The following is a 55570-nucleotide window of genomic DNA, read 5'->3' on the forward strand; positions in this document are numbered from 1 at the left end:
GGGATTACTTTATCACAGCCTCTTCAAAACTGAATATTATCAAGGCCTCCCTGGTAGCTCAGTGGCAAAGAATCCGCCTGCAAATGTAGGAGACGTGGGTTTGGTCTCTGGGCCAGGAAGACCCCACATGCTCTGGCACAACTAAGCCTGGGCACCATACTACCGAGCCTGTACCCCAGAGCCAGTGAGTGGCAGCCGCCAGCCTGCGTGTCCGAGAGCCTGCGCTCTGCAACAGAGAAGCCGCCACAGGGAGAGGGCTGCCCCGGTGGCTCAGCTGGTAACGAATCCGCCTGCAATGCGGGAGACCTGGGCTCCATCCCTGGGTTGAGAAGATCCCCTGGAGAAGGGAAAGACTACCCACTCCAGTATTCTGGCCTGGAGAATTCCATGGACTGTATAGTCCATGGGGTCGCCAAGAGTGGGACCTGACTGGGCGACCTTCACTTTCACCACAATGAGAAGCACGCACACCACACATAGACAGTAGCCCCTGCTCCCCACAACTAGAGAAAAGCCCGCACAGTAACCAAGACCCAGCACAGCCAAAAATTAAACAAAAAACCCAAACTGAACAATATCACATTAAAATTTTTTTCGCAGCCTCATCAGTAAAAATGGTATTTCATTGTTTTGCTATATATTTGCTGACTTGTGAATTAGGTAGACCAACTTTTCATTAATGGTCACTCATACTCTGGGGCTTCCCTGGTGGCTCAGTTGTAAAGAATCCGTCTGCCAATGCAGGAGATGTGGGTTCGATCCCTGGGTTGGGAAGATCCCCTGGAGAAGGGAACGGCAAACCACCCTAGTATTCTTGCCTCAGAAATCCCATGGACAGAGGAGCCTGGGAGGCTACGGTCCACGGGGTGCAAAAGGTTGGACATGACTTAGTGACAACAACTTATACTTTACCTAGGTTAAAAAAAATCTCATTTATTAAAATAATAAAACTAATAAAAGCTAATGTTTACTGAACAACTTCAGAGGCAAGTCCTATAGATAATCCCTCCCCTCTTGCTAAAACATTTATCTCAGGGATGTGCTTGTAAGCCAGAACTATGCTAACCTGGATTCTCACATGACGCTATGACATGTTACCGTGAGAAAGAAGAGTAGGGTGTTTGTCTGCTGGTTTGGGTAGAGAGGCCTTCCTTCTCTCGGGACATTGATGAGGAACTTCTTAGCTCGAGATGCTCCTCTCATAAGGGAAGTTTGAGGACAATGAATTATACACAAAAGAGAAAAGAACTGAGAGAATCAAAGAGAATCAGAGCCATACTCTGCTGACTTCACTGATATTCTGAATCAAATTAACCTTGACATTTGTCCTCTGTCTGAAATTCTCCATTATGAAAACCAGTAACTTCTCTTGCTGTTTAAGTCAATTGGGTTTTCTGTTGCTTACAACCAAAAAGCATTCTAAAACATACACTCAATTTAGCTCCTATTCTTTTTTCTGGGCCATGTCATGCAGGATCTTAGTTCCCCAACCAGGAATCAAAGTCGTGCTCCCTGCAGTAGAAAAGCAGAGTCTTAACCACCGGACCGCCAGGGAAGTCTGTATTCTTAATTAAAGCATGCAGGATCTTCAGTCTTCACTGCAGCAGTCAGGATCTTTAGTTGTGGCATGTGGGATTTAATTCCCTGATTAGGGATCAAACCTGGGCCCTTTGCATTGGGAGCATGGAGTCTTAGACCACTAGGGAAGACCCTATTTTTAAACATTAGGAATGTAGTAGATTTTTCTTCTATGGATATCAATTATTGAACATAGAAAATAAATTTTAGACATGAAAGTGAGACCTCAGAGCTTTTTAAATATTTGATAAGATCCCAGAGGGAAAAAAATGTGTTGTAGTTACCACAAATCTGTTCTAAAAGTTCAGCCCACACAAATTTATGTCAAACTTGCAACTAATTAGAGAAAACGGGAAAGAGGTAATTAAGTCATTTCATTCTGTTATCTGTAACAAGTAGCTTTGTTATTTTTTCTTAGTTATGAACTAAAAGATGAGAGTCGATTTATGATTTATGGGAGTTAGTTTAATGACGTGATTAAGAACATGCATGTCAGAATCAAACTGGCTGGCTCAAATCCTAACACTTTGCAGTTGTGTGACCTTGAACAAGTTACTTAACTTCTCTGAGCCTCAGTTTCCACAAAGGCAAAGATGAATTAATAATAGTACTTATATTTAGGGTTGTCAATGGCATTTGAGTGAAAGTACATTCTAAGGGTTTAGCAGAATACTTGGCAGATCAGTTCAGTTCAGTCACTCAGTCATGTCAGAACTCTTTGCAACCCCATGAACGGCAGCATGCCAGGTTTCCCTGTCCATGACCAACTCCCAGAGCTTGCTCAAACTCATGTCCATTGAGTCTGTGATGCCATCCAATCATTTCATCCTCCATTGTCCCCTTCTCCTCCCACCTTCAATCTTTCCCAGCATGAGGGTCTTCTCAAATAAGTCAGTCCTTCACATCACGTGGCCAAAGTATTGGAGCTTCCGCTTTAGCATCAGTCCTTCCAGTGAATATTCAGGGTTGACTTCCTTTAGGATTGACTGGTTTGATCTTCTTTCAGTTCAAGGGACTCTCAAGAGTCTTCTCCAACACCACAGTTCAAAAGCATCAATTCTTTGGCACGTAGCTTTCTTCATAGTCCAACTCTCATATCCATACATGACTACTGGAAAAACCATAGCTTTGACTAGACAGACCTTTGTTGGCAAAGTAATGTCTATGCTTTTTTTTTTTCCTGCTTTTTAATATGCTGTCTAGGTTGGTCATAGCTTTTCTTCCAAGGAGCAAGCATCTTTTAATTTCATGGCTGTGGTCACCATCTGCAGTGATTGTGGAGGCCAAGAAAATAAAGTCTGCCACTGTTTTCATTGTTTCCCCATCTACTTGCCATGAAGTGATAGGACCAGATGCCATGATCTTAATTTTCTGAATGTTGAGTTTTAAGCCAGCTTTTTCACTCCCCTCTTTTACTTTTATCAAGAGGCTCTTTAGTTCTTCTTTGCTTTCTGCCATAAGGGTGATGTCATCTGCATATCTGAGGTTATTGATATTTGTGCTGACAATCTTGATTCCAACTTGTGCTTCATCCAGCCCAGCATTTTACATGATGTACTCTGCATATAAGTTAAATAAACAGGGTGACAGTATACAGCCTTGATGTACTCCTTTCCCAATTTGGAACCAGTCCATTGTTTCATGTTAGGTTATAACTGTTGCTTCTTGACCTGCATACAGATTTTCAAGGAGGCAGGTAAGGTGGTCTGGTACTCAGATCTCTTGAAGAATTTTACACAGTTTGTTTGTGATCCACACAGTCAAAGGCTTTGGTGCAGTCAATAAAGCAGAAGTAGATATTTTTCTGGAACTCTCTTGCTTTTTCTATGATCCAATGGATGTTGGTAATTTGATCTCTGGTTCTGCTGCCTTTTCTAAATCCAGCTTGAACATCTGGAAGGTCTCGGTTCACATACTGTTGAAGCCTGGAGAATTTTGAGCATTACTTTGCTAGCATGTGAGATGAGTGCAATTGTGGTAGTTTGAACATTCTCTGGCATTGACTTTCTTTGGACTGGAATGAAAACCGATCTTTTCTAATCCTATGGCCACCGCTGAGTTTTCCAAAGTTGATGGCATATTGAGTGCAGCACTTTAACGGCATCATCTCTTTGGATTTGAAATAGCTCAGCCAGAGGTCCACCACCTCCACTAGGTTTGTTCGAAGAGATGCTTCTTAAGGCCCACTTGACTTTGGACTCCAGGCTGTCTGGCTCTAGGCATCTGACTTGGCAGATAGTGAGCCATAATACTGTTATTATTATAGTTACTCATTTTTTCTTTTAATGGTTAAACAACTTCTTTGGTGGCAAAAGAGCTATTTTGAGAATTGCAGAATATGGAGAGACTGAAGAACAAACCTTATTTAGCCAGATGCTGTCTTCCTCAGTCACTGAGGTTTTACTGTCTTCTCTGGGATTGCAAAGAGTTAGAAACGACTAAGCGTGTGTGCATACACACACACAACTTTTGCAGTTTCCAAGGAAAAGAGATGCTACACTGCTTTTGAGCACTTTGAGGCCAGAACTGAGTCCTGGTGTGAGTTATCAAAAATAACCCTGGAAATCAGCCAATAAGTCTGTTCAAAGGCAACAGACTGTAATTTAGTGCTTTGGACTAGTGGCTAGTGGCAAGTAGTCATGTTGGGAGCTGGAGCTTTGGAACCAGACTAAAAGTGTGAAAAGTGTTAGTTGCTCAGTCGTGTCCAACTCTTTGTGGCCCCATGGACTACAGCCTACCAGGCTCCTCTGTCCATGGGATTCTTCAGGCAAGAATATTGGAGTGGGTTGCCATTCCTTTCTCCAGGGGGATCTTCCCAACCCAAGGACTGAACCTGTGTCTCCTGCATTGGCAGGCAGATTCTTTACCGTCTGAGGCACCAGGGAAGCCCCAACTATGCAATTTCAAATCTTACCTCTACCACTTTCTCCTCATGGAACCTTAGGCAAGCTACTTAACCTTCCCACACCTCAGTTTCCTTGTTGGTGGACAATAAATAGTGGCTTCCTCAGTTGGTTCTTGAGATGAATATATGGCACAGAGTGCTTAGAACAGTGTCTGGCATAATGTAAGCCCTTAAAAAGCATCAGCTCCATTTCTGTTTGGTTGAAAGGCAGTTATTCAAGAACCTGATGCTTCTTTTCTGTTGGAGCTGTGCAGTTTCCCTCCAGCTTGTTTCTGAAGCTCATTACAGAGACACGTAGGGTTATAAAAGGCAACAGAAACATGCCACTCATTAAAGGTGAACCAGCCTTGTTCACTGCTTCCACGAGGGGGCAGTCCAGACTCAAAGGAAGCCTCACAAGTCGCCCACACAAGTTGGGCTTCATTTGGGTCCATAACTTCATGAAGTAACTTCTGATGTACGTGGATTTTCATAACTTCTATTTTCTAATCCAGCATTAATAAGTGATCAAGGAATTAGGGAGAATGTTTGATGACAGGACTTTGAACCAATTCCTTGGTGAATCACATCTTCATTCTGAAATCAGGTTTAGGGGACTTCCTTCCTGGTTCAGTGGCTGAGACTCCATGGTCCCAATGCAGGGGGTCTGGGTTTGATCCCTGGTCAGGGAACTAGACCATATGCTACAACTAAGAGTTCGCATGCTGCAACTAAAAATCCTGTGTGCTGCAACTAAGACCCAATACAGCCAAATAAATAAATAAAATTAAAAAAACCCAACCCAAATCAAATTTAAATCTGATAATAAAGTAAAAGATGATGGGGTAAATTTTGGTTCTATTCTCTTTCCCCCTTTCTCCCTTATTCATTATTTATTTATTCATTCTTACAGACAACAAATAATTATGAAAAACCTTCCAAATGCCAGGCACCAAGAATGCAGAGGAGAAAAAGATTAACATGGTTCCTGCTCTCCTAGGGGCTGATAGTCTCTGAGAGAGACAATTTTTGAAAAAAATGACCATTACACAATTGACTACTTTTTTTTTTTTTTTTTTTTACAATTGACTATTGTATCTACCACCATGATAAGACCTCAAAGTAAAACTGCAGGCTGTGTGAGCAGGCAAAGGGAGACCCCAACGTTCTTGAAAAATTGGCATATTCCAGGCTTCCTTCAATATAAGAATCTACCCTGAGGCAAAGGAGTGAACATTAGCTAGAGGAAGGGGACTTGGGAAGAAGAATGGTTTACTCATTCAACAATATTTGTAGGTTATCTGTTGTGGGCTACATCCTTTTCTAGGTATGGAGGAAATTTAAAAGAGTGATATGCTAATGAGGGACCAGAAGTGGATGGCTGCCTTTGACAGGGGTTAGCTCATCTCTTTCTGAGAAACTGAGACCTGGGGGAAGAGGAAGAGCCAGTCTTGTGAAAATCTGGGAAACAGTGTTATGGGCAGAGGAAATAGCACATATAAAGGCCCCATAGCAGGAACGGTCTTGGCAAGTTCGGGGAACAGCCAGTGGGCCAGTGAGTGGCTATAGCAGAGGGAAGTATGGGCAGTGGCAGGCGATGACATGGATCATAGCCTTGTTCTAACTCAATGAAACTATGAGCTATGCTGTGTAGGGCCACTCAAGACGGATGGGTCATGGTTGAGAGTTCTGACAAAATGTGGTCCACTGGAGAAGGGAATGGTAAACCACTTCAGCATTCTTGTCTTGAGAACGCTGTAGAACTGTGGCATTGGAGAAGACTCTTGAGAGTCCTTTGGACTGCAAGGAGATCAAATTAGTCAATCCTAAAGGAAATCAACCTTGAATATTCATTGGAAGGACTGATGTTGAAGCTCCAATACTTGGGCCATCTGAAGCGAAGAGCTGACTCACTGGAAAAGACCCTGATACTGGGAAAAACTGAAGGCAGGAACAGAAGGGGGATGACAGAGGATGAGATGGTTGGATGGCATCACTGACTTGATGGACATGAGTTTGAGCAAACTCCAGGAGATGGTGAAGGACAGGGAAACCTGGTGTGCTGCAGTCTGTGGGGTTGCAAGGAGTTGTACATGACTGTGCAACTGAACGAACAGGAGATGACATCTAAGAGGCAGCAAAGGTCTGATTTTGGAGGCCATGGTAAAATTTGGGTTTTAATTGCATGGAAGGCCATTGGGTGGATGGGTTGGGTTTCAGCAGAGGAATGTGGTCCCATTTAGGTTTTGAGATCACTCTGATCTGAAGTGAGGTGCTGATGCTGGAGGAGGATGAATGTGAAAGCAGGGTATGGAAGGCAGAATAAAGACCCCCCAAAGACATCCCAGGAACCTGTGTTAGGTTCAGTCAGTGAAGTTGCTCAGTCATGTCCGACTCTTTGCGATCCCATGGACTGTAGCCTACCAGGCTCCTCCATCCATGGAATTTTCCAGGCAAGAGTACTGGAGTGGATTTCCATTTCCTTCTCCAGGGGATCTTCTCAACCCGGGGATTGAACCCAGGTCTCCCGAATTGCAGGCAGATGCTTTACCATCTGAGCTACCAGGGAAGCCCCTTGTGTTAGGTTACACAACAGAAAAGAAAGAAAGATAATGCTAAGTTGTGTCCAACTCTTGCAACCTATGGACTGTAGCCTGCCAGGCTCCTCTGTTCTGGGATTCTCCAAGCAAGAATATTGGAGTGGGTTTCCATTTCCTTCTCCAGGGGATCTTCCTAACCCAGGAATTGAACCCAGGTCTCCAGTATTGCAGGCAGGCTCTTCACAGACTGAGCTATGTGGGAACACAACAAAGGAATTTAAGTGGCAGATGGAATTAAGATTGCTAACCAGCTGCCTTTAAATTACAGAGATTATCCTGGATTATCTGGGTGGGTCCAATGTTATCATAAGGGTCCTTAGATGGGGAAGATTAGGGCAAAGGAGTCAGAACCAGAGAGATGACATGTGCAAACAGTCTAGTGGCCTTTGCTGATTTTGAAGATGGGAGGAGGCCAGGAAGCAAGAAATGAGGGTGGCCTCCAGAGGGTGGAAAAGTCAAGCAAAGGGATTTTCCCTGAGAGACTGTAGTGAGGAATGCAAGCCTGCCAGCAGCTTGATTTCTGCCCAGTGAGATCTGTTGCAGATGTTTAACCTCCAAAACAGTAAGATGATAAATATGGACTGTGGGACTTCCCTGGTGGTCCAGTTGTCAACACTCCATGCTCCCAATCCCAGGGGGCCTGGATTCCAGCCCTAGTCAGGGAACTAGATCTGACAAAAACTAGATCTGCAACTAAAAGCCCACAAGCTAGGACTTCCCTGGTGGTGGGATCCACCTGCCAATGCAGACAGATTAAGGTCTAATCCTTAATCTGGGAGGATCCCACCTGCCAAGGGGCAACTAAACTGGTGCACCACAAGCACTGAAGCCTGAGTGCCCTAGAGCCCAAGCTCTGCAACAAGAGAAGTCACTGCAATGAGAAGACCATGCACGGCAACGAAGAGCAGCCCCTGCTCACCGCAACTAGAGACAGCCAGGACACAGCAATGAAGACTCAATGCAGCCAAAAATAAATAACTAATTAAATTTAAAAAAGAGCCCGCAGGCTGCAACTACAGACTCCACACACCACAACTAAGACCCAGTGAACCAAATGTGTGTGTGCGCTTAGTTGCTCAGTTGTGTCTGACTCTCTGTGACCCTATGGAGCCCACCAGGCTCGTCTGTCCATGGAATTCTCCAGGCAAGACTACTGAAGTAGGTTGCCATTTCCTTCTCCAGGGGGATTTTCCCAACCCAGGGATCGAACCTGGGTCTCCTGCATTACAGGCAGATTCTTTAATGTCTGAGCCACCGGGGAAGCCAAATAAATAAAAATAAATAAATAAGAAAGAAATGTGGATTGTTTTCAAGTCACCAAGTTTGTAGTCTTTGTAACAGCATCGATCAGAAACACACAGGGAGACCTCTAAGAAGACTATTGTCCTTGTTTGGATGAGCTTCGGTAATGGCTTAGGAAATATTTACCTTACCTACTAAATGCTGGGATCAGTCTTAGGCCTTCTTTCATGCTGGCCGTCAAGTTGCCCCTTGCCCCTCTGTCACCTTTACAGAGGCAGGACTTGGCCTTTCCTGAGTTCCTGTCAATATCCTCGCTCCAGAGCACAAGCAGTCCCCATACATGGGATTCCATGTCACCCAGTGGAATCAACACTTGGTGGTGGTGCCAGGAGCAGACGGCTTGGGAAAACTAAAGGGCAGGGCACCTTGGTGAACTGGCGTATGGTTATGACGCTTTGATTGGACCGTCACAGATCTGACCTGACCACTCATCCAAGGTCTAGAACAGGTTTCACAAGATTAAACGCAGGTTTACCCGACACACACACAAGTCACTGAGTCAACTCTGTACTTCAACTCTGTACTTCCCTCTCCTAACCTTCGATAAATTAATCTGTTGAAACAATCAATCAATCAATCTGTTGGAAAGCGAATTCCTTCTTTAGGGAAGGATGGGTAATGCCTTGGTATCAAGCATCTTTGTATTTGTCAAACTGGAATTCAAAGTGTCTTGATCCAGAGACCTTTTTTTTTTGTTTTTTTTAGAGACCTATTTTTAATAGAGTATCTCTCCAGGCTCAAACATTCAACATCCATGAATAATTTTTTTAAGGATTGGCAGTAACCAATGAGGGCTTCCCTGGTGGCTCAGATGGTAAAGCGTCTGCCCGCAATGCAGGAGACCCGGATACGATCCCTGGGTCAGGAAGATCCCCTGGAGAAGGAAATGGCAACCCACTCCGTTACTCTTGCCTGGAAAATTCCATGGACGGAGGAGCCTGGTGGGTTACAGTCCATGGGGTCGCAAAGAGTCGGACATGACTGAGTGACTTCACTCACTCACTCACTCACTCACTCACTCACTCAGTAACCAATGAATGTGGACACTATCTTAGAATGCTTTTTTTTTTAAAAAAAAAAAATCAGCAACCCAAGACAGTCCCTTATATTTAGAAGCCTGAATCTAGGGTTACATATCAAGATACATGTACAACGCTATTTTGCTGAATGCAGCTGTCATAGTGTGGGCCAGAGATAATTTGAGATTCAGGAGCTGAGGCCAGCAATTTTATGTCTGCATCTGCTTCTGCCCGTAACTTGCGGGTAAAGACAGGGCCACTTCAAAGGCTATAGCCATATCACCCTTAGCAAAGCACAGATCATCGGGTCAGGGACATTCCCTCCCTGAGCTTCGCCCCCGGAGACAGTCAGCGCTCCCGTCTGCAAAGGGACCGCATGGCACTGTCCCTTGCCTCTGCCCTGGCACCCTCACATGCCCTTCGTTCCCCACTAGCCGGATAACTGTTCCCAGGGGTCTCTATCCTCTCGGAATCTCCAAAGTCTAGCACAGTTTCTATGGTTGAACGAGTGCTCTGTCAATAAAGATCTGGTGAGGAAATGGAGGGGAGGGACAGCACAATGGGGAAATTGTCTGGAAAGCTAGCAGATGACTTTTACCCTGCTTGTGACAGGCACAGTAAGAAGCAGCCTGCTTAAAGCAGACAGTGGGTTCATTTTTGTTTTTTCCCTGTTCAGCATCTGTCTCTCCTTTCTTCTGGTAAAAAGCACTTTGGTTTTCCTTTGGGAAACCACCCTTCTCACACTCTCAATCCATAAAGTTTGGGTGGAGTTGACTTCACCCTCTGTTTCACTGGCTGAATTGTGACACATTTTCCACCAGAGAGGGTGCCACACAGCCTTGGACACTGTGTCACTCTGTGTTGGAAAGGAGGGCCACACCTGTGTGTTAATGGCTGGTATCCTAATGGTTTGGTTCCTGCTCCAGACCAATCATGCATTACTTCAAATTGAAACTTTTTTTTCTCCTTGTAACTATTATGGCAGAGTTACTTTATTTCCATAGACATTGCTTAGCTGGTAGGAAGAAATCTGAAGATGCTGGCAGATGCTGGGCCTCTGTGAAACCAAAATGTGCTCAGGAAGTTAAGAAGTAGATAAGGGAGATATTCTTAACAATGCTGAACACCAAGACCCAGCCATACCTGAAGTTATCTCTGGAATTTTCATTTTCAACTATATGAACAAGTAAACTCTTTGCTGTAGACTTTTTTTTTTTGGTCACCGTCTGCTGAGACAGTCCCCTGGCTCTTGGCCAATCCATTTTCTAACTGTGCTTTCTAGAGTGAAGCAGGGGTGATCTGAGTCCTGCAGAAGACAACCATCACCTCACTCTATCACCACTGAAACTCTCTGCCAGGACTTGGGGGCATGGAAAAAAAAAATCAGACCCTCATCTTGAGCCCAGAGCTCTCTGCCTGTAGTGGGGCCAACACTTTCGATGCCACCTAGCAGGGCACTTCAGGCCATCAGCTAGGTATGAGCTGATACTTGCTAGCCCAACCCTGGACTTCCCTGGCGGCTCAGACGGTAAAGCAACTGCCTGCAGTGTGGGAGACCTGGGTTCAATCCCTGGGTCAGGAAGATCTGGAGAAGGAAATGGCAACCCACTCCAGTATTCTTGCCTGGAAAATCCCATGGACGGAGGATCCTGGTAGGCTACAGTCCATGGTCACAAAGAGTCGGACTCAACTGAGCGACTTCACTGTCACTTCTTTCTTTAGCCCAACCCTCAGCCTCTCTGTGGTCTTCCCTGAGGCTGGAATGAATGAGCCTGTTATGGTTATGGGAGGTCTCAAGAAGGTTGGGAACCGCAAGAAAACACAATGTATGCACCATGGTAGACCAGCTTTCTTAAAACCATTTTTATTCTGCCTCTCAGCAACACTTAATTTGATCTGGATAAAAGATCAGGAAGTCGAATACAAACAAACAGAAAACAAGGTGTGTGGAACAGGAATCAAGATCCATTTACTGGAATGATGCTAGGATCTCTGTGTGCTAAGAATTGGTATTCCTGGTTCATGTCCTCCTGGGACAAGTACTGGCTCATGACGGACGTCTGGGTGAAATGACAGGTGGAATCCGGTGTCCACCCATGTTTATTTTTTGTGAGGGGCCAGGGTTTTTACCAAAGGCCTGAGATCCACAATAATCTAAGAACAATGCTTTGTATTTGTGTAACAGTGAGAATTTTCCCTCCAAGGGCAGTCGCATCTATCACTGCGATTAATTCTCACACTGACCACTCTCAGCTAAGTAGGTGGGTGTTCTCATCTCCATTTTCCAGATGAAGAAATCTGAGGCACAGAAGGCTAAGAAACTCGCCTAAAATCAGCTTGCATAGGTAGATTGTGGCAAAGGAGGCATTGAAACCCAGGTGTTTTGATTTAACACTTGTTCATTCACTTAGAATAAGGTGACTTTTTTTTTTTTTTTTTTGGCTTAGGAAGGTTATTTTCATGATTTCTAGTACTAGTTTTTGAAGTTAGTTTTAACATATACCCCCTATCACTCTGTTGTGTTAACCACTTAATATTTTCTTGGAGTCCACTTCCTTTTTTAAGTAAATGCATTTGAACAGAAAATTATATCCCTAAGTGGAGATTCACAAACGGAAAGTAATAAAATACACAAACTGAAAATAAAACCCACTAAGTAATTAAATTTTGTCTAAACAGAAGACTTTGAACCTGGGGTCTGCTCTTTATTAAGAAGGGAAACAAGCCAAAGGATCAGAAAGATGTTGAGGACCCATGAGCACTAAACAGAGACTTTCTCTGAAATGTAATCAGGACTGAAAAAGAGAAGTGCAAATGTTCTTTGTGAGTCAGTGACATTCAATCTTGTGGCTGCAAATGACTTAAAAGTTACCTTTGTGTACCACCAGTGGTATGTCTTGCACGCAGGGTTAGCGTGTTCTGGCAGGCAGAATGATGGTGGCATTGTTAAACCAGTGGTCACACCTGCAGGGTTTATATTTGACAGGAAAATAAATACACTGGGTGGCATTTCCAGGTGGCATCCAGGAAAATCAAAGATCTTGCCTGAGACTTGCTAAAGAGAGAGAGAGAGATTGAAGTAAGTTCATTAAACACAGGCAGTATATTCTCAAAACTGGGATGGGAAGGATGCCCATGTACCTAAGGACTGACCACCAAGTAAATTCTCAGAGTCTGTCTGAGGTGACAAATGAGACTCTGGTCAAGCTGACCCATGGGGGATGCAAGCAAGGAGACGGAGTCAGGCGAGATTAAGGCAAAAGACCAGAGAGCCCCTTCATCCCCCTTTGATGACAGAATAGAGCTGATGGAGGAGGAGCTACTAAAGGCCAAAGTGAAGCTATAACATGTAAAAATGAAAGGAAACAAGGCACAAATTCAGCTCTATTCAATGACTTTAAATGTGCTACAAATGTGCTCCATGTTGCAAACCAGCATCCTTTACTCTTTCCAAAACTTCCCTCTCCTCCCAGATCTGGACTTTTTCCCCCTTTAAAAGCAACGAGATTTTCTGAGGCTCATCTCTGGAGAAGAGGAATGCACACATGGACACAACGGCTTTTGATATACTGAGACAGTGAGGCTTAATTTTCTTAAGAAAAAAAAAAAAAAAAAACAATGGCTTCAGCTGATCTGGCTTTACTGCCTGGGTTTCCTAAATTTCGGACTTTGTTGTTGCTGCTGCTGCTGTTCTTTCTGGTTTGAGTTCATTTGCCAGGGACCTGCCGCTGGAGAGTCCTGGAGGAAAAGATCTCACAGTCTGAAGTCAAGGATCCATTCCTCAAAAACTCCTCTGGGGTGTGTGTGAATGAGGTCCATCCTCCATGCTTGTGGCTGACTGCTGGCTGTTCAGGCTCTGTGTGTAAAGAGACAGAGTGAGTGAGAGAGAGAGACAGACCAACAGATGGTGGGGTGGGCAGGGGACGGGGATGGCGGGAGAGAGAGAGAGAGAAGAGAAAGAGAGGAGAGAGTAGAGCCTCTTCAGCAAAGGCTTCCTTCTTCAATGGCTAGTACTCTAATTCACCCAGTGCTGACATGGACTAGCAGCTCTGCATACTTTTGAATCTAAGCACTGGTTTCTTTTTGAAAAATGTATCTTACCTGGAAACATGTTTTACATGGTGCACATGCAAAAATCCAACTGATACAGATGTAGGCACAATCACGGCCCCTGAGGCTTTCTGAATCTTATTCTCCTCCTCAAGGGTTAGCAGCACTGTTAACATTTGGGCTGCACCCTCCAGGCATTTTCCTCTACATTTAAATCACAGCTGTAGTTAGCTGTAGTTAGCATCTCAAGGAGAGAGGGGAACAAGCCATGCAAATTCCAAAGGAGGAATACAATTCCAGGAAGAGGGACCAGCAAGTGCAAAGGCCCGGTGGCATGCTTGTGTTGCTCAAAGAAGAGGAATTCAGTGCAGTTGGAGGGAGGAAGGGCTGGGAGATGTGGATGGAGAAGCAGAAACCAGATCCTTTGGGGCCTTATAAAGCCATAGTAAGGGAGGTATTTTCACATTTAAATTGCAGTGTCGTATTCCATCCTATGAATGAACCAGTGTGTATTTAACTGTTCCCCCACTCTTGGACATTTAAGATGGTTCAAGGTTTCCTCTTTTTCAAGTGGAGCTGCCATGAGCATCATTGCACATCCTTGGTTCTCATCCCTGGGCTTCACATTTGAAACATCTGGAAGGCCTTAAAACCTATTGATACCCTGCCCTATCACTGGAGATTCTAATTTAACTGGTCCAGGGTGGGCCCTGGGCATTGGGGATTTTCACGTGTAGGGAGGAGAATTACTGTTTTAGGTGTCTTTTTGTGACACTGAGAAGTAGACTGCTGGGCAAGTAGGCACACAGATTTTAGAAAATGATCTTCTGAAAGATGGTCCCAATGTACTATTCCACCAACAGTGTGGTATCCAGGTCTTCACACTCTGGCCAACCTTGATATTATCACATGTGTGTGGATGTATGGACATCTAGTATTTCACTGTTAATTTGAGTTATCCAGCTACTGGAGAGATTGAGCATCTTTTTTTTGTTTGTTTGTTTACTTTTAAAAAAAACTTCTTCAGTCTTCCTTCAAATTTTTTCTTTTTTTTGAACATCTTTTTCATGTTTATTCTGACTTCTTCATCAATATCCCACCATCTTACATCCTTTTCAAAGCAAAAATCTTTCATTGTTGATGACTTAGGTCTGACTTATCTTTATCTCAACTTATCTGAACCAACAAAGAAAGGCCTTTCTGATCTTCAGGAAACAGGTAATGTCTCCCATTTTTCATCATGGAATCACAAAAATTCTCTGAAGACACACCGGTGCAAAACAAGTGCCAGGAAGGAAGCCTTACATCAGCCAATAATACAAAGAATAAGAGAGATTTGCTCTTATGCTTTTGTAAGAGCAGCTTCGTGCTTCTTATCCCTAATGATATTTCTTCTTACTTCCCTTCTAGTGCAAAGGGGGGATATGCTGAGGTCAGGAAGAACTCTTTTCAGTCTCCTTATAATGTAGAAGCTTTACCAGTAAAGAATGGGTTTGTATCTGCTAACTCTGAACCTGCTAATGGGAGACAGTTATGGGATCCTTAACCTTAGAAGTCAAGTTCTTCCTTAATGGAACTTTGGAACATGATGTCTCTTACTGCTAAGAATGACAAGCAAGCATTTTTAATACGTGGTGGGAGTGTGCTTGCTTGTTTAGGTACCTACAAGACCACCCAGGTATGTAAAGTCAGTGGAAGTGCAATGTATGTGTATTTAACTTACAGAAATAAACTTTCGTATTTTTCAAAGAGAAAAAAAGCAACTATTGAAATGGAGATATTGGCCACCAGGTTGCTGGATGCTTATGAGTATCAATGGGTATAGGACTCCTGTTGAGCTCAGAATGTGGTTCCAGTGTTTGAACATACGACATGAGCCCTAAACAGCCAACCACCTCAGCTGGTGTTAGCCCCAAGGAACACCATCCGTCCCCACACTGGAGGCAACACTGGCTATATTGGGCTGATCAGGAGACGCTGTGTGATTCTCAAATAGGGTACCCTCCTATATATATGTCCAAGATTAATTTTGATTATTCAAAGCTCACCTCATGCCCTGATGTTATAACTTCACCCAAGTAAGCAGCAGCTCCACTGGTTGTCATTTATTCTATTTGTGGCAGACAACACTGGTCTCCCTCACACCCAGGTTTGGTCAACTGATTTTGTGCTAAAGGAGTTCCACTGAATTCAACCAATCATCAGGCACGTGACCATGAGCATGATCACAAGGAGAGAAGAAAGAGGAGACTTGCGATACGTGTAAACTTTCTAGGAGGTAGGGCAGGGGAAGTAGCAAGCACTGAAGCTTCTTCCAGGTGGCCTAGAAATGTGAAAAAGTCCTACTTTGTAGCCTACATCTACCTATTAATACATAAGATTGTTCTCCATTAGGGACTTCCCTGGTGGTCCAGTGGTTAAGATTCCATACTTCCAATGCAGGGGGCCTGGGTTTGATTCCTGGTGAGGGAACTAGATCCCACATGCTGCAACTAAGAATTTGCATGCCACAACTAAAGGGCCCTGTTGCTGCAAAGAAGAAAAGATCCTGCATGTCAGAACTAAGATATGGCACAGTCAAATTAAAAAAAAAAAAAAAAATGTTCTCCATTAGATGCAAAGCTTTAGTGCATTACAACATGACAATACTTAGAACTAGGTTTTGGGGGTTAGGAATGCTGTGATAATGCATGTTTCAGGGCCATTCGGAATTTTGATTGTGGGTCTGGGAATCTGCATTTTCATAAGCATCCCTGCTGGATCTGTCACAGGTGAGACCTGTGCTTTGTGAAACATGACAAGAATAACCTAATCTTGCTTGAATCCTCAGATGCCAGTAGAAAGTAAAAGTCTGCAGACTTGTTGTTTTTGGCTGAAGATGCGAAAAATCAGGATCAATAAACAGATGGCTACAGTATTTAAATGTTTTACCTCTGTGATTCATTTCTCTACTTTCCCTAGCAACCTGTGAACAGGGAATTTGATAACTCCAAGAGACTCCAAGTTTCTGATTCCATATGAACAGAGCACTTCTCTCCTGCCAGCTCAGCATTCTATCTCAAACTGTTGAATAAATTTGAGTTCAGTAATTCCCAGTTCTAACAGATTTGATGTCATCAAACTCTTAGCTTTCTTTGCTCCAACCACCACATGACTTACAGAGATATTCTGTAAAATTAGGATAGGTGATACAAAAAGACATCATATTTGTTGTTTCTGGAGGAAGGTTCTGAGGGGAGGGATAACTGGATGGTGGGGATCAAAAGGTACAAACTTCATTTATAAGATAAGTACTAGGGCTGTAATATATAATGTGATAAATATAATGAATGCTGCTGTGTGTTATATATGAAAGTGGTCTAAAAGAGCAAATTCTGAGGATTCTCATCACAAGGAAAAAAGTTTCTGTTTCTTTCTGTATCTATATGAGCTGATAGGTGTTCACTAAGCTTACTGTGATAATCATTTCATGGTGTATGTAAGTCAACTCATTGTGCTGCACATCTTAAACTTACATAGTGCTGTATGTCAATTAAATCTTGATAAAGCTGGAAGGAGAAAAAATTAGGATATTGAGAGTTTCATACGAGCTTGGGTGAAGACTATCATGACCTGTTCCAAGAAAGTGAACTACCAGAGATTTCAGTCATTTGAGAGAGAAGAGATTGGTTATGGTTTTCTTAATAAGGGTAAGGAATATATATATATACACACACACATACATACACACATATACATATATACACACACATAAAGGCATGTGTGCTCAGTCTTGTCCAACTCTTTGTGACCCCGTGGACTGTAGCCCACCAGGGTCCTCTGTCTATGGGATTATCCCAACAGGAACACTGGAGTGGGTTGTTATTTCCTCTTCCAGGGGATCACCCCAACCTAGGGATTGAACCTGCGTCTCCTGCATTGGCAGGCAGATTCTTTACCACTGAGCTACATGGGAAGCCCTTTTTTTAAAGGCAGCACTTAACAAGTTTTAAAAGATAGTAAGAGATTTCAGAAAACTGACATACTCGAAGCTTTTGGTCTTGCCTCTAGGCTAGGCCTTCTCTAAAGTTAGATTTTCCCAGCCCTGCCACGGAGGTCCTTGCTTTGATTGTTACAAAAGAGTGTCTCTGCGGGTACACCTTCTAGGTGGTAAAATGATTCCCGTCCTTGGCCTTGAGTCTGATATAACATGTTAGGATGATGACTTTGCTGATGTAAATGAAAACTGACCAGTCTGTTAATGGCTGGTGCTATTAATGTGTTCTTCCTTTTCGATTTGGGAGGAAGGAAGTCTGGCAGAGTGTTCTAATCACCTGCAGCAGAGTCTTTGGGAGGCAGTGGGGAGCTTGAAAATGCAGATTCTTGGTCCTCGCTTCTGACTCAGTAAGTTGGAATCCTTTGAGGTAGGGTTCAGATGTCTAACTCTTTTAAAACTCCCCAGGTAAGTATTCTGCAGCCCAAAGTTTGGGAACCTCTACTTTAGTAATTCCGCAATGTGATTCAATTTCTCCAGTAAGCCAGGCTGGGAAATTTTATTTCAAAGGATTAAAGGATTACTGAGAAATCAGGTCTTGTTCTTGGTCTTAATGGAAGACAGAAATGATTTCATTCACTGAGGTCTAGTTTCTTACTGTCTCTTATACATATGCACACACACACATGACAAAGCTTTTAAATTTTAGTTTCTCCATGGAATTCTAACTCTGGAAAACATTTTTGCTTGTTTTGATACCACAGAAATGCCACAACTAAGAGTTTGTATGCAAGATCCCGTGTGCCACAACTAGAAGATGCTGCTTGCCACAACTTAAAAAAAAAAAAATCCTGCACACCACAACTAAATATCCCACATGTAGCAATGAAGACTGAAGATTCTGTGTGCCATGACTAAGACTTGGTACAGCCAAATAAATAGGTAAGACAAAAGTAAATATTAAAAAAAAAAATGCCAGGGTGGTTTGGGCAGTAGAGCTAGGATTTGAGTCCTAGCAAATGAGTGCTGAGGGCCAGGCTCTAACCACTGTGGAACACTTCCCATCAGGGAGAAGCAATGGAGAGGAGGCCTCCTCTCCTATCTTTCATGACTACTACTAACGAAACCTCAATCACAAGTATACAAACGTCAGTGCTTCACCTGCACACAGAAACATTAAGAATGTCCTCCACACGAGGACTTCCTCAATGGAGGAAGACTTCTGGGTCCCCAGTGAAACTTCTTGCCTGGAATCTAACAGGCAAACTGAACTTTGAAAGCCAAATTGTCCACCAGAAACTCTATAAAGTAGATAATGTCCAGGTTGCTGGTGTGATTTTTGTATGTTTTTGTTTTGTTTGGGGCCCTCATCATGTGTTTAAACTGTGTGAATTGGTTGTCAACATCTAAAAATCAGGAGACTTTAAATAAAGACCCAGCTTTCCAATGTCTTTTGGAAAATGGGCCCATGAGGTCTGTGTTGTAAGTGGCGACAACCAGCAAGAGCAGAGTGGTGGCTGCTCCCTTTAAACTGTGCTCCTCTTCTCACCACAGTCCACACTGTTCCCGACCAACCTGCTTCATGCATGTGTAATATGGTCCCTGCCTCACTCCTGCAGCCCTTTGATTTTCTTACCCTTGGCCCTAACTCATCATGTTCTTCTGGTGGGTTGGAACCTCAAGGCACCAGCACTATAGAAATAATTCTAGAGTCAACCACAAGGTAAGAGCCATCTACTGGCCTTTGTTAGTGTGTGTACTAGAAAGGACGTGCTGGCTTAGAGGTTGTGAGGTGGTGTGGTTAACAAGAGCTTCCAGGGACTTCTCTGGCAATCCAGTGGGTGAGACTCTGTGCTCCCAATGAAGGGGGCCTGGGTTCAATCCCTGGTCAGGAAACTAGATTTCTTATGCCACAACTAAAAGAAGATCTTGCATGCTGCAACAAAGATCAAAGATCCTGCAAGCCTCAGCTAAGGTCTGCAGGGACAGCAAAAAACAACAACAACAAACATTTTCCAGAGCCAGGACAGCAAAAAATAACAACAAATATTTTCCAGAGCCAGGTTACCCTGGGCTTACCCTCCGTCTTTTCTAATTAATTGTGAGGTATCAGACAAGTCACCTCATTACTCTGAGCCTCCATTTCTTCATCTGCAAAAATAGGGATAATATCACCTTCCTGGGGTTGTTGTGAGGACCCAGTGAGATTTAATTCATGTGAGAGCGTGGAACAGTACCTGGCATATGATGAGTTCTAAGTCAGCGTCAGTTGCTATTATTATTATAACCACTTAGCTCAAACACTGATCTGGGCAGTATGTATTTTCACAAGTCCCCAGGAGTTACACCAGGACTTGGCCTTATTTCCCTGAAACACCGTCCTTCAAGTTTGGCTCATCTATTCAAAGCCCTGAACTCAGTTCAATAGCATCTTAAACTCTTTGAGGACCTTCCTCCAGTTATGTTGATAATCATAGTAATAATTAATAAATGGTTTGTATTTCTTTATGCACTGAGAGGGAACATATGCCAACCTACACACATTCTAGGCATCATCTCAATAACCTTCACAACAGTTTTATTAAATGGGTACAACTATAAACCCCAGTTTACAGAGGAAGAAACTGAAGTTGAGGGAGGCAAGCAGGTGGCTGAAGGTCTCACACTAAACAAGCGGCAAAGGGGGGTACTTGTGTCCAGGAAGTCTGGTCCCAAACCTGTACATGCTACCCTACACCCCATGGCCCCATGCTCACACATGCAAGCACATTATGCTTTCATTAAAGAGTCAAGTCAGGTGTGTTCTCATCAGTTGATTATCTTTCAACTGTCTTCTTCATAGGCCAACATCGTCAATTTGCCATCTTGTAGGCAAGACACTTTGAGGTTCTTTTGACATCTTAGTGTTCTTTTCTCCTCTCTTTTGGTCAAAGCCATCAATTTTTTCCTTTATAACACTTCCTATTTTGATATCTCCTCCTCCATCCAATGGCCCCTAATTGCTCATGGATCTGGCTTGTCTGATAGGAAGTTGACCCACTGGGACATCCACTACCCTCTTGGTTGCCAAGGTGAGTTTGGCTGATCTAAAAGGTGTCCCCTTCCTCCCATACCCACCCAATGGGCCCCGTCCTGAAACCAAGTCAAAAAGATCAGTCAAAAAGACTGATTTTCCCAGCTTGAGAGAAATGGTGTTGGAGGAACAGTGCTGCTATGAGAGAAGACTGGAAGGATTTCTGAATTCTTATCTGTTTGGCCAGGAGTTACACAGTGAGACAGAGATGAATCTGGGCTTGTCATTCCCAGATCCTGGCTGTCCATCACACCACCTTGCCCTTTGGCAAAACTCTGACGGAAAATATCGTTGGTTCTAGCAGATGGTGCCCACCTTCGTTGGCTGGAGAAATCAGAATAAATTTGTTCAGATCCAGAGAGAAACATCACCTCTTTGTGAGATGAGAGCTGAAAATACCAGACATAGGCAGAGACCCTTCTGCTCTTAAACTAAGAACAGTTAGGCTAGTTGGATGCAGTGTCATGTAGGAAATCATTTAGCAGATTAGATGCTAAGGCAGAGCAAGTGATAACCATAAAGCTCCACTTCTTGTCACGTATTTCCCACTCTCTCACAGTTAGGTGGAACTATGTGACTGGTGTTAGTTGATCAATTATGAGCGTAAGTGACAAGTATCGCTCCAGGGTTGAGGCAGTGAAAACTCATGTGGGATTCTCTGGCTTTTCCTCTTCCCTGTCTTAGCCTGAGAAGCCCTCATGTTCTAGATCAGAGGCTGGAAAACAAAAGGCCATGGGCCAGCTCCCTGTTTTTATAAATAAAGCTTTATCACACACAGCCACATTAATGCATTTACAGACTGGATATGGCTGCTTCTATGCTAAAATGGCAGAGTTAAGTAGTTGCAACTGAGATGCTAATAGTGGCCTAAAATGTTTATCATCTGGCCCTTTACAGGAGAAGTTTGTTGACTCCTGTTCCAGACAGAGCAGCTACAAGTTGGTGCAGTCTGGACTCTAAGGGACTGTGTGGAGGAGAGACTTTCCACAAACCCGCGTGGCCTATGGAATAGCAGTGAGGAAAAATGAAAACTCTTTTGTTTGAGACTGTTTGTTACTGGAGCACAATCTAACCTATCCTAGCAGATTCCAGTGGGCTTTTCAAGAAAAGGCACCTTAGAGGACTTCCCTGGAGGTCCAGTGACTAAGACTCTGCACTCCCAATACAGGGAGCCTGAGTTTGATCCCTGGTCGGGGAACCAGATCCCACACACTGCAACTAAAGATTCCACATGCCACAACTAAAGATCCCTCTGCCACAACTAGATTTCGCATGCTGCAACTAAAGATTCGCATGCCACAACTAAGAGCTTGCATGCTGCAACTAAGGATCCCACATTCTGCAACAAAGATGGATTCCATGTGCCATAACTAAGACCTGGCACAGCCAAACAAATAAATATAAATATTAAAAAAAAACAAAAAAGCTTACCTACTTCCATGTGAAGTGAACTGTACAAGAAATAGCAATGACGAGAAGGCCAATAATGATGGAGGCAACGGCCACCCACTTGGCATTCCTTCCAAGCCGCTTGGATCCTTCAATGTCTCCATCCTCATAGCTGTTCTGAGCCTGGGGGACACAAGGGAAGAGCTGGAGATGACAACGCATAAGCAAAGACATGGCTTCCCAGGCTGATCTGAGCCAGTGGCATGGTTACCACCTCCTCCAGGAAGTCTTCCCTGAACTCCCAGTCTGAGTTAACTTCCTCTTCTGTAGTTCCTGATAACTTCCATCTTACTATTTACCATAGCATACTGAAAAGAATGATTTGGCCTCTCCCATTAGAGTATAAGTGCTATGTGAGCAGGGACCATTATCTATCTTGTTCAGCACAGTATACCACTGTCCAATGCAATATTTGTCATGTAAATGGTATGAAATAAATATTTGCATGCTGAAAGGATGAAAAGGTACATCTGTCTCATCCATTGGAATAGGGGTCTCTGCAAGCTATGGCCCACAGGCCAAATCCAGCCTGCCATTTTTGTAAACAAAGTTTGTAGGGAACATAGTCACAATCATTTGTTTACTACTGTCTGTAGCTGCTTTTATAACAACAGAGCTGAGTAGCTGGGACAGAGAGCATATTAGTTACAAGTCCTAAAATATTTATTATTTGGTCTATGACAGAAAAAGATTGTCTGCTTCTTATGCTAGAAGGTCAGGGACCCTGGCTGACCTGTTCACCCTTTCGTCAAAGCCAAAATGTCATTCATCTGGCACTTATTCATACAGCTTCCCCAGCTGTTAGAATACTGGAAAACTTCTGTACTGATTGGTGAGTAGCAGCTACCACTTCCCAATTTCCCAGCCAGCCTGCTCTCTCCTCTGAGTTTCCTCAGACCTCCCCACGATCCAGGGTATCACTAGGCTCAACATAGTATCCTTGTGCAAAGGCACAGAATCTTCTGTGCCCTTTGGAGAGATGTCTGGTCCATTGTAGGAACTCAAGAAATCTGTATTGGCTGAATGGGTGATGAATACATCTGTTTTCCTACAGAATATGAGTTCACTGACGGCATCCCGGAGCCCCAGGCAAAGGCGAGATGCTCAGAGAGTCCTTGTTGCTGAGCTGAAGGTCAGATGCTATCCTTCTCTCTTATAAGCCCTCTTTATCATAACTCCCACTGTTGAGCTCTCCCCCAAAAGCTGCGCTGCAGCCCAAAGAACAATGGAAATCTGCATTTGTAAGTTATGGACAGAATGATTCGATCCATGCCATGAATTGCAGGTTTCTGTGGGAACATCTATTCTTGACTCTGAAAGCACAGCACTTCAGTAATCACCCTTCTTTGTGAACTATGAAGGGGAATGAGGCATATACAGACAATTACAAGTCAGAGAAACTCCCAGTAAACCACAGAGCCTTCTGCTTCTGGAACCTTCCATTAATTCTTGGACCTGGGCCAACTTAGTCAGCAACAGGCTGGGAGACTTGCCCCCCGCCCCCCCCCCCCCTCAGCTAGTCTTGCTTTCGGGCCTCTTGTGTGAATGGAAGAGTGAGAGCTTGAAATGATGCCAGGGGCTGCCGGCAGGGAGAACTCCAGAACCCTGTATCCTGAATTCTGGAGTTCTTAACCCTGTGTGCCCATCAGAAACACTTGGATAGTATTAAAAACAAATGCCAAAGGCTTGGCCCTATTCTGGAGAGATTCCAATTTAATTGGTGTAGAAGTCAGACACCAGTTTTTAAAAATAGAAATTGTGGTAAAATGTGCCTGACATAAAATTTACCACTGCTGAGTGTACAATTCATTGGCACTAAGTACATTCACGTTGTGCAAATATCACCATCATTAGTCATTTCAAACTGAAACTGCTTTCATTAAACACTCACTCCTCACTCTTCCCACCGCCCCTCCCCATCCCCAGCCCCTGGCAATCACCATTCTATGTCCTGTCTCTATGGAATTTGACTGCTCTAGGGATTTTATATGAGTTGACTCATACAATGGTTGTCTTCTGTGATTGGCTTATCTCAATGAGCATAATGTCATCAAGGTTCATCTATGTTGTAGCATGTGTCAGAGTTTCTTTCCTTTTTGAGGCTGAATAATATTTCATTTTAGGGATAGATCACATTTTGTTTACCCACTCATTCATTGATGGATACTTGGGTTGCTGCCACAGTATTTTTTAAAAAGCCTTCTCAAGGTCGCAAACCTTTGGTCTAGACAACTATCCTTAACATTGTGCAAGGTCAAGATGTTCACCATCTTAAGATTTAACCCAAGAAAATGTGTCATGAAGCATGGGCTCTAAAACGCAGAGAGATATGAGTTCAGATTTCCTGTCTTATCAGCTGTGAGAATTAGAGCAAGCTATCAAGCTTTCTAAGCCTCAGGGTCCTCATCTGTAAATTGGGGACAATAGTAATAACATCTCCTTCATATTGGAGGGACCAATGAGTTAATGCATGCAAAGTGGTTAGCATTGGTCCAGAACATAATTTATGCTCAATAAATTAACTTTTACTATGAATTGCCACTGCCTGTTTTATTCTTCTAAAGCTAAGGTCCTTGGGGTAAAACAGAATCATCTGGGCTACTTATGAGAATTATAGGTGATCAGTGTCTATTCCTTGCTAGAATAGAATCAGGGGACCTAAGTTTGGGAAACTTTGTTTTAGAGGCTTCACAATTAAAGTCACTGCATAGAATCCTAGAACCCCAAATTGTGAGTTCATAATCAGTTTAAGATTATATAGATTCAGACCCTCTTAAATTGATCATTATTCTATCATGCTACCTTCAAAAACCCAGTTCTGAGAGTAGTCATGATGATATACTTGCACTGCTGTAACCAGGAAAAAAAAGAAAAAACCAAAAAAATGAGACACTCCTTGCCGATCTCTCCCCAAACATTGTCAACCCCTGGCTATTTGGATGAAAATCTAGTCTTGTGTTCTCAGTAGCAGTGACAATGAAAGTGGGAAGAAGAGCCAGTGTGTGCCATGTTGAAGGGTACATCTACATCTGGGCATTGCCCATGAGCTCAGGGGAGATGGGGGCTCACTTATCTGCTGCAGATCAGCAGAGCCACACTGGTGACCTGGCTAAGGGGCACATGTCCAACCTTCATCACCTGTTAGCAGCCTGGCCTCTTGTATGTAACCCTTTTCTTTGCAATTCACCATCCCTCTGGGACTCATAAAGGAGATGTTGAGTCATCCCAGGAACGAGTCCATGTTAGCTTGAAAAAACAGGTGAAAAGCTTCTTTCAATATTAGTTGTAGACTCTTTTCTTCCCAAGAATCCTCTTATGAATCCCTTTCTTCCTCTGGTTCTTGGAGAAGGGGCTTCCCATGAGTAAATCTGCTGGGTAAATGTAAGGATATGGGGGAAGGGATAAAGGTGGGGTACTTTAGAACTCTCACATTTCACTTTAAAGGACTTCACTGGTGAGGGGCTCTGGCTTCGGGGTCATCATACAACAATAGAGCAGGAAGGAATTAACCCCTGGCTGGAGTTCTTTTCTCCCCCAACTGGAATTGCGTATTAATATAGGTCTGTTGGCAGATGCTACAGATTGAAGCGGGGGGAATGGGTTTTAGAGAAAATGTTCTGAAGGGCTTAAAAAGCAAACTATTCCATCTGCTGTGGAAGAACTATAAAGAAACAAGGGATGACTTTGATACTTAAATTTACATGACTGTCTCAGTTCTTTCACCAATTCTGAATGCAATGCATGAACATGTAAAGTATCCTACAGAAACACAGAAACACAGTAAGATAGTAAGTCTTCTCTCAATTCCATTTCCCAAAGATAACAGGGTAGTACATTTGCTTCTAGATTTTTCCCCCCATGAGTAATATGAAAGGAAAACTGACACTTTCTCCTGGTTTCATTTGACTAAGCACATCACATGCCACTGTTCGAGAGTAACAGCAATTTGTATACTGAGACAAACCAGGAACAACAGGTTAGTCTGTTAGCCTGCATCCTTCCAATATTGAAACCTTGGGTATTTCCCATAAGGCTTTGCAAAGACAACTTCATCTTTGCCTTTTGTGACATGCTGCACTCAATATGCCAGAAAATTTGGAAAACTCAGCAGTGCCCACAGGACTGGAAAAGATCAGTTTTCATTCCAATCCCAAAGAAAGGCAATGCCAAAGAATGCTCAAACTACTGCACAATTGCACTCATCTCACATGCAAGTAAAGTAATGCTCAAAATTCTCCAAGCCAGGCTTCAGCAATACATGAACTGTGAACTTCCAGATGTTCAAGCTGGTTTTAGAAAAGGGAGAGGAACCAGAGATCAAATTGCCAACATCCACTGGATCATCGAAAAAGCAAGAGAGTTCCAGAAAAACATCTATTTCTGCTTTATTGACTATGCCAAACGCCTTTGACTGTGTGGATCACAAGAAACTGTGGAAAATTCTTCAAGAGATGGGAATACCAGACCACCTGACCTGCCTCTTGAGAAACCTATATGCAGGTCAGGAAGCAATAGTTAGAACTGGACATGGAACAACACGCTGGTTCCAAATCAGGAAAGGAGTACGTCAAGGCTGTATATTGTCACCCTGCTTAATTAGCTTATATGCAGAGTACATCATGAGAAACGCTGGGCTGGAGGAAGCACAAGCTGGAATCAAGATTGCCATGAGAAATATCAATAACCTCAGATATGCAGATAACACCACCCTTATGGCAGAAAGTGAAGAAGAACTAAAGAGCCTCTGGATGAAAGTGAAAGAGGAGAGTGAAAATGTTGGCCTAAAGCTCCACATTCAGAAAACTAAGATCATGGCATTCGGTCCCATCACTTCATGGCAAATAGATGGGGAAGCAGTGGCTGACTTTATTTTTCTGGGCTCCAAAATCACTGCAGATGGTGACTGCAGCCATGCAATTAAAAGACGCTTACTCCTTGGAAAGAAAGTTATGACCAACCTAGACAGCATATTAAAAAGCAGAGACATTACTTTGTCAACAACGGTCCATCTAGTCAAGGCTATGGTTTTTCCAGTGGTCATGTATGGATGTGAGAGTTAGACTATAAAGAAAGCTGAGTGCCAAAGAATTGATGCTTTTGAACTGTGGTGTTGGAGAAGACTCTTGAGAGTCCCTTGGGCTACCAGGAGATCCAACCAGTCCATCCTAAAGTCTATCAGTCCTGGGAGTTCATTGGAAGGACTGATGTTGAAGCTGAAACTCCAATACTTTGGCCAACTGATGTGAAGAGCCGATTCACTGGAAAAGACCCTGATGCTGGGAAAGACTGAGGGCAGGAGGAAAAGGGGACGACAGAGGATGAGATGGTTGGATGGCATCACCGATCAATGGACATGGGTTTGGGTGGATTCAGGGAGTTGGTGATGGACAGGGAGGCCTGGCGTGCTGTGGTTCATGAGGTCGCAAAGAGTCAGACACTACTGAGCAACTGAACTTAATACTGAACTGAATTTATTTAATTTTGAGTGTGCTGGGTCTTCGTTGTTGCATGGGCTTTTCTCTGGTTATGGTGAGCAGGGCTACTCTTCGTTGCAGTGCATGGGCTTGTCATTGTGATGACTTCTCTTTTTGTGGAGCATGGGCTCTAGGACACACAGGTTTCAGTAGCTGCAGTGTGTGGGCTCAGGAGTTGCAGGTCCTGAGATCTAGAGCACAGGCTCAATAGTTGTAGCACACAAACTCAGTTGCTCTGTGGCACGTGACGTCTTCCTAGATCAGGGATCAAACCCGTGTCTCCTGCATTGGCAGGTGGATTCTTTACCACTGAGCCACCAGGGAAGTCCCAAATGTATTTCTTCTTAATGAGTTTTATACTTATAACAACTTTTTGTCTAGTTGTCTACTAATCTGTCTGATAATTTGCAGAAACTATTTACATATTATAGGTCAGCACCATGCAATAGAAATATAATGGGGACCACACACCTAATTCAAAATTTTCTGGACATCCTTGGTGGTCCACTGGTAAAGAATCCACCTGTCAATGCAGGGAATAAGGGTTCGATCCCTGGTATGGGAAGATTCCACATGCTGCAAGGCAACTAAGCCCATGTACTAGAGCCTGTGAGCTTCAACTACAGGGTCCATGGGCTGCAAATGCTGAAGCCTGAGTGCCCTACAGCCCACGCTCTGCAATGAGAAGCCCGGGCACTGCAACTAGAGTAGCCCCCACTCTCCACAAGTGGAGAAAGCCTGCATGCAGCAACAAAGACCCAGTGCAATAAAAAGAAAATTTTTTTCTAGTAGCCACATTAAAGAGGTAAAATTAACTTTAATAATATATATTTTATTTAACCCAACATGTCCAAACTTTTATCATTAAAATCTGTGGTGCTATTTCAAATACTCAATAGTGACATGTGACAACAGTCACTCTAAGAATAGCACAGAAAATAATATAATTTATTATGTATGTTGCAAAATTCTCTCCCAGTTTTTCCTGGCCCATTGTCTTTTTCCCCTAAATTATATATTTTATTTTGATACAGTTTAGGGTTCATAAAAAGTTACAAATATAGTACTAGGAGTTCCCTTGTACCTTTCACCAAGATTTGCCTAATGATGATATCTTAAGTAACCACAGTACTTGGTCAAAACCAGGAAATTGACATTGGTTGATATTATTAACTCAGTTATAGGCCTTTTCAGATTTTACCAGTTTTCACATGCACTCTTTGTTGTTGTTGTTGTTGTTTTGTTTTTTGGGTATGTGTATAGCTCTATGAAATTTTGTCACCTGCAGACTGGAGTGACTATTGCCACAAAGAAATTCTTTCATGAAGGGTATAGAGAAAAGGGAACCCTCCTACACTTTGGTGGAAATGTAAGTTGGTGGAAAACAATATGGAGGTTCCTCAGAAAACTAAAAATGGAACTGCCATACCATCCAGCAATCCCAATCCTGGGCATATATCTGGACAAAACTGTAATTCCAAAAAGACAGATGCACCCCTATGTTCATAGCAGCACTAGTCACAATAGACAAGACATGGAAGCAACCTAAATGTCCCTCAACAGAGGAATGGATCAAGATGCTGTACGTTTATATCCAATGGAACACTCCTCAGCCATAAAAAACAAAATAATGCCATTCACAATAACAAGAGTACAACCAGGATTATCATACCAAGTGAAGTAAGTCACAAAGAATAAATCACTTATACATGGAATCTAAAATATGACACAAATGAACCTCTCTATGAAACAAAAACAGACTCACGAACAAAGAGAACAGGTTGCCAAGGGGGTGGCCGTTGGGGGAGGGATGAGGTGGGAGTTTGGGGTTAGCAGATGTAAGCTTTTATATATAAAATGGATAAACAGCAAGGTCCTACTGTATAGCAAAGAGAACTGTATTCAATATCCTATGATAAGCCATATGGAAAAGAATATTTTAAAAGAAGGTACATATATATATATATATATGTAACTGAATTACTGTGTTGAACAATAGGAATTAACATAACATTTAAAATCAGCTATATTTCAACTTAAAAAAGAAGAAACTCTCTAATGTTACCCTTTGTAAGTCACACCCTTTCTCATGTCCAAGTCTGTTGTCTTTTAATTTAGATTTGTGGCATTTGGATATTGCCCAGAGTTCACTTCCAGGCTGTGACACTTCCTCATAATTTCATAAACCAAATACCTTCATTTTAAGGTGATAAATAGCAATTTGCAGTCTCCGTTCACCATGAAAAGTAGGTTAAAAAGAAAGACCTTTAGATTCTTTCCAGCTCTTATCATTCCATTCTGAGTCAAATGAATATCTGTCAGCATGTAGAAAAAATGGTTGTCCTCAAATATTTTATAAGGCCTCAAGAGTCCCCAGCAGTGGTTCTTCCCTTTTCTGTGAGGCTGGGCTTATGCTGGCAAAATATAACAGTCATTACAAAACCTAAAAAGAGCTTTCAGGTCTTGGTCAGCTGCCTTGAACCAGCAAAGGTCACGTTTGGGAACAGAAAAGTGGCCAAGTTCCTTTCTCCTGTAGTAAATACTAGTGACGTCATGCTCACTGCATCTGGTAATTTCAAGCTTGTTTATACATCCCTTCCCTGGATGGACACATGATATGCAAATAGCCCGGCAGGAAAGTTGTTTGGGAGCCAGAAATGAAGATGATTGTCTCTATGCCCAACCACAAGAAGGCTGCAGCAGGGACCAGCAAGACTATGCTGTGAGGCCATGCAGCCAAGCCTCCTGACCATCTGTCAGAAGGTACAGGTAATAGCTGGAAGCCACATTTGCAAGAAGCAGACACCCAGAAAAATTTCGTAAACTTTAATAACTGGCATTGAACACCAATGGGTCCCATGTTCTGGGACTCTGACACTTTATGTCAATGACAAAGTTGATCTCTTGTCCTGAGCCAGGAAAATATGAAGAGTACTTTGTCCATTCCCTCTGGTCTTTAGAGCAGAGCTCTTGCTGCATCCCACATGATACTGCATGAGACAGCATCACCTATGGGGTGGCTGTCAGGTGAAGATCTCAGATGAAACTCTCTAAGTGGATATATTTAACATTCTTTATACTGGTGGCCGTATCTTAGAATCACCTATGTCCCCAAAATGCCCATGAAAATTCCTGTGCCAAGCCCCACTCCAGATCAACTGAATCAGGATCTCTGGGGATGAGACTTCAACATCAATATTTTTTGAAAAGCTTCTCAGGTCATTGTGAGAAGAGTTGAGAACCACTGTCCTGAATGGATGGCCATTCATTCATTCATCCAGTCATTCACTCATTCAAAAACTATTTATTAAGCATCAGTTATGCGCCAGGCACGTTTCCTGCCCTCATGGAGCTTACATTTTGGTAAAGACTGAAAATGAAATACTTAAACATGGAATTTTCTTGGGCTCCAAAATCACTGTGGATGGTGACTGGAGCCATAAAGTTAAAAGACACTTGCTCCTTGGAAGAAAAGCTATGATAAACCTACACAGCATATTAAAAAGCAGAGAAATCATCCTGCCAACAAAGGTCTGTATAGTCAAAGTTATGGTTTTTCTAGGAGTCATGTATGGCTGTGAGAGTTGGACCATAAAGAAAGCTGAGCATCAAAGAATTGATGCTTCAGAACTGTGGTGCTGGAAAAGACTCTTGAGAGTCCCTTGGACAGCCAGGAGATCAAACCAGTCAATCTTAAAGGAAATCAATCTTGAATATTCATTGGAAGGACCGAAGCTGAAGCTCCAATACATTGGCTACCTGATGTGAAGAGCTGACACACTGGAAAAGACCCTGATGCTGGGAAGATTGAGGGCAGGAGGAGAAGCGGGATGAGAGGATGAGAAACTCAATGGACATGAGTTTGAGCAAGCTCTGGGAGATAATGAAGGACAGGGAAACCTGGTATGCCACAATCCAGGGGTCACAGAGAGTCGGGCACAACTAAGTGACTGAACAACAACAAAACATGCCAGTAAACAAGAATACAGAATGTTACTAAGGTAAGAAAAATGGGATGGTGGGAGGAAGCTCTCCCTCAAGTTGGGGCAGGTGTCAAGACCTGAAGACCTGAGAAGGAGCCAGATCTGCAAAAAGGGAGAAGATGCCCAGCAAAGAAAACAGCAAATGTGAGAGGGAAATTATTTTTCTGCTGAAGGTACTAAAGAAAATCCAGTGTGACTGAAACATAGGCATGAAAAGTGGGCGAGGGGAGAGAGGAAGGGGAATATAAGATAACCCTGGAGGTGAAGCCAGGGACTATGTTATAATAATGAACATAATAATAATAATAATAGTTATTATTTATATATTTATATTTATCATTTACATATTTATAAAATAATATATAGTTATAACTTTAACTATAGTTATAAGAATGAATTATCATGCTAAAATAAATTAGTTAACATAGTTAGTTTTATTAAACTAAATAGCTAAAATAAAAATAGTTAATATTTATGGAGTGCCTATACTATGTGAGGCCCTGACCTAACGTGCAGAAGTCACACTTCCTCAGTGGCTCCCCTGGCTTCATTTTCGAGAGCTTTCTTAGCAATACCAACTCCATTTTGATCTTCCTTTTCTGGATCCCTGAAGGAAACAGAGCAGGGCTGAGTCAGAGCCTAGGTCAGGGGACTGACTTAGGATGGGGTGACCTGAGAAGGCTGCCCTGAGGAAGTTGACATGTAAGCTGAGACAGGAGGAATGAGAAGTCACTGGCCACATGAGATGAACAGAGGAGAGGGCTCCAAGCAGAGGAAATGACCTAGACGAGGATGTGGGCCAGGAAAGGTGGCGGGGGGTAGGGTGGGGGAGGTGAACAGGGAGGAGGGCTCCTGGAGAACCTTGTCCGGGGCCAGACCTTGAAGGCCACGGAAGGCCACAAAGTCTATCCTTTGGAAGGCAAGGGGCGTCAATGATTGGGGGGGGGGGGGGCACTCAGGGGCTTCCAGTCCCATCCCCCACACATGATTTATGCCCTCTGATCATAGACCACTATCAGACATCAGGAGCTTTCCAGAAGAGCAGCTTCCCACTAAGGCATCAGTGACAGCTAAGGCTCCACTTGGTTACCAGTTCCCAGGCAACAGAAATGTACCTTCTGTGCCGTACCAAGGAAGAAGCGGACTTAACAGCAGAACTTTTGATTTTTACTGGTCTTTTTTTCTTAATGCTGGGCAAAATCATGAAGGAGAAAAGTTGGGTAAGGGAATGGGAACCCTACCAAAGTGTATTTAATAGCTCATTTGTTTTCATCTCCCTGCTGTTCCAGAAACTCCGGATACTTATCAGGCCCTAACCCTATAATAATTCATGTCAGTCCATCCCTTCTGGAAAAGATATTTCCTTTTCTGTGTCAGAATCAGTTGTAACTCCTGCCAGACCACTTTAACAACCTTGTGGCTTTTGCCTTTACAAGCCCCTGAGTTCCTCTTCCCTGGAACATTCTTCCGGTTTTGTCTGAATCTGTCACCTGAACTGCAGTTCCTAACATCACAATGAATTCTTTTCCTATTAGTACACAGCTCTTGGTGTGGCTCAGGGTTACTCACTCTGCTGCTTATGGCTGTGTTGAGTATTTGTAACTGTGAGCTCCACGAGGGCAGACACCATGTCTCTCTTTACTCACCACTCAATTTCCAGGTGCCTAAAGGAGGACACTTAGTACTCCTTTAATTCCCTTTGATGGGGTCAAAAAAACCAAACAAATCCACCAGCAAAGCAAAACAGACACCAAAACAAAACAATCGACTGGCATAATTTTCTGACCAAGGCAACCTGTTATTTTGGTGCTGGCAGAACAAAGGGTAAACTGAGTCATCTAACATTCCGTGTCAGAGTTTTGAAGGGTGGGCTTCTGCCCTAGAATGGCAGACACAGGTTTGCTGTCTGAATGACCAGAAGAAGGAATTTTCAGCTTGAGGTCAACATTTGTGAAGGAATTTTAGTCCTTTGGCTTTTACTTCATAAGTCAGAGTCACTGACAATTTTTCACCTAAATGGAGCCCACCCTCCCAGTATTTGTATGTGTGTATGTGAACTGTGCTCCGCCCGATTTTATTACAGATGTTATACAACAGACAGACAGATCTTTAATATGGCAGTAAATAAGTAAAAGACGCTTACTCCTTGGAAGGAAAGTTATGACCAACCTAGACAGCATATTAAAAGGCAGAGACATTACTTTGCCAACAAAGGTCTGTCTAGTCAAGGCTATGGTTTTTCCAGTGATCATGTATGGATGTGAGAGTTGGACTATAAAGAAAGCTAAGTGCCAAAGAATTGATGCTTTTGAACTGTGGTGTTGGAGAAGACTCTTGAGAGTCCCTTGGACTGCAAGGAGATACAACCGGTCCATCCTAAAGGATATCAGTCCTGGGTGTTCACTGGGAGGACTGATGTTGAAGCTGAAACTCTTAATACTTTGGCCACCTGATGTGAAGAACTGACACACTGGAAAAGACCCTGATGCAGGGAAAGATTGAGGGCAGGAGGAGAAGGGGATGACAGAGGATGAGATGGTTGGATGGTATCACCAACTCAATGGACATGAGTTTGGGTGGATTCAGGGAGTTGGTGATGGACAGGGAGGCCTGGTGTGCTGCAGTTCATGGGGTCGCAGGGAGTCGGACACGACTGAGCTGGACTGAACTAAGTATGTGTTAGTCACTCAGTCGTGTTCAACTCTGCGATCCCATGGACCATAGCCTGCCAGGCTCCTCTGTCCATGAAATTCTTCAGGCAAGAATACTGGAGTGGGATGCCATGAACCCAAAGGAGAATAAAGCTTTGGAGGAATGAATCTGAATCTGTTTTCCTCCTTTGTAAAATGGGGATGATAGTACCTACAACACAGGTTGCTGGTGGGGCTTTATTGAGATGTGTATAAAAGGGCCCAGCATCATCTCATGCAATTCTGAAAACAATGTAGAGAGATCTGCATTAACAGTCCTGTTGGAGAGATGGGGAAACCTAGGCCCAGAGAAGTTAGGTGAAGGAATAGAGATGACATTGGAATCCAGAGTTGAGTGCAGAGCCTGGACCCACTCAGTGCCTACCTTTGAAATCTACTGCCAGCCTAGGGTTCAAATGGCAAACCAAAGGAAAGAGAGGCTACAAGCAAAAAAAAAAGGTAGAGGTTTCCCTAAAAACTTTGGAACACACAGTTAATTCCCTGAAACAAGTTTCACAAAGCAAGTGAAAGAAGCAAGGCCCAGACTACCCACCAAAGAAAAGAAAATATTTGCAAGTTAGAAATCTGATGACTCATATGCAGAATACACCAAGAACTCTTACAACTCAGCAAGAAAAAGACAATTAAAAATGGGCAAAGAATGTGAATAAAAAGCTCACCAAATAAGATATACAAATATCCAATAAGCACAAGAAAAGATGCTCAGTCTCATTAGTCTCTCAGTTCAGTCGCTCAGTCGTGTCCAACTCTTTGTGACCCCATTAATCACAGCACGCCAGGCTTCCCTGTCCATCACCAACTCCCGGAGTATACTCAAACTCATGCCCATTGAATCAGTGATGCCATCTAGCCACCTCATCCTCTGTCGCCCTCTTCTCCTCCTGCCCCCAACCCCTCCCAGCATCAGGGTCTTTTCCAATGAGTCAACTCTTCGCATGAGGTGGCCAAAGTACTGGAGTTTCAGCTTCAGCATCAGTCCTTCCAATGAACACCCAGGACTGATCTCCTTTAGGATGGACTGGTTGGATCTCCTTGCAGTCCAAGGGACTCTCAAGAGTCTTCTCCAACACCACAGTTCAAAAGCATCAATTTTTCTGCACTCAGCTTTCTTCACAGTCCAACTCTCACATCCATACATGATCACCGGAAAAACCATAGCCTTGACCAGATGGACCTTTGTTGGCAAAGTAATGTCTCTGCTTTTTAATGTGCTATCTAGGTTGGTCATAACTTTCCTTCCAAGCAGTGAGCGTCTTTTAATTTCATGGCTGCAGTCACCATCCGCAGTGATTTTGGAGCCCCAAAAAATAGTCTGACACTGTTTCCACTGTCTCCCCATCTATTTCCCATGAGATGATGGGACCAGATGCCACGATCTTAGTTTTCTGAATGTGGAGCTTTAAGTCAACTTTTTCACTCTCCTCTTTCACTTTCATCAAGAGGCATTAGTGGGAAATGCAAATCTGAATCACAAGATACCTCCTAGAATGGCCACAACGGTGAAGACAGGCAGTGGCAAGTATTATTGAGAAACTGGAACCTTCAGACACTGCTGGTGGGAAAGTAAAGTGGTGCAGTGGCTTTAGAAACAGGCTGGCAGATTCTTAAAAAGTTAAACAGAATTACTATACAACCCAGCAATTCCACTCTTAGGTATATGCCCAAGAAAATAGGAAGCCTATGTTCAAATAGAAGGTGTATGTGAATATTTATAGTAGCATTATTCACAACAGCCTCCAAAATGGAATCAACCCAAATGTCCAACAACAAAGTGAATAAAACCCAAAATGTGGTATGTTCAGTATTAAAAAGGAGGAAGTGCTGACATAAGCTACAGTGTGGGTGAACCTTGCAAACACTGCACTGAGTCAAAGAAGCTGCTGGGGCCCAGGGCAGGCCAGCCTAAAACATGTTTTAATGGCATAATGGTTAATTTTGAATTAAAGTTACTAAAGAAATGGTCAATGCAAGAGGGACCCTTTGACCCCCCTTTCTGTCTCCCTGTAAGCAGGAAATAAAACTCATGTGGAAGGTGCAGGCTCTCCATCTGGAGGTAGATAGATGCCCTTATTGACAGATACAGGGAATTCAGGCTGAGAAGCTTGTATAAACAAACTTTGATACTTTTAAAATTTACCACCCAAGCCCAAATCCTGCTCAGATTCTTCACTAACTGAGCACCCCAAACCCCGGTTTCTTTGTCCTGCTGCATTCTCATAAATTTGCTGTTTGCCTGATATAAAAGCTGCCTTGCTTTGGCCACTTCTTTGGTCCCCCTTCTAAAGACCTCTGTGCACACAAATTAAAATTTGTCTCTTCTTATTTTGTCTTGTGTCACTTTTATTATTAGGCCAGCCACAAGAACACAAGAGGGATAGAGGGGGAAAATTTCCACTTCCTGACAAAGCCAAACACGAAAGATCACATATTGTATGATTCCATTTATGTGAAATAACCACAATAACTGATCAGTTCAGTTGCTCAGTCGTGTCTGACTCTTTGCGACCCCATGAACTGCAGCACACCAGGCCTCCCTGTCCATCACCAATTCTTGGAGTTTACCCAAACTCATGTTCATCGAATCGGTGATGCCAACCAACCATCTCATCCTCCTTTTTCCCCTTCTCCTCCCACCTTCAATCTTTCCCAGCATCAGGGTCTTTTCAAATGAGTCAGTTCTTCACATCAAGTGGCCAAAGTACTGGAGTTTCAGCTTCAGCATCTGTCCTTCCAATGAACACAGAACTGATCTCCTTCAGGATGGACTGGCTGGATCTCCTTGCAGTCCAAGGGCTTCTCAGGAGTCTTCTCCAACACCACAGTTCAAAAGCATCAATTCTTTGGTGCTCAGCTTTCTTTATATTCCAACTGTCACATCCATACACGACTACTGGAAAAACCATAGTCTTGACTAGACGAACCTTTGTTGGCAAAGTACTGTCTCTGCCTTTTAATATGCTGTCTAGGTTGGTCATAACTTTCCTGCCAAGGAGTAAGCATCTTTTAATTTCATGGCCGCAGTCACCATCTGCAGTGATTTTGGAGCCCCCCAAAATGACATCGCCATTGTTTCCACTGTTTCCCCATCTATTTGCCATGAAGTGATAGGGCTGGATGCCATGATCTTAGTTTTCTGAATGTGGAGCTTTAAGTCAACTTTTACACTCTCCTCTTTCACTTTCATCAAGAGGCTCTTTAGTTCTTCACTTTCTGCCATGAGGGTGGTGTCATCTGTATATCTGAGGTTATTGATATTTCTCATGGCAATCTTGATTCCAGCTTGTGCTTCCTCCAGCCCAGTGTTTCTCATGATGTACTCTGCATATAAGTTAAATAAGCAGGGTGACAATATACAGCCTTGACGTACTCCTTTTCCTATTTGGAACCAGTCTGTTGTTCTGTGTCTGGTTCCAACTGTTGCTTCCTGACCTGTATACAGATTTCTCAAGAGAAACTGATAGCCCCAGAAAATAGATTAGCTGTTGCCAACAATAACTGATAGACCCAGAAAACAGGTTAGTGGTTGCCAGGATCTGAGAGGAAAAAGGGTGGTGAGTGACTGCTAATAGGTGTGGGATTTTTTTTTAGGGGTGGTGAGAACTTATTGGAATTAAATAGTGGTGATGATTGTACAACCTTGTGAATATACTAAAAATCACTAAGTTGTGCACTGTGTTGTTTTTAAAGAAACAAGACCTAGTGACAGAGCTTTTGTGCATTGAGGGCTCTAGTGGACTGATGATGGGGCTTAGAGAAACTGGTGGGATCTGGCAAGAGATGATGGTGGGGTTGAGAATCAGCATGGGGGTGCCTGGCAGTTATCCTAGAGTCCACTGGAAGCAGAAGCCAGGCTTGCACATGCTAACAGAAGATTAGACTTTTGTGTGAGCATGTGAAAAACATCTAAAAATACAGACAGGAATTCTGTGGAGAGTTGATTTAGCAGGGAGGTATAAAAAGCCAGGGAAACCTGGGCTATTGTACATTAACGCAAGCCCCTTTTAAATGCACAGGTCATTTATGCCCAGGAAAACTGGGATCCAGACAAAAATAGATCTTAGTTCAGAGACAAAATTAGCTTTGAGTAATTGCTCTAGTTTGCAATGAGGGCTGAAGGAAGAGTAAACCAGGAACTGGTGCTAAGTCTGGGAGCGGGGTGGCTTGAGAGCAAAGCAAAGTAATGGTCTGTTAAGAGCTCGCATCTGACATTCCACTGGCTAACAGAGCCTGATCTTTCTATTTTGTGGCCTATTCTGGGGTTCCTTCCCAGGGGAGTTAAATCCATTTTAAGTGGATGACATAGATGTCATAGCATACATCCCTGGAACACACAAAGCTTATTCCACCCCAGGGCCTTTGCACTTTCTGGCTCTGTCCAGGTCTTTCTATGGCCGGCTAGTTTTCATCCTTTTAGTCTTTGCCCATCACCCTTTCTAAAGTAGATTCTCTTCACCACCTGCCCCCACTAATCCTCCTCTCTCATACTTCCCTGTTTATTCTCTTCACAGTGTCTATCACTCGGAAATGACTTTGTTTATGTGCTAACTTGTGTATTGTCTGTCTTCCCTGAATCATACATTAAGTTGCCATAGAGCTGAGACCTCGACCACCTCATCTGACAAGCAAGGGAAGGCTGTGGTTCTCCTGTGGTTCTCATGGAGACTGGATAATCCTGTCCAATTTAGGGGCAGAGTAGACCCCTTTGACTGTGGATTTGAAGTGACATGCACCACACAACTTGTCTGTTTTCTGTGTTTTATTTCTTAACTGGTTTAGAATTCTCAAGGACAAGAACAGTGTTCACTGAGAACCTATTAGCTCAGAGATGTCCAGAACGTCAGCTGTATAAAGCTAGCATGTATCTACCTGGTCCCCATTGTATCTGGCACATAGTAAGTGTACAAAAATTGTTGAATGAATGAACTGTGAGAACCCTTGCCCCCTGTGTTCTACCCTTGAGAAGCAATGGCTGAAAATTTCCCAGGTCCTATGGCTCCTTCTCTGAGGGTAGCAAACACACTCAAGTGATGTTTCTCTGTGTTGACTTAAAGCTCTCCTCCCTCATCTAAAGCTCTCCTCCCTCATCTAAAGCTCCTCCCTCACCTTCTCCCAGCTTTTCTCTATGAACTTCAGAGCTAACTGCCATGCATCCGGCTTCCTGCTGTGGTGGCAGAGGCGAGGAACAGCCATAAACAGAAGAGAAGGCTGGTGACCCAGGCTGCCTCTGTCTTCAGGGATGCAGGTAATCTATTTGCCACATTCCTACCTCCTGTTTTCATTCTCATTGATAATGGATCTTAGACTTTGCCACAATCAAACACAAATATGGAAGAGATTTCAGATATGGGATATCTGAAAGGATGGAGCTGTCAGAGGAGTGTAATCGCCTCGGTTCTGTCTCATCACAACAAAAATTTGAACCGATGGACGTTAAAGCCCTCGGCCCGTCACAGCTCTCAGACAGTCCATGTTATAGTTCTTGGACAGATCAGTTTTATTTAGGAAAAAAAAGAAAATACATCCTTGAGGCATGAGGGCACGACGACCCAAAAGATGCAAAGAGCGAGCAAGTGCGCGCAGGTGGAAGAGTGAGAGACCCCCGGCCCTTTGGCACCTCCTTTTATGTTTTTTCCTTCCCCTGGGCCTGCCCTATGTAAATTGGGCCAGCCAGGAGTGCTGTTTGTTCCACCTGAGGTCCTCACTCAGGTCCTTGGACCTTCCTTTGTTCTATTTTCGTGGTGCTTTTCCCTTCCTTGTCTTTTAGCCACCGCCATTCTGGACTCCTGTTTCCTATTCTAACTACCTAACAGAGCCATCATCTCTGGTGTCTGCTATTTCCTTCTCTTGGTAGATCCTTACTGAAGAGACAGTGTGGAAAAATATTACGGATCACATGTTCTTCAAAAGCATGAAAGACTCATCTCAGAAGCATCAGGTGCCCTCACTACATGGGTAAGAGAACAAACAGGTGGACTTAGCTATGGAAACCAGTATGGAGGTTCTTAAAAAAATTAAAAATAGAACTACTACATGAGGGCTTCCCTGGTGGCTCCGTGGTGAAGAGTCCACCTGCTAATGCAGGAGACACAGATTCTCTCCCCCAGGAAGATCCCATATGCCTTGGAGCAACTAAGCCCGTGTGCCACAACTATTGAGCCTATGCTCGAAAGCCAGGAAACTTCAACTACTGGACCTGCGCGCCACCGCTGCTGAAGCCTATGCACCCTAGAGCCTGTGCTCCACAAGAGATGCCACCACTATGAGAAGCCTGCACACTGCAACTAGACAGTAGCCTCTGCTTGCTGCAACTACAGAAAAGCCCATGTAGCAATGAAAATCCAGCTCTGCTAAAAATAAATAAATAAAATTATTTATTAAATAAATAAATAAAAATGTTAAAACATTCTGTATCACCCTGGTAGTTCAGCTGGTAAAGAATTTGCCTACAATGGAGGAGATCCTGGGTCGACCCCTGGGTTGGGAAGATCCCCTGGAGGAGGGCATGGCAACTCACTCCAGTATTTTTGCCTGGAGAATCCCCAGGGACAGAGGGGCCTGGTGGGCTACAGTCCCTGGGGTCGCAAAGAGTCGGACACGACTGAGCAATTAAGCACAGCACAGCACAGCATACCTGGAGAAAGAACTACTACCTGATACAATTCCACTTGTGGGTACATACCCAGAGGGAATGAGAGCAGGATCCTGAAGGGACATCTGCACTCTCATCTTCAGAGCAGTGTTATTCACAAAAGCCAACATATGGAAGCAACCTAAGGGACCATCAACTGATGAATGGATAAAGAAGATGTGGTACACATACACATACAATGGAACGCTATTCGGCCTGGCGAAAGAAGGAAATCCTGCCATTTGCAACAATATAGATGGACCTTAAGGGAGTTATGCTAAGTGAGATAAGTCAAGCAAAGAAAGACAAATACTTTATGATATCACTTACATGTGGAATCTAAAAAAGGCAAAGTCACAAAAACAGAGGTAGAGTGGTGGTTACTAGGGACTGGGAGCTGGGGAACAGGAGAGATGTTAAGTGTACAAACTTGCAACTGGTAGACGAGTAAGTCTTGGGACCTAATCAGAGCATAGAGATTATAGACAATACTGTAATATAAACATCAGACTCTAAATATCTAAGATCTAAGAGACCAGATCTTAATTATTCCAACCATGAGAAAAGAAAATTACATGACATAATAGAGGTGTTAACTAATGCTACAATGGCATCATATTGCAATATAGAAATGTATCATACCAGAATGATGTGCACTTCAAACTTCCACAAAATTACATGCCAACTAGATTTCAAAAAAAATATTTTAAAGTAGGCTTACATTAGTGCAGGCAAACTTCTGCTTAGGTAAAAACCCAGTAAAACTTAGAACCAAAATAACTAAACTGCTGATATTTTCCAATCATTTCCTTTGGGCAGGAGCTGTGCTAAGCTGTGGTTTCTCTATCCTTAGAGATTCTCAAGACTAGAACACATCAGAATAAAAAAACATTTTTCTTAAGCGAACGATTGAGCTGACAGTTTCAGCTAAATAAGAACAAATGATTTAGAAGTAGAACCACCTTTCAATGTGGAAAAGAATTCACTTGTTATCACTTCTTCCTCCTCCTTGCTAAAGGTTTGCAGTATCTTTAGGAAAATACTTATTTCAGACTAGAAATAAGGTCTAAACATTTATTATAGAAAAATTGGAAAAAGTAAAAACTTATTATAGTAAAATCTGAAGTTATAATAGCCAAAGGTTACCAAGATTTACCAAGTATCCTGCAAATATTGGGGCTTCCCTAGTGGCTCAAGATGGTCAAGAATCTGGGGAAGGGAGGTGGGAGGGGGTTCAGGATCGTGAACACATGTACACCCACGGCTGATTCATGTCAGTGTATGGCAAAAACCACTACAATACTGTAAAGTACTTAGCCTCCAATTAAAAAAAAAAAAAAAGATGGTCAGAAATCTGCCTGCAATGCTGGAGACCTGGGTTGGGAAGATCCCCTGGAGAAGAGATGGCAACCCATTCCAATATTCTTGCCTGGAAAATCCCAGGGACAGAAGGGCCTGGCAGGCTACAGTCCATGGGTTCGCAAAGAGTTGGATACAACTGAGCGACTAAGCACAGAGAACAGATAGCGATAAACAATGTTGTGGTCGTTTCAGGTGAGCAGCAGAGGGACACAGCCAGACATATACATGTAGATGTGCGAACACTTTTAATGGCTAAAGATAGCGTAATCTTATCGTGTATACCACTTTATAGTCGCCCCCCTCACTTTATCTCTTACTTTCAACATTCCCCTGTATCATAATTCACAAACATGATTCTAACAAAATATTCTATGTTTTAAATGAATGTATTATAATTTACTTAGTCACACTCCTCTGCTGGAATCACTATTTATCTCCATCTTCAAATTTTCACACTTAAACCACAACAGTGACAGATATTAATTAAGCAATTACTCTGAGCCAGGCACCATGATTCATGTTTATTAACTCACTTTATAATTCATTTCATCACTAATGCTCAGATGAACATCTAATATATAAGGTTATGCCTCTCCATTTAATTTTTAAAAATTTTAATCTCTTGGTGAAGCTTTCTTTGTATAGCTTTTGCTTATTTCCTATGTTTATTTCTAGTATTTAACATTTTTATTTGCTATTTGTGACTATGCCTATATTTTGATCTACTGAGTCACCGATACTGAACTCCTAATTTTCCAATGTGTTTTCTTTTCTTTAAAACATCTATTCTGTCTTTCAAAACCAGCCTCATCTTCACTATTCCTTTATCTCTGGTACATATTTGGCCAATGGTAAGTAAGTAAGGTTTTCTCCCTTTCAGCCTCTCTGTCTCTCTGTTCCTCCCTCCCTCTTCTCTCTCACAGACACACACACACTCACATACCTGTGCCAACTCAACATCAGTGCCTAAACATAATCCGAGATACTTAAATATCCAGGTGTAACAATTCACTTTACATAGATCAGTACTGTCTTAGATCCCAGACTCCTAGACAGTAAGTTCCATCAAAACAGTTTGATGGATACAGGCACTCAGTAAATATTTTTAGTAATAATGCTTGAATTTTCAGAGGACTCTGGAATTTGTTTTGGTTTTGCTTGTTTCTAAGTTTCTTTGCCTAAAGGTAGTGCTGGGGATTCAAAGACTAGACTTTCAGATCATAAGGCAAGTTTCCTCATCATCACCATTTATCCATTCAAGATGATCTGTCATCTTATTGGGCTTCTGGGCTGTTGCTCTTCATAAATATCTTCATGGACAAGTGAAGAATTGTCCTTTTGCCTATCACTAAAATAAAACTAGAGAGAAATTCTGCCAGGCTTGATTGAGAGTATTATACAAATGCTTCTTATATGGATGAGGCAAGTCTATACAAAGAAAAAGCTCCCAGGACATCAAAGCTGTGTTCCTATCAAAGGGCAAACCTAGCTATCTGATTTTAATGCTTCAAGAGGCCAGACTGTGAACTTTATGGTGGTGATGACTGTCATGTTTGACTTTTGTCCACTAGGGTCACCTTTGCAAGCCTTGTTTCTTCATGGATAAGTGGAAATAACAACTTTCTTGTGTATCTCCCTGGAATTTTGAGAAACAAGTAGAATTGTATCCAAGTGAAAATGCTTTGAGAAGTAAATACTTATGGACAAATGTAATAATAATGGCAATACCACAGTGTCAAAATTATCCAGAACAAAGAACAAATGAAATTATCAGAAGAGGGAGGTAACTATAGGGGGTGTCCTTTAGTTTGGGGAATAGAAGGCATGAGATAAGGGATAAAAGAAACAAGAGAGCCAAGTTTCTGAATTCCATATGTAGGAAAAAAGATAATGAGAGAGGAAGACCATCAGCCAGAGTCTGGTTAGTGAGATCCATTACAAATATGTGTTGAGCACAATATAAAAAAAAAAACAAAAAATGAGATCTAAATAGATATTTCTTCAAAGGAGACATACAAATGGCCAATAGGCACATGAAAAGTTGCTCAACATTGCTAATTACTGTAGAAATGTAAATCAAAACTACAATGAGGTATCATCTCATACCACTCAGAATGGCCATCATCAAAAGGTCTACAGATAATAAATGCTGGACAGTGTGCAGAAAAGGGAACCCTCTTACACTGTTGGTGGGAATGTAAACTGGTGCAACCACTATGGAGAAGAGTATGGAGGTTCCTTAAAAAATTAAAAATAGAACTACCATATGATCCAGCAATCATACTCCTGGGCATATATCTGGAAAAGATAAAAACTCTAATTCAAAAAGATACATGCACCTCAATGTTCATAGCAGCACTACTTACAACAGCCAAGGCATGGAAGAAACCTAAATGTCCATCAACAGATGAATGCGTAAAGATGTGGTGTGTGTATACACACACAGAGAGATGTACAGATGTAATGGAATATTACTGAGCCATAAAAAGAATGAAATAATGCCATCTGCAGCAGTATGGATGGACCTAGAGATGATCATACTAGGTATCTGAAGTCAGACAGAGAAAGACAAACACTATTTATCACTTATGTGTAGGAGTTTTAAAAAATTATACAAGTGAACTTATATACAAAATAGAAAGAGACTAACAGACATAGAAAACAAACTTATAGCTATGAAAGGGGAAAATTGGGAATCTGGGTTTAACAGATGCACACTACTATAATATAATACACAGAAGAACTATACAAAAAAGATCTTCGTGACCCAGATAAACACGATGGTGTGATCACTCACCTAGAGCCAGACATCCTGGAATGCAAAGTTAAGTGAGCCTTAGGAAGCATCACTACAAAGCTAATGGAGGTGATAGAATTTCAGTTGAGCTATTTCAAATCCTAAATGATGATGCTCTGAAAGTGCTGCACTCAATATGCCAGCAAATTTGGAAAACTCAGCAGTGCCCACAGGACTGGAAAAGATCAGTTTTCATTCCAATCCCAAAGAAAGGCAATGGCAAAGAATGTTCAAATTACCACACAATTGCACTCATCTCACACGCAAGTAAAGTAATGCTCCAAGGCAGACTTCAACAGTACGTGAACCATGAACTTCCAGATGTTCAAGCTGGTTTTAGAAAAGGCAGAGGAACCAGAGATCAAATTGCCAACATCCACTGGATCATCAAAAAGGCAAGAGAGTTCCTGAAAAACATCTACTTCTGCTTTATGGACTACACCAAAGCCTTTGACTGTGTGGATCACAACAAACTGTGGAAAACTCTTAAAGAGATGGGAATACCAGACCACCTGACCTGCCTCCTGAGAAACCTGTATGCAGGTCAAGAAGCAACAGTTAGAACTGGACATGGAACGACAGGCTGGTTCCAAATCGCAAAAGGAGTACGTCAAGGCTGTGTATTGTCACCCTGCTTATTTAACTTACGTGCAGAGTACACCACACGAAATGCCAGGCAGGATGAAGTACAAGCTGGAATCAAGATTGCCGGGAGAAATATCAATAACCTCAGATACACAGATGCCACTACCCTTATGGCAGAAAGTGAAGAAGAACTAAACAGCCTCTTGATGAAAGTGAAAGAGAGTGAAAAAGTTGGCTTAAAACACAACATTCAGAAAACTAAGATCATGGCATCTGGTCCCATCACTTCAAGGCAAATAGATGGGGAAACAATGGAAACAGTGAGAAACTTTATTTTCGGGGGCTCCAAAATCACTGCAGATGGTGACTGTAGCCATGAAATTAAAAGATGCTTGCTCCTTGGAAGAAAAGCTATGACCAACCTAGACAGCATATTAAAAAGCAGAGACACTACTTTGCCAACAAAGGTCCCTCTAGTCAAAGCTATGGTGTTTCCAGTAGTCATGTATGGATATGAGAGTTGGACTATAAAGAAAGCTGAGCACAGAAGAAATGATGCTTTTGAACTGTTGTGTGGCAGAGGACTCTAGAGAGTTCCTTGGACTGCAAGGAGATCAAACCAGTCAATCCTAAAGGAGATCAAGCTGAACATTCATTGGAAGGACTGATGCTGAAGCTGAAACTCCAATACTTTGGCTACTTGATGCAAAGAACTGACTCATTGGAAAAGACCCTGATGCCGGTAAAGACTGAAAGCAGGAAGAGAAGGGGACAACAGAGAATAAGATGGTTGGATGGCATCACCAACTCGATGGACATGAGTCTGAGTAAACTCCAGGCGTTGGTGATGGACAGGGAGGCCTGGCGTGCTGCAGTCCATGGGGTTGTAAAGAGTTGGACACAACTGAGCAACTGAACTATATATAAACGAGATAAAGAAAGACCTATTATATTGCACAAGGAACTATATTCAACATCTTGTAATAACCTATAATGGAAAAAAGTCTGAAAAAGAATATACACACACACACAGACACACACACATATATACACATACATAAAACTGAATCACTTTGCTGTATACCTGAAACTTTATAAATCAACTATACCTCAATAAAAAAAATAAAAGGACATGATCTGATCAGGAAAAAAAAAAACCCATTTTGCTGGGAAAAAGGTGGAGAGGTGGGTCTCCACACAAGAACGTTAGTGAGGAAACTCTATTCTTGTTCTATCAACATGGGTCAACTCATTAAAAGGAGAACCAGTGTATCACTAAGAACAGTATTTTTGTGTTGTGTGGCATATTAGCCTTAGAATCAAAAGATGCTTGGCAACATGCTTAGTAAATGCACCATGCTACATTTTCTGACCAAGAGCCACAAGAAACAGTGGTTGGTCAAAGGTTTCAGGAGACTCCCAAGGAAAGGAAACAGTACACTTTTGCTTAACGTAATATTTGTGTTCTCAATCCATCCCTCCCATATTCCTTACTTCTTTTAAAAAAATAAACTCGTTAATATTGAGCAGAACCAGTTGTTTGAGAAGCATGGTTTTAGAAAATCTGGTTTAATTCTTGAACTTGCAAAAATGGAAAGTAGGTATATACAGGTTCCTGTACTGAAAGCATCATACTTCTGGAAAAGCAGCTTTGAATTGAAGAAAATCAGTTGAGAACAGAAACCGATTTCCAAAGGTGGATCCATTGGCCTGTGGTGTGGGGATGTTGGTGGATGCCAGATGAGCCAGCAAAACTATCCTTGAGAAGTAAGCCTTGGCTAACTTCTCAGCAACCCTTGGCATTAGCCTGACTTTCCTGGATGTTTTTCAAGAAAGTTTTGGCAGAAATGCAGAACACAGAGGGGAAGGGAGGGCAATCCTCAGAGATAAAGGTAGGAACACATTTAGGCCTCTGGGGCCATTCATTCATTCATCCATCCATCCATTCATCAGACATACGTTACTTACTAACCATGTGCTCAGCATTGTGCTAAGTACTACAGCCAACAGTGCAGCTTCAAGAGGCTCAAGGACACAAACTGGTGCAAAGAAGGAAAGTACTCTGAGAGAAATCAATTCAAAGTGTAGGTTGAGGGGACACAACCTAGGGTGAGGGCAAGAGGTAATCAAGGACTTCACAAAGGAGGCAGTTTTCCAGCTAAACTTTGAAAGAGGAGTGAAACCTGCATTTTAACAAGCTCCTCAAGTGGTTAAATTTTGAAAAGCACTGTTCTAGGATGTGAGTCCTCCTACCTAGCCTTCTCTTGAGGACTATTTAAAGGTGTCCTCCGAAGTCACCATTAAAATTCATTACAAGTCAGATGTAGCTTGCTTATAAATTCATGACAAACTGCACCTCAGCCATGGCATGTTTCGCCAACTTATTTAACAGCTGCTGTTTTGTTACCTGGGCAATGTTTAACAACTCTAGGAGGGACTTTTCTTTCTTTTTTTCTTTTTAACAACAACCAACAACAAAAACATCTTTACTATGTAAATTTTCAAGCATATTAAAAAACAACAGAACAATATACAAATCTCCACGTTCCCATAACCCAGCTTCAACAACCATTCATTAGTGGCCAATCTTGTTTTTATCTATATCTCCCATATTAGGTTATTAGAAAGTCATTATAAAATTTTATCAGTATATTAAAATGACATTTAAAATGTGTTTTCTTTTATAGGAACACACAGATTAACATCTTGTACCTCTAATAATCTAGGACTATTGAAAAGATCTATTGAAAGGACCCCAATAGCAGTTTAAAATCTATATTCCCAAATTCCAAATGTCAGTGGCCACCCTCTGCCACATACTGAGAAAACTTATGAAAGTAGCCATCAAGGCAGGGGCTGCCTGGGACATGTGCATATCTAAAACCTATGGGTATTAATAACAAAGCTGTCCAACAAAGCCAACAAGCTTCAGGCAAGGTCTTTGTCATCTGAGACCATCTTAACATTCTTCACAGCTTCAAGTACAGGAATTCATATGGAATAAGTCACAGGTGTCCATAATATTGATATTCCATTTCACAGCTGACAGTAATGTAGAAAGAACCACAGAAAGAAGACAGAAATCAACGGAGGACCGAATGAACTATAATACTTAAGAGTTTCAACGTAAAAGCAATGGCAAGCATCCTGGGTCAGCTACCTGAACACCAGGATCTGTTATTTCCAAGCTCTGCCTTGATCACTGCAAACAAACAAAATAAAACCCCCAAACCCCACACAAGTAATAACTCTCCTCTGAACCTGTGAAAATCCAGTTGAAACCCAGTTTCGATGGACAAGCCCTGGTGGAACCTGGGTCAGATAGAATATCCAGTTTGGTCTGTCTTTCATTCTGCGGATACTTACTTTCTTTTGCCCACAGACTTCGTCTTTCAGAGCAGGTGTGGTCAGGCTCTGGGCAGGGCTGTGGCTTACTGTGTCAGCCCACGACCAGATAATGGGTTTTGACAGTGGCTTCAGATCATCATCCATCATCAACTGCATCTTCCGCTGGTTTATGAAACCTGCTGCCTTGTTTTGAGGATTTCTCTTTGCCTTTTTTTGGTGTGCTGGAGCTGTTTCCTTGATCTGTTGTCTTTATGTTTCCTGATTTACTTCCTTGTATTAGGGGAGCACACCCTCCCATAGCTTTCTAAGGAAAGATACATGTCGGACTTCTTTTTGAGATCTTGAATGGCTCTAATTAATGTTTACCATTAGATCACAGCAGTTATTTATTCCAGTGACACACTTACTTGTCATTGCTTTTATTTTTTAATCAAATTTGCTAGTCTCAATAAAAATAAAAAAAGTTACTGGAAAAGGTAATGGTTTGTATCCCTAAAATATATGCATCATCATCTTTAACACTAAATTCTAGCTGTGTTTTAGGTAATGCCATGAAATCATTTAAATTTTACTATTTAATTTCCACAACAGCACCTGACTTGGTACCCTCACAACCCTTGTTTTACAGGATTAAGAAATCAAGCCTCAGAAAGACTAAGACAGTTGCATGAGATTACAAATGTAGCAAAAAGCACAAAAGGCTTTGAACCTCACTGTTCGGTACCTAGACAGATTCTGTGGGTGTGAGGAAGAAATTCTATTGAAAAAAGGCTTATAATTCACCTAATTAAAATTTATTGGCTATTATGTATTCATACTTAGAGTGACTAAATTGGTTCACCTAGGCAAGAGACTGTATCATATCATAAAAATGGAGACTTGGCATGGACTTGCTTTCTGTCTCTTGAGCCAGGTAGCAAATTCCAGCTACAAAACTAATATTACTAGACAGAGACCTCAACCGAAATTTGCCAACACTCTTGCAAATTTTTTCTTGCAGATCCAGGAGGGGAGAGACCTTGCTGATCTTATTTATCACTTGATAAAGGTAAAGGAGTATATTAATGCTTGGAGTGTTAGTTGCTCAGTGTATCCAACTCTTTGCAACCCCATGGACTGTAGCCCGATAGGGTCCTCTGTTCATGGAATTCTCCATTCAAGAATACTGGAGTGGGTAGCCATTCCTTTTCCAGAGGCTCTTCCTGACCTAGAGATTGAACTCACATCTCCTACATTGCAGGCAGATTCTTTACCTTCTGAGAAACCAGGAAAGCCCAGCGAAGTGTGGAAGACTCTGGCATTTAGTAATAGTGCTCAGTAAATATTTGTTGAGTGAACAACCAATCTTTTTCCAGGGTAAAATTCATGTGGACAGTCTCCACATTCCATCTTTCATATGGAATAAACAGATAGCCTGGAATGGGCAGGAGTACAACGAATGAGACCTGAAAACCACTCTGGGCTCCACTTTCCAAGTCATGTGCCCCATCTGTATGGATGAGGGGTGCTATTTTCAAATTTACATATGTAATATGGGCTAGCAGTGATCCAGCCTGAAGGAAATTCATGAGATATGTATGTGTCCTTGAAACTGAGTATAGGTTAAGCATACTTTTTTTTTTTACATTTTTTTTTTTTTTTTATGTGCACCATTTGTCAAGTCTTTATTGAATTTGCTACAACATTGCTTCTGTTTCATGTTTTGATTTTTTTGGCTGTGAGGCTCCCTGGCCACAGATGGAAACTGCACCCCCTACAGTGGAAGGTGAAACCACTGGGACCACCAGGGAAGTCCCTAAATGCACTTTCAACAAATAGATTTTTAGTACTTGGGGAAGCAAAGACTTCCATGTCCCTGCTTCTGGCAATGTTTGACCCACCAATATTCTGACAGACAAGCCATACTATACCAACTCTTTTCAGTGGTGAACTCCTCACAACCCCCAGGACTCCCTTAGTTCTGCCTGGGATGGTGGAAAGACTGCAGATGCCAACAGCTTGAAGAACACTCTTCTCAAATGTGTATTTTTCAAAGAGGTTTTATGATTCCCTAGCACCTACTTCAACTTTGTGATTTGATAGAAGGCTTCTCAGACTTGATTTAATAAATAAAGATATTGATTGTTTTGAGTTTCCTGGCTCTTTTTACAGTTCTGGGAATGAATTACATTGAGGCTTGTCAATATTTATGTCAGTTTGCATTATCTCCCTGTGTTTCTTGATTGGAGTGCTACTGATGTTTGGGGTGGGTCAGTTCTTCATCGTGGGGACAGTCTCCAGCATTGTAGGATATTAATATTCTTATCCCTCCCCCCCCACAAATGCCTGTAGTGCCTCAAATCACTGATACACACAGATATTTCCCACATAGTTCCAAGCACCTCCATGGGGAATGGCACCCCTATTTAGTGCCTCAACTGATCACAAATTACAGATGACTGAGATTTGAAAATAGCCAGGATTGAACATCACCAGACTCCCCAGGGAAAGCATACACCTGGCAGTTGGTCAGCCATCCTCCTCTTTATGCACCCTTCCACTTCCTCTTTATCCTTTAGAGTCTTTATTATGAAACCTGTCAAACTGAGGTCTGCACTGTTTCAAAGGGAAAATGCTTCCAGTACCTTAGAGGCAGCACAATGTGGAGGGTGTAGGAAGCTTAGTTTGACGTTAGTTTGACGTTCTGTTTGTTTTCATACATGACATATGATGTATCCAGGCTCCAAATCTATCCATCTGTCTGACAGTTATTGCCTGTACCAAGTGCAACGCTGGTGGCTTAACACACTTTTATTCTCTTTTATCCTGACAACATTTTTGCCACCTTTTAAAATGCCTTTTACATTCTCATTTTCTAGATGAAGAAGCCAACACTTTAAAAGGGTATACATAAAGCTGATCCACTTCGTTGTACAGTAGAAACTAACAACACTATAAAGCAATTACACTTCAGCAAAAAAAAAAGGTATGAAATTTGGTCAGTAAACTTTCTGATTCCAGTATCTATTTTCTGACAATAGGATGGTCTCTTGCTGTAAATCAAGTGAAAAGTCTTGCAGGAGTGAATGGAGATAGGAGGGCCAGAAAAAGGTTTCTATTCAAAGCACATAGAAGTCTTATCCCCCAGGACACACCAAGTGGCATCATTAACGTTCAACCTGTCACCACCAGCTGGAGTTCCAGCTCATCTCAGATGAATGTGGGATGGGGGCGGGGGGGAGCCTCTGCAGGCAGTTTTCTACTTGGCACTGGGAAAGGAGTAAATTGGCTGTTGATTCATTAATAAACCAGGATAGTGTGTGGGCACTAATACCAGTCAATTCTCTGCTACTGCCTAGAGAATGTGGCTGCTACACCTCCCCTTCCTGCTTTGCTGCAAAAAACCATCCAAGACAGGATATCTCAGGAGAGGAAGGAAGAGAGGAAACTGACTGGTTGGTCCTAAGGAAACTGATACGGTGGTTCCAGGGTTCCAGCACGGGATAAAGTAGCAGGAGGAGAATAGACATTGTGACCCATTCACACCATTCATACACTCATTCATTCATTCACTTTGTAATATTTCTTGGGCATCTACCACTAGCCAGATTTTCTTCTAGGTGAAGCTACACCAACAAAAAAAAAACAAACAAATACCCCTGCCCTCATAGAGCTTATATTCTAGTGAGGGGACACAGACAATAAGCATATTAATACATGGAATAATATATCAGACAGAGACAAGCACTCTGAGCAAAAAATTGCAGGCAAGGGAGAATAGAGCTTGCGAGTGTGTGTGTGTGGGGGTAGGGAGGTTGATTTTAAAACAGTGATCAGAGAAGCTCTCAGTAAGTGACATGTGAGTAAAGATCTAAAAGGACCACCATGCTGGGCCCTGTTCCAAGAGGTTCCCACTTTATCTCATTAACACAACCACCCTGAGAAATATGGCTATGATTATCCCCACTTCACAAAGAGGCTGAGGTGAAGAGAGATGCAGTGATATCCGGAGATCACACAGCTAATACATGATGGAACTAGGTAGGATTTGAACCCAGGTAGTCTGAAGTTCAGCGGCTGAACCCTTGAATGTTGGTGCAGACAGCCTACAAACGGGGTATGAGGGCAAGCTGTGAGTGCAAATGAAGCCTTCGTGTGCACCCAGGAAGCCAGTACAGTGCCACCCATGGGCAACTGTGGCTGGACTTGCAGGGAGGAAGCGGGTAGAGGCTCTTGATATTTACCGAGTTTACTGGGACTCTCCCGATCTGCGGCTGGGGAGCTGGGTCGGCGAGGTGGGTGAGTGGGGGAGGGAGCTCGCTGCAAGGGTTGACCTGGGCCAGCTGCCCCCGTCAATAAGGTTTGGACCTCACCAGAGCTCCTCACCCTCCTGGGTTCTCACAGAGCTCCCACCTGGGCGGCTGAAGAAGGTAGTGGAAGTGAGGGCAGGAAGTAGCACCAGCAGCTTCTACTGCAGAGAGAGGCACAGAGTTCACGGAGGTCAGCACAAAGGGCTAGCTGCAGGTGCCGGAGTCCCCAGTGCACTCCCGGGCCTGGAGGGGCGCCTGGGAGCCTTTGGGGAATGGCAAGAGAGGTGCAGAGAGACACGACTGAGAGACTGAACTGAAGAGAGGCGCAGATAGGGTCCCTGTGCAGCAAGTGAGAGAGGAATGACCAAGCGCTGGGATAGAGTAAAAGAGAGGAGAGCGCGCACACTGTTGCCTAGAGCGGCACAGGGGGAGCCGAAGAAATGCCTGGAGAGGGAGCAAGCTCCCTGGAATAGAGGGACCAAGAGGTGAAGAAGGGTCAGCTGGCGGAGGAAGGAGTGCAAAGGAGCTGGTGTCCCAGAGAGGGCGTGCTGAAGTGTGGGACCAGGGGTTGAGAAGACACTGGGAATCGCTTAGGGACCCTCAGAGGGTGGCCGGGCGGCACCCCCGGCGCAGCAAAGACAAGACAATGTGCTAAAATAAATAGAGACGGTGCTGCCGCTTGAGACCTGGAGCACCACAGAGGCCAGGAGGGCGCAGAGCCTGCGCTCTCAGAGAATGGGGCACGCTGTTGCTTTAAGAGTGGTGCACTTTGAGGCTCCAGAAGAAAAGGTTAAGGAGAAGTGGATGGGCGCCCAAGAATGTCGGAGGAGGCCGGGAGGGAAGCCGGAAAGTCAAAGGAAGAACTTGCTTGGGTTGGAGAGAATACACAGCACTGCTGGAAGTGGAAAGCCGCCCGGGTGAGGCTTGGTCACGGTTCTGAGCGCCTCCGGGAGCAGAAAGGCGGCACTGATGGTTGGAGGGAGAGTGTGGAGAGTCTGAGAAAGGTGAGCAGAGGACAGAAAAGCCCGGGTACCCCGGGCAGTGAGGAAGGGAGTGGTGAAGAGGGGAGAGTGTGAGGAGTCCCCACGAGGGGGTTCTGCCGCTCGGGTCTTCTGTGCCTGGCTGCTGCGGGTTCTAATTTACTCACCATGATGGAGAAGACTAAAGCCACGATGTTGATGGGGTACGCGGGGCAAAAACACGCGACGATGGCAAGCCACAGGTAGTTCTGGGGCTTGGGCACGTCCTCCTCGGTCTTGTCATCGTCAGTGTTGGCCTCAGGACTGCTGTCCAAAGCCCTCTTGACGTCCGAGCTGGGAGCGTACTGAGACATGGGCGAGGTTGGCCGTGCCGGGAGGCGCAGGAGCGCACGGTCGGCGCGGTCTGGGGCTTTGGCCGCAGGCTCCTGGCGAGTCGCTGAAAAGCCAGTGGTGCGGGACTCCAGGGAGACGTAATCTCACCCCTTCTGCGCCCTCCACTTGCACCTGCCTGGGCTCAGGGACCCGGGCCAAGAGTCTCCGGCACCGGAGGGAGGGAGAGAGCGAGGGCGTGGGGGAGGCAGCGGGGAGGATGGAGGGAGCCAGCCAGCCGGAGAAACAGGGGAAAGGCACCCCTTTAGGACACACCCAGGGGCCATCAAGCAGACACAAAGACTTACAGGTTGAGAGTCTTACAGGGAAGGGAAAGGGAAGACTCTTTACACGGCAGACTGACTGACCTACAGGCGGAAGATGACCAGCTCCTCTTTTAAAGCAGCTGAATTTGAATTCATCCAGCATCACAGGAGGCAACCCAACTCTATCCAGTTGGGCACCCAGCCCTACTACCCAGGAGGTAGCAGACTTACTGCTTCCTCTTGACTTTAGTGATTTGCTTTCCCGGCTCTATGATCCTTCTTCTAAGAGTTTGAACACTGAGCCTCACTGATTTCTCTTCCCCAGCTGGTGGGCAGGGAGCAAGGCGCTCAGTCTGGGGCACTAACACACCGCCGAGGGGGCCTCTGGAGACTGGTGTGTCCACAGGCAGCAGGCACCGCCCAGGCAGGGCCTGTCCCAGCACCCTCTACTTTCTCCCAAGTGTGCCGTCAAGGAGTCCTTCTCCTCTCCACTTTTCCACCTTGGAGGAGAGAGAAGCAGGTAGATCTAACTTGTGCAAACAAGCCAGGTGGTTACTTGGGATGGACAGAAGAGAGAGGGGTCCACTTTGGGAACTGGAGTGAGGGTAGTTGAGACAGATCAGCACCTGAGCAATTCATGAAAGATGGTATGGACCAGAACTGGGGCTCCAAACCAGATGTAGTGGGGCAATCATCACATCTGAGCTGAATGACCTCAGAACACTTCCCTCACCTTGCTGACCGCCAATGTTTTCATCCAAAAGAAATGATAATAATAGTGGAATAATGAGAGTCCCTGCCTCATCACAGATATTGTTAAAGACTATGAGACTGCATGTCAAGTCAGGAG

At 43.2% G+C, this 55570-nt stretch overlaps 1 protein-coding gene across 2 annotated transcripts; it reads right to left on the minus strand.

Moving 5' to 3' along the window:
• Positions 1-11231: 11231 nt before the first annotated feature.
• On the minus strand, positions 11232-54909 carry TMEM233 (transmembrane protein 233). 2 transcript variants are annotated; one of them, XM_020899077.2, is made up of 3 exons: positions 54253-54909; positions 21915-22051; positions 11232-13239 (listed from the first exon to the last, which is right to left on the minus strand). In XM_020899077.2, the coding sequence occupies exons 1-3, from the start codon at positions 54436-54438 to the stop codon at positions 13233-13235; spliced, it is 330 nt and encodes a 109-aa protein (XP_020754736.1). In that variant the 5' UTR covers positions 54439-54909; the 3' UTR covers positions 11232-13232. The 2 variants fall into 2 exon arrangements, with proteins under 2 accessions (XP_020754736.1, XP_020754737.1); XM_020899078.2 differs by having other exon boundaries at positions 21911-22051; positions 54253-54905.
• Between the last annotated feature and the right edge of the window lie 661 nt (positions 54910-55570).

Source organism: Odocoileus virginianus, chromosome 12, assembly GCF_023699985.2.
Source record: "Odocoileus virginianus isolate 20LAN1187 ecotype Illinois chromosome 12, Ovbor_1.2, whole genome shotgun sequence".
In the NCBI taxonomy this organism is placed as follows: domain Eukaryota; kingdom Metazoa; phylum Chordata; class Mammalia; order Artiodactyla; family Cervidae; genus Odocoileus; species Odocoileus virginianus.

Coding starts and splice junctions, on each gene's coding strand:
- TMEM233 (XM_020899077.2), bottom strand. CDS start 54,438: ATGTCTCAGTACGCTCCCAGCTCGGACGTCAAGAGGGCTTTGGACAGC. Junction 22,052..54,252: donor CTTTAGTCTTCTCCATCATG/GTGAGTAAATTA, acceptor TGTGTCCCCCAG/GCTCAGAACAGCTATGAGGA.